At 39.1% G+C, this 72,089-nt stretch overlaps 1 protein-coding gene across 3 annotated transcripts; it reads right to left on the bottom strand.

Annotated features, from left to right (window-relative positions):
* Positions 1 to 22,971: 22,971 nt before the first annotated feature.
* Positions 22,972 to 41,259, bottom strand: LOC140989351 (uncharacterized). Of its 3 annotated transcripts, none has more exons than XM_073458550.1 (10): positions 40,371 to 41,258; positions 39,661 to 39,788; positions 39,214 to 39,354; positions 39,012 to 39,098; positions 37,222 to 37,375; positions 36,541 to 36,600; positions 30,337 to 30,765; positions 25,638 to 25,933; positions 25,392 to 25,521; positions 22,972 to 23,655 (listed from the first exon to the last, which is right to left on the bottom strand). In XM_073458550.1, exons 1-10 carry the CDS (start codon positions 41,220 to 41,222, stop codon positions 23,173 to 23,175), a joined length of 2,760 nt encoding a protein of 919 aa, XP_073314651.1. In that variant the 5' UTR covers positions 41,223 to 41,258; the 3' UTR covers positions 22,972 to 23,172. The 3 variants fall into 3 exon arrangements, with proteins under 3 accessions (XP_073314651.1, XP_073314652.1, XP_073314653.1); XM_073458551.1 differs by having other exon boundaries at positions 40,377 to 41,258; XM_073458552.1 differs by lacking the exon at positions 22,972 to 23,655 and adding an exon at positions 24,527 to 25,272 and having other exon boundaries at positions 40,371 to 41,259.
* Between the last annotated feature and the right edge of the window lie 30,830 nt (positions 41,260 to 72,089).

Genomic DNA, 72,089 nt, shown 5'->3' with positions numbered 1-72,089 from the left:
AAATAATTTATTTAAGCAATATTTTCCCATGCTCCTAGACCATAAAATCGACCAAATGCATCCTCTAATATCCCCCAAAAATCTTTGATATCAATATTGGTTCCTATCTAACAAATAAACTAGGATAGAATGAATATTTTCCTTCCATTTATCTTGGATCTTCCCCTCATTTCTCCCAACCATTCTCCCCTTCCTTTCACCGCAATTGAGAGAAATTTCCAGAGCATTATTCAGTGCAAAAACCGTGAGAATTAGTGGAAGAAATAAGAGAGAAATCGAAGGCAAACTAGAAAGCAAAGAACACTCCTCCTCCGCGCCGCGTCGTAGCTTCTTTTTGTTTTCTTCAAAACAAAATATTCAGGGATGTATATGTTCCCATTTGCTCTTCAATCAAGTCGTATTATGTTTTTTTTCACTACATGATCATGATTTTTCAACCAAAAACCGAAACTACAGCAAGCTTTTGGTAAAAGAAAATCTGCACAGAATTTGTTCCCCTCTTGTGCTTCACGGGTTGCTTGTTTCATTGAGTACAGGGGGTTGGCTCGTGTCCAGGCCCCCAAGGCTGTATCTATACATGTACTAGGACATGTTAAGACCATGTTGGTCCACCAGTTCAAGCCCCATGCATGCTGGAAATCGGTTATGACAGCAACTCCCCCAATAAGCCATTTTGGATTCGAAAATTCTGTCCTTGCGGTCAAAGGGTGATGTTCTGATCTTGGTTGCCCTAGGGGCTATAGCCATGGTTTGAACATCTCCTTGTGATGTATAAGACGTGACCAAGTCACCCTTTTTAGGCCTGTTCCACGACAGAATCAGTTTTAAATCAAAACAAGAACAGCCCCTCGGTTTCTGGAAATTCTGGTTGGGTGCGTGTGTTGTGTTTCGAGATTGGTGTGGATCTTGGTTGGCCTCTGGCCCTTAGCCACGGTTTATACCATCCCCCTTGATGTCTAGATCGTGCCATGGTCAATCGGATGGTCACTGGAACGATCCATGACAGCAAAACAATAGCAAATCCCACGCGTGCAGAATTGTGCTCTCGGGTGGGTGCACTGTCATGTTTCCGGTGTGGTTCGAATTGTGGCTGGCCTAGGGCCCTTAGCCATGGTTCAAATCATTCCTTAGTGTGTTGGTAAGAGCCTCTGGATGGTGGTTCAAGCCCCAATGGCCAGTAGTCTCGAAAACGCCACAAGAAATGCGAAGGCACAGCTGCTGTACTTTTGACAGCAAGCGTGCTGTTGTTCACAGGCGTGTTTTGAGTTCTCGGTAGGCTTTTAGCCTATGGCCTTGGACTAGACAGTGCCTTATCAAGTTAGAAAGGTCATGTTTTTGGCCGTTTGTGATTCGGACCATTTTAGAGGTCGTACGAGAGTTTACGGTGCGATGTGCCAAATTGACTCTCGAAAGAGCGTTTCAGGTTTTGGCCTCCATTCACCAACATTTCGGCCCTCACTATTTTAGGAGTATTATTTCATCATTTTAAGTGTATTTTAATCATTACTAAATGATGGTTCGGTGTTGGTTCGGGTTGGCACAGAGTCATGATTAAATACGCAATCGTTGGGCGTAATTGTCTCGTTTTTGGAGTCAATTACAAAGCTTGGTCAAGAAAAATCATTTGCATATTTTACATGTTAAATTTAAGTCGCAGCGAGCCTGGGAACGATCCAATCCATGTGGTAAAATAATATAGGATATTTGATTATGTTATTTAATTATATTATGTGAGATTTATGCGATATTGCTTGTGGCCATATCACTATCATGGGATTATCATTTCATTCGGTCGCCAGTTACCGGTCAGTTCAGTTTGTACCACCCAGTATACTGTGGCATTAGTCTTATCAGACGTACATTACTTCACCCGATCGCCAGTTACCGGTCAGTTCAGTTCAGTGCAGGGGCCACTTGCTTAAACCATAATCTCAACAGAAAATTTATAACATGTTATTTATGACAGAGCTCGATTGAGCAAGCATTTCACTTATGATTTTTAGTCAGTTATGCACGTATTATAATTGCACATGACAAGTTATTTTCACATTATGCCTCATGACATGATATTTTTATTCCCATGCAACTTATTATATTATTTACTCGTTATTTACGATATATGCATGCTGAGTCTTTAGACTCACTAGACTTGATTGTTGTAGGTACTGATGAGGTCGGGACCGAGGGCGGGGACCAGTGAGCTAGCTTGGGTCGGCAGTAGTGGAACCCGAGGACCTCATTTACAGCACTTGCCATTTTTATGTTCAAACAATTTTATCAGTTGTTGGATAATTTAACTTGTTATTTTGGCGAGTAATGATTTCTTCCGATGTGATTTTGAACTTCAAACTTTACTTATCAGTTTATTTTGTAAATGAGGCATTTTAATTATTTGAAAAGAAAATTTTTAATTTTTCCGCAAATTTTCAAACACGAATTTTCGGGCCATTATAGCTGGTATCAGAGCAATGATTCTGTAAAGGGATGCACTACTAGTGACCTTGAGAAGCTCACAAACTCACGTCTTCAGTGTGTAAGTTTTACATTCATGCATTATATTTAAAGCCGGAATTATTTTAACTGCATGTTCTCATCAGATTTTAAACGGTCAGTATTTATTTACATTTAAATAAATTATGGAATTATGCATGTTGGTTACGTATGGGTTATATATGGAACAATATGCCTCCTAGACGCCAAGTTGGACGCCCGAGAGGTGATGATGAGCCTCGTCATGAGGACAGGGAGGAGCAGAGACAGGAGGGGAACGGACCTCCACCCCTTCCACCATATATGAATGCCCAGATGCTAGCTGGGATGACTCAGTTCTTCGCACAGTTTGCGGGGAACAATGCTGTGGCGACCAGGCCGACAGGGCCTGAGGCTGTCTACGAGAGATTCATGAAGATGCGTCCTAAGGAGTTTTCAGGGACGACGGACCCATGATTGCCGAGGGCTGGATCAAGTCCCTCGAGATTATCTTCGAGTTCATGGAGCTTGGAGATGCAGACAGAGGCCGATGTGCCAGCTACTTATTCGGAGGAGATGCCCGCTTATGGTGGGACGGAGCATCAGTAGCCCTGAACTTGGCTACGCTGAGTTGGGTGCGCTTCACGGAGGTATTCTACTCCAAATATTTTACTGAGAAAGTGCGCACCAGGTTGACCACTGAGTTCTTGAGCTTGAGACAGGGAGACCTGGCTGTTACGGAGTTCATCCGTAAGTTTGAGAGGGGTTGTCATTTTGTACCCCTGATCGCGAATGATGCTAAAGCTAAGTTGATGCATTTTCTGGTGGGTTTACGATCTTGCGCCGTGATGTTAGGGTATCTGACCCTGCTACTTATGAGGTCGCTGTCTCCAAAGCTCTAGCCGCAGAGCAGGATCAGCGTGATATCGAGAGAGACCGCCAGGGCAAGCGCCCAGCCCAGGTACCACATCGCCCTCCTCCTCAGCAGCATCAGCAGCAGAACAAGAGGCATTTTCACGGGCCGCCTAGAAACAGAGGCCAGCAACAGCGGGGACGCCCAGCCCCGAGGACTTTTGAGCACCCAGTTTGCCCTAAGTGCTCACGTCGCCATCCTGGAGCATGTATGTTTGGCTCAGGAAAGTGTTATAAGTGTGGTAGTCCAGACCACTCAATTTTGCAGTGCCCTCAGAGGAATCTGCCTACCCAAGGCAGAGTTTTCGCTCTCCATGCTACGGAGACGGACCCAGAAACCATGCTTATGACGGGTATCTTAACGCTTTGAGTTATATTTGAAATTCGATGTTTTGGGAATCTAGGTTAATATTTTTGAACTTAGAATTGCGATAGGATTGCATGCTCTACTCAGTATTATTTTCGGGAATTAGGATAGAAGAACTCTGGCCTTTGCATGTCTTTAAGTTTAGTTCTTATAACTATTGGGTTCAACTTAGAGTTCCGATCTTTCATGCAGAATTTTTATATCTGGTTCCGCTACGAAGGCCTTGATAGATTCAGGGGCCACCCACTCATTTATTTCGGAGGTCTTTGCTAATTTCCTCAAGGTCAAGACCGTTGGGCTAGATGTAGCCTATTCAGTAGTATTTCCTTCTGGTGAGGACATGGCAGCTACCAATGTGATCCAAGACATAGATCTTGAGCTCCATGGCAACCTCGTTTATGCGAATCTGATCGTGTTGCCGATGCCAGAGTTTGACATAATACTAGGGATGGATTGGCTATTGCGGAACAGAGTTTTGATTGACTTCCAGCGGAGATCTGTTCTAGTCCGACCGCCGGGAATGACACAGTTCTTATTCGAGCCGAACAGGTACTTTCCCTTACCGTGCATTATTCCTTATCTCAATGCTAGGAAGCTCATGCATAGAGGGTGTCGGGCATTTTTAGCAACTTTTATATCTGTCCCCGAGGCACCCAGTCAGTCGGCCGCAGATGTTCCGATCGTTAGAGATTTCTTAGACGTTTTTCCTGAGGATGTCTCTGGTATGCCGCCCGAGAGAGAGGTGGAGTTTGCTATCGAGCTTATGCCAGGTACGGTACCAATCTCAAAAGCACCGTACCGACTAGCGCCGACAGAGATGGTAGAGCTGAAGAAGCAGATTCAAGAACTTCTCGACAAGGAGTTCATTCGGCCGAGTTTCTCACCATGGGGCGCGCCAGTCTTGTTTGTGAAGAAGAAGGATGGGTCCATGAGACTTTGCATCAATTACCGGGAGTTGAACAGGGTTACAGTGAAGAATAAATACCCACTTCCGAGGATCGAATACCTATTCGATCAGTTGCAGGGAGCTTCGGTATTCTCCAAGATTGATCTGCGTTCCGGTTATCACCAGTTGAGGGTGAAAGACGCTGATGTTTCCAAGACTGCGTTTAGGACTCGTTATGGCCACTACGAGTTACTTGTGATGCCGTCCGGTTTGACGAATGCTCCAGCGATCTTCATGCATCTCATGAATCGCGTATTTCAACCGTATCTTTATCAGTTTGTGATAGTGTTCATCGACGACATTCTCGTCTACTCGAAAAATCAAGAGGATCACGGCAGACATCTGACCACAGTGCTGCAGACCTTACAAAAGCACAAATTGTTCGCAAAGTTCAGTAAGTGCGAATTCTGGTTGGAGAAGGTGGCGTTCTTAGGCCACATTGTTTCTAGCAGTGGTATTGACGTAGACCCAGCAAAAGTTGCAGCAGTCGGAGATTGGGTTGTACCACAGAATGCATCTGAGATTCGCAGTTTTCTTGGGCTAGCAGGATATTATCGGAAGTTCATTAAGGGATTCTCCTCTATTGTCGTTCCACTCACATCATTGACCAAGAAGGATGCTAAATTTGTGTGGAGCGAGGAGTGTCAGAAGAGCTTCGATACTTTGAAGCAAGCTCTTACCTCAGCACCAGTTTTGGCCATGCCATCAGGGCCTGGTGAGTTTGTTCTATATACCGATGCTTCGAAGCTCGGTCTTGGCGCAGTATTGATGCAGCATGGAAAGGTAATAGCATATGCTTCTCGTCAGTTAAAGACTCATGAGAAGAATTACCATACCCATGATCTAGAGTTGGCAGCCATTGTATTTGCTTTGAAGGTCTGGAGGCATTATTTGTATGGAGAGAAGTGCCAGATCTTTACCGACCACAAGAGCCTCAAGTACTTCTTTACGCAGAAAGAGCTGAATATGCGTCAGAGGCGTTGGTTGGAGCTTGTGAAAGATTATGATTGTGACATTAGCTACCACCCGGGTAAAGCTGATGTATTTGCGGATGCATTGAGCAGGAAAGTTGCAGTGATGGCCCATCTGACGATTCAGAGACCTCTTCAGTCTGAGATGCAGAGGTTTGATATAGAGGCATATCCTCAAGGTAGAGTTCCCCGGCTATCCACCTTGACGATCCAGTCTTCTTTCATTGACCGTATTCGCAGTGGTCAGCCAGCAGATGAGCAGTTGGCGAAGTGGAAGCAGAGAGATGAGGCCAAGGGCAGTGTCTTGTATTCAGTTAGTGACGGCATTGTCAGATACCGAGACAGGATATGGGTTCCCAGCAGTGATTCTATCCGAGCAGATATCCTATCAGAGTCCCATATGTCACCATACTCTATTCATCCAGGGAGCACGAATATGTACAAAGACCTGCAGTTATTGTACTGGTGGCCAGGAATGAAGAAGGATATCAGACGCTTTGTATCCGAGTGTCTGACTTGTCAGTTAGTGAAGGCAGAGCATCAGAGACCAGTGTGTTTGCTCAAGCCTCTCCCTATTCCTGAGTGGAACTGGGAGAATGTTACCATGGACTTCGTGACCGGTTTACCGAAGTCAGTCAGAGGATCAAATGCTATCTGGGTGATTGTTGATCGTCTTACCAAATCAGCGCACTTCTTGCCTATTAAGACGACTTTCACCATGGTTCAGTAAGCAGAGTTGTATATCCGAGAGATAGTCCGACTTCATGGTATTCCAGTTTCTATCGTGTCTGACAGAGACCCCAGATTCACTTCCTCATTTTGGAAGAGTTTGCATTCGACGATGGGTACGAAGTTGCTGTTCAGCACAGCTTTCCACCCTCAGACAGATGGGCAGTCAGAATGAGTCATTCGGATTTTTGAGGATCTTCTCCGTGCTTGTGTTATCGATTTCTCCGGGAGGTGGGAGTCGAACTTGCCATTAGTGGAGTTCACCTATAACAATAGCTTTCAGTCGTCTATCGAAATGGCTCCGTATGAAGCATTATATGGTCGCAAGTGTAGATCTCCTGTTCATTGGGATGAGGTAGGAGAGAGAGCCGAGTTGGGCCCAGAGATTATTCAGCAGACTGTCGATGTAGTAGCCTAGATCCGTGACAGGATGAGGACTACTCAGAGTCGACAGAAGAGTTATGCGGACCAGCGGATGAGAATTTAGAGTTCGCCGTGGGCGACCATGTCATTGTGAAAGTGGCACCTATGAAGGGTGTCATGCGATTTGGGAAGAAAGGGAAGCTCAGTCCGAGATTCATTGGACCATTTGAGATCCTCGACAGGGTTGGAACGCTAGCTTATCGTGTTGCTCTTCCGCCGAATCTGGCCGGAGTACACAATGTGTTCCACGTCTCTAAGCTGAGGAAGTTTATGGCAAATCTTTCGCATGTCCTGAACTTTGAGCCGTTGCAGCTTACTCCGAACCTGTCTTATGAGGAGAGACTAGTGCAGATCCTAGACAGACAAGAAAAGAAGCTTCGGAACAAGCTGGTTGAGCGAGTTAAAGTCAAGTGGCTTAACCATTCAGAGGAGGAAGCTACGTGGGAGTCTGAGCTAGAGATGAGGAGTCGATATCCCGAGTTATTCGGTAAGTTTTAATTTCGAGGACGAAATTTCTTTTAGGGGAGGAGATTTGTAGAACCCGTAAATTTGACTACGTATAAGCCATGCATAATCCTTAGTATTTAAATTAAATTGATTTTTATTCCATGAGTGTTTAAATTCTTTTCTTTAAATTTATTTAATTTATGCAGTAGTTTCATTATTACCTTTTCAGTTAAATAAGTGAGGCCGGAATGGAGTTGGAGTAAAAAGATAAAATTTAATATTAAGAAAACATTTCCTAAAATTTTTTTAAGATAAATAATAAGTTAATTTATTGTAAAAGAGAGTTTAAGGAATTATTTAAATAAGTTGAGATAAATAGTAACTAAAGTTAAATAATTAATTCCTTAATTCTCTAAAATATTTAATGAGTAGATAAAACACTAAAGATTTAAAATAAAATATTTAAGAAATATTTTATCTCCATTTTAGATGCAATTTTCGGCCCCCTCTTTATTTAACTTAAATATAGTTGTTAACCCATTTAATTAATATCTTTCCCTATCCATTTCATGGTAGATAATTCCCTGAATTTAAATCCTCATTTAATTAATATTTAAGCAATATCCTACCATGTCTATCTAGCAATATCTTTCCCCATTTAATTAATAAAAATCGACCACTTCATGTTTAAAAGATTTAATTTTTGGCAATTCACCATTATTTGATACCTTTCCTTATCCTTTCTTGTTAAATAATTCCTTCAATTTTTAAATCCTCCTTAATTATTAAATAAGCAATTTTTCCTACCCGTTTTAATAAGAAAAAAATTGGCCCCTCCTTAGTGGACTTGAAAATATTTGATAACTCATTCCCTTGATTATCTTCCTTAATCTTTTCTAGGTAGATATTCTCCCTACTTTAAATCACCAACAAATAATTTATTTAAGCAATATTTTCCCTTGCTCCTAGACCATAAAATCGACCAAATGCATCCTCTAATATCCCCCAAAAATCTTTGATATCAATCTTGGTTCCTATCTAACAAATAAACTAGGATAGAAAGAATATTTTCCTTCCATTTATCTTGGATCTTCCCCTCATATCTCCCAACCATTCTCCCCTTCCTTTCACCGAAATTGAGAGAAATTTCTAGAGCATTATTCAGTGCAAAAACCGTGAGAATTAGTGGAAGAAATAAGAGAGAAATCGAAGGCAAACTAGAAAGCAAAGAACACTCCTCCTCCGCGCCGCGTCGTCGCTTCTTTTTGTTTTCTTCAAAACAAAATATTCAGGCATGTATATTTTCCCATTTGCTCTTCAATCAAGTCGTATTATGTTTTTTTTTCACTACATGATCATGATTTTTCAACCAAAAACCGAAACTACAGCAAGCTTTTGGTAAAAGAAAATCTGCACAGAATTTGTTCCCCTCTTGTGCTTCACGGGTTGCTTGTTTAATTGAGTACAGGTGGTTGGCTCGTGTCCAGGCTCTCAAGGCTGTATCTATACATGTACTAGGACATGTTAAGACCATGTTGGTCCACTAGTTCAAGCCCCATGCATGCTGGAAATCGGTTATGACAGCAACTCCCCCAATAAGCCATTTTGGATTCGAAAATTCTGTCCTTGCTGTCAAAGGGTGATGTTCTGATCTTGGTTGCCCTAGGGGCTATATCCATGGTTAGAACATCTCCTTGTGATGTATAAGACGTGACCCAGTCACCCTTTTCAGGCTTGGTCCACGACGGAATCGATTTTAAATCAAAACAAGAACAGCCCCTCGGTTTCTGGAAATTCTGGTTGGGTTGTTGTGTTTCGAGATTGGTGTGGATCTTGGTTGGACTCTGGCCCTAAGCCACGGTTCATACCATCCCCCTTGATGTCTAGATCGTGCCATGGTCAATCGGATGGCCACTGGAACGATCCATGACAGCAAAACAATAGCAAATCCCACGCGTGCAGAATTGTGCTCTCGGGTGGGTGCAATGTCATGTTTCCGGTGTGGTTCGAATTGTGGCTGGCCAAAGGCCCTTAGCCATGGTTAAAATAAATCCTTAGGGTGTGGTAAGAGCCTCTTGTTGGTGGTTCAAGCCCCAATGGCCGGTAGTCTCGAAAACGACACAAGAAAAGCGAAGGCAGAGCTGCTGTAATTTTGACAGCAAGCATGCTGTTGTTCACAGGCGTGTTTCGAGTTTTTGGTTGGCTTTTAGCCTATGGCCTCAAACTGGACAGTGCCCCATCAAGTTAGGAAGGTCATGTTTTTGGCCGTTTGTGATTCGGATCATTTTAGAGGTCGTACCAGAGTTTACGGTGCGATGTGCCAAATCGACTCTCGAAAGAGCGTTTCAGGTTTTGGCCTCCATTCACCAACATTTCGGCCCTCACTATTTCAGGAGCATTATTTCAACATTTTAAGTGTATCTTAATCATGACTAAATGATGGTTCGGTGTTGGTTCGGGTTGGCACGGAGTCATGATTAAATACGAAATCGTTGGGCTTAATTGTCTCGTTTTTGGAGTCAATTACAAAGCTTGGTCAAGAAAAATCATTTGCATATTTTTCATGTTAAATTTAAGTCGCAGCGAGCCTGAGAACGATCCAATCCATGTGGTAAAATAATATAAGATATTTGATTATGTTATTTAATTATATTACGTGCAAAATATTCGTTTTGAGATTTATGCGATATTGCTTGTGGCCATTTCACTATCATGGGATTATCATTTCATCCGGTCGCCAGTTACCGGTCAGTTCAGTTAGTACCACCAAGTATACTGTGGCATTAGTCTTATCAGACGTACGTTACTTCACCCGATCGCCAGTTACCGGTCAGTTCAGTTCAGTGCAGGGGCCACTTGCTTAAACCATAATCTCAACAGAAAATTTATAACATGTTATTTATGACAGAGCTCGATTGAGCAAGCATTTCACTTATGATTTTTAGTCAGTTATGCACGTATTATAATTGCACATGACAAGTTATTTTCACATTATGCCTCATGACATGATATTTTTATTCCCATGCAACTTATTATATTATTTACTCGTTATTTACGATATATGCATGCTGAGTCTTTAGACTCACTAGACTTGATTGTTGTAGGTACTGATGAGGTCGGGACCGAGGGCGGGGACCAGTGAGCTAGCTTGGGTCGGCAGTAGTGGAACCCGAGGACCTCATTTACAGCACTTGCCATTTTTATGTTCAAACAATTTTATCAGTTGTTGGATAATTTAACTTGTTATTTTGGCGAGTAATGATTTCTTCCGATGTGATTTTGAACTTCAAACTTTACTTATCAGTTTATTTTGTAAATGAGGCATTTTAATTATTTGAAAAGAAAATTTTTAATTTTTCCGCAAATTTTCAAACACGAATTTTCGGGCCATTATAGCTGGTATCAGAGCAATGATTCTGTAATAGGATGCACTACTACTGACCTTGAGAAACTCACGAAGTCACGTCTTAGGTCTGTAAGTTTTACATTCAAGCATTTTATTTAAAGCCAGAATTATTTTAACTGCATGTTCTCATGAAGTATTTTTACGTTCAGATTTTAAACGGTCAGTATTTATTTACATTTAAATAAATTATGGAATTATGCATGTTGGTTACGTATGGGTTATATATGGAACAGTATGCCTCCTAGACGCCAAGTTGGACGCCCGAGAGGTGATGATGAGCCTCGTCATGAGGACAGGGAGGAGAAGAGACAGGAGGGGAACGGACCAACACCACCTCCACCAAATATGAATGCCCAGATGCTAGCTGGGATGACTCAGTTCTTCGCACAGTTTGCGGGGAACAATGCTGTGGCGACCAGGCCGACAGGGCCTGAGGCTGTCTACGAGAGATTCATGAAGCTGCGTCCTAAGGAATTTTCAGGGACGACGGACCCCATGATTGCCGAGGGCTGGATCAAGTCCCTCGAGGTTATCTTCGAGTTCATGGAGCTTGGAGATGCAGACAGAGTCCGATGTGCCAGCTATTTATTCGGAGGAGATGCCCGCTTATGGTGGGAAGGAGCATCAGTAGCCCTGAACTTGGCTACGCTGAGTTGGGCGCGCTTCACGGAGGTATTCTACTCCAAATATTTTACTGAGGAAGTGCGCACCAGGTTGACCACTGAGTGCATGAGCTTGAGACAGGGAGACCTGACTGTTACGGAGTTCATCCGTAAGTTTGAGAGGGGTTGTCATTTTGTACCCCTGATTGCGAATGATGCTGAAGCTAAGTTGATGCATTTTCTGGTGGGTTTACGGCCGATCTTGCGCCGTGATGTTAGGGTATCTGACCCTGCTACTTATGAGGTCGCTGTCTCCAAAGCTCTAGCCGCAGAGCAGGATCAGCGTGATATCGAGAGAGACCGCCAGGGCAAGCGCCCAGCCCAGGTACCACACCGCCCTCCTCCTTAGCAGCATCAGCAGCAGAACAAGAGGCCATTTCACGAGCCGCCTAGAAACAGAGGCCAGCAGCAGCAGCGGGGACGCCCAGCCCCGAGGACTTTTGAGCACCCAGTTTGCCCTAAGTGCTCACGTCGCCATCTTGGAGCATGTATGTTTGGCTCAAGAAAGTGTTATAAGTGTGGTAGTCCAGACCACTTATTTTTGCAGTGCCCTCAGAGGAATCTGCCTTCCCAAGGCAGAGTTTTCGCTCTCCATGCTACGGAGACGGACCAAGAAACCATGCTTATGACAGGTATCTTAACGCTTTGAGTTATATTCGAAATTCGATGTTTTGGGAATCTAGGTTAATATTTTTGAACTTAGAATTGCGATAGGATTGCATGCTCTACTCAGTATTATTTTCAAGAATTAGGATAGAAGAACTCTGGCATTTGCATGTCAATAAGTTTAGTTCTTATAACTATTGGGTTCAACTTAGAGTTCCGATCTTTCAGGGAGAATTTTTATATCTGGTTCCGTTACGAAGGCCTTGATAGATTCAGGGGCCACCCACTCATTTATTTCGGAGGTCTTTGCTAATTTCCTCAAGGTCAAGACCGTTGGGCTAGATGTAGCCTATTCATTAGTATTGCCTTCTGGTGAGGAGATGGCAGCTACCAATGTGATCCGTGACATAGATCTTGAGCTCCATGGCAACCTCGTTTATGCGGATCTGATCATGTTGCCGATGCCAGAGTTTGACATCATACTAGGGATGGATTGGCTATTGCGGAACAGTGTTTTGATTGACTTCCAGCGGAGATCTGTTCTAGTCCGACCACCTAAAATGGCGCAGTTCTTATTCGAGCCTGACAGGTACTTTCCCTTACCGTGCATTATTCCTTATGTCAAGGCTAGGAAGCTCATGCATAGAGGGTGTCGGGCATTTTTAGCAACTTTTATATCTGTCCCCGAGGCACCCAGTCAGTCCGCCGCAGATGTTTCGATCGTTAGAGATTTCTTAGACGTTTTTCCTGAGGATGTCTCTGGTATGCCACCCAAGAGAGAGGTGGAGTTTGCTATCGAGCTTATGCCAGGTACGGTACAAATCTCAAAAGCGCCGTACCAACTATCGCCGACAGAGATGGCAGAGCTGAAGAAGCAGATTCAGGAACTTCTCGACAAAGAGTTCATTCGGCCGAGTTTTCTCCATGGGGCGCGCCAGTCTTGTTTGTGAAGAAGAAGGATGGGTCCATGAGACTTTGCATCGATTACCGGGAGTTGAACGGGTTACAGTGAAGAATAAATACCCACTTCCGAGGATCGAAGACCTATTCGATCAGTTGCAGGGAGCTTCGGTATTCTCCAAGATTGATCTGCGTTCCGGTTATCACCAGTTGAGGGTGAAAGACGCTGATGTTTCCAAGACTGCGTTTAGGACTCGTTATGGCCACTACGAGTTCCTTGTGATGCCGTTCGGTTTGACTAATGCGCCAGCGATATTCATGGACCTCATGAATCGCGTATTTCAGCCATATCTTGATCAGTTTGTGATAGTGTTCATCGACGATATTCTCGTCTACTCGAAGAATCAAGAGGATCACGGCAGACATCTGACCACAGTGCTGCAGACCTTATAGAAGCACAAATTGTTCGCAAAGTTCAGTAAGTGCGAATTCTGGTTGGAGAAGGTGGCGTTCTTAGGCCACATTGTTTCTAGCAGTGGTATTGAGGTAGACCCAGCGAAAGTTGCAGCAGTCAGAGATTGGGTTGTACCACAGAATGCATCTGAGATTCGCAGTTTTCTTGGGCTAGCAGGATATTATCGAAAGTTCATTAAGGGATTCTCTTCTATTGCCGTTCCACTCACATCATTGACCAAGAAGAATGCGAAATTTGTGTGGAGCGAGGAGTGTCAGAAGAGCTTCGATACTTTGAAGCAATCTCTTACCTCAACACCAGTTTTGGCCATGCCATCAGGGCCCGGTGAGTTTGTTCTATATACCGATGCTTCGAAGCTCGGTCTTGGCGCAATATTGATGCAGCATGGGAAGGTGATAGCATATGCTTCTCGTCAGTTGAAGACTCATGAGAAAAATTACCTTACCCATGATCTAGAGTTGGCAGCCGTTGTATTTGTTTTGAAGATCTGGAGGCATTATTTGTATGGAGGGAAGTGCCAGATCTTTACAGACCACAAGAGCCTCAATTACTTCTTTACGCAGAAAGAGCTGAATATGCGTCAGAGGCGTTGGTTGGAGCTTGTGAAAGATTAGGATTGTGACATTAGCTACCACCCGGGTAAAGCTAATGTAGTTGCGGATGCATTGAGCAGGAAAGTTGCAGTGATGGCCCATCTGACGATTCCAAGACCTCTTCAGTCTGAGATGCAGAGGTTTGATCTAGAGACTTATCCTCGAGGTAGAGTTCCCCGTCTATCTACCTTGACTATCCAGTCTTCTCTCATTGACCGTATTCGCAGTGGTCAGCCAGCAGATGAGCAGTTTGCTAAGTGGAAGCAGAGAGATGAGGCCAAGGTCAGTGTCTTGTATTCAGTTAGTGACGGCATTGTCAGATACCGAGACAGGATATGGGTTCCCAGCAGTGATTCTATCCGAGCAGATATCCTATCAGAGTCCCATATGTCACCATACTCTATTCATCCAGGGAGCACGAAGATGTACAAATACCTGCAGTTATTGTACTGGTGGGCCAGGAATGAAGAAGGATATCAGACGCTTTGTATCCGAGTGTCTGACTTGTCAGCTAGTGAAGGCAGAGCATCAGAGACCAGCGGGTTTGCTCATGCCTCTCCCTATTCCTGAGTGGAACTGGGAGAATGTTACCATGGACTTCGTGACCGTCTTACCGAAGTCAGTCAGAGGATCAAATGCTATCTGGGTGATTGTTGATCGTCTTACCAAATCAGCGCACTTTTTGCCTATTAAGACGACTTTCACCATGGTTCAGTATGCAGAGTTGTATATCCGAGAGATAGTCCGACTTCATGGTATTCCAGTTTCTACCGTGTCTGACAGAGAACCCAGATTCACTTCCTCATTTTGGAAGAGTTTGCATTCGACGATGGGTTCGTAGTTGCTGTTCAGCACAGCTTTCCACCCTCAGACAGATGGGCAGTCAGAACGAGTCATTCGGATTTTTGAGGATCTTCTCCGTGCTTGTGTTATCGATTTCTCCGGGAGTTGAGAGTCGAACTTGCCATTAGTGGAGTTCACCTATAACAACAGCTTTCAGTCGTCTATAGGAATGGCTCCGTATGAAGCATTATATGGTCGGTGTAGATCTCCTGTTCATTGGGATGAGGTAGGAGAGAGAGCCGAGTTGGGCCCAGAGATTATTCAGCAGACTGTCGATGTAGTAGCCCAGATCCGTGACAGGATGAGAACTGCTCAGAGTCGACAGAAGAGTTATGCGGACCAGCGGATGAGAGATTTAGAGTTCGTCGTGGGCGACCATGTCTTTGTGAAAGTGGCACCTATGAAGGGTGTCATGCGATTTGGGAAGAAAGGGAAGCTCAGTCCGAGATTCATTGGACCATTTGAGATCCTCGACAGGGTTGGAACGCTAGCTTATCATGTTGCTCTTCCGCCGAATCTGGCAGGAGTACACAATGTGTTCCACGTCTCTATGCTGAGGAATTTTATGGCAAATCCTTCGCATGTCCTGAACTTTGAGCCGCTGCAGCTTACTCCGAACCTGTCTTATGAGGAGAGACAAGTGCAGATCCTAGACAGACAAGAAAAGAAGCTTCGGAACAAACTGGTTAAGCGAGTTAAAGTCAAGTGGCTTAACCATTCAGAGGAGGAAGCTACGTGGGAGTCTGAGCCAGAGATGAGGAGTCGGTATCCCGAGTTATTCGGTAAGTTTTAATTTCGAGGACGAAATTTCTTTTAAGGGGGGGAGAGTAGTAGAACCCGTAAATTTGACTACGTATAAGCCATGCATAATCCCTATTATTTAAATTAAAATGATTTTTATTGCATGAGTATTTAAATTCTTTTCTTTAAATTTATTTAATTTATGCAGTAGTTTCATTATTACCTTTTCAGTTAAATAAGTGAGGCCGGAATGGAGTTGGAGTAAAGAGATAAAATTTAATATTAAGAAAACATTTCCTAAAATTTATTTAAGATAAATAATAAGTTAATTTATTGTAAAAGAGAGTTTAAGGAATTATTTAAATAAGTTGAGATAAATAGTAAATAAAGTTAAATAATTAATTCCTTAATTCTCTAAAATATTTAATTAGTAGATAAAATACTAAAGATTTAAAATACAATATTTAAGAAATATTTTTCCTCCATTTTAGATGCAATTTTCGGCCCCCTCTTTATTTAATTTAAATATAGTTGTCAACCCATTTAATTAATATCTTTCCCTATCTATTTCATGGTAGATAATTCCCTCAATTTAAATCCTCATTTAATTTATATTTAAGCAATATCCTACCATGTCTATCTAGCAATATCTTTCCCCATTTAATTAATAAAAATCGGCCACTTCATGTTTAAAAGATTTAATTTTTGGCAATTCACCATTATTTGATCCCTTTCCTTATCCTTTCTTGTTAAATAATTCCTTCAATTTTTAAATCATCCTTAATTATTAAATAAGCAATTTTCCTACACCTTTTAATATGAAAAAAATCGGCCGCTCCTTAGTGGACCTGAAAATATTTGACAACTCATTCCCTTGATTATCTTCCTTAATCTTTTCTAGGTGGATATTCTCCCCACTTTAAATCACCAACAAATAATTTATTTAAGCAATATTTCCCTTGCTCCTATACCATAAAATCAACCAAATGCATCCTCTAATATCCCCAAAAAATCTTTGATATCAATCTTGGTTCCTATCTAACAAATAAACTAGGATAGAAAGAATATTTTCCTTCCATTTATCCTGGATCTTCCCCTCATTTCTCCCAACCATTCTCCCCTTCCTTTCACCGAAATTGAGAGAAATTTCCAGAGCATTATTTAGTGCAAAAACCGTGAGAATTAGTGGAAGAAATAAGAGAGAAATCGAAGGCAAACTAGAAAGCAAAGAACACTCCTCCTCGTCGCGTCGTCGCTTCTTTTTGTTTTCTTCAAAACAAAATATTCAGGCATGTATATTTTCCCATTTGCTCTTCAATCAAGTCGTATTATGTTTTTTTTTCACTACATGATCATGATTTTTCAACCAAAAACCAAAACTACAGCAATTTTTTGGTAAAAGAAATCTGCACAGAATTTGTTCCCCTCTTGTGCTTCACGAGTTGCTTGTTTCATTGAGTACAGGTGGTTGGCTCGTGTCCAGGCTCTCAAGGCTGTATCTATACATGTACTAGGACATGTTAAGACCATGTTGGTCCACTAGTTCAAGCCCCATGCATGCTGGAAATTGGTTATGACAGCAACTCTCCCAATAAGCCATTTTGGATTCGAAAATTCTGTCCTTGCTGTCAAAGGGTGATGTTCTGATCTTGGTTGCCCTAGGGGCTATAGCCATGGTTAGAACATCTCCTTGTGATGTATAAGACGTGACCAAGTCACCCTTTTCAGGCTTGGTCCACAACGGAATCGATTTTAAATCAAAACAAGAACAGCCCCTCGGTTTCTGGAAATTCTGGTTGGGTGCGTGTGTTGTGTTTCGAGATTGGTCTGGATCTTGGTTGGCCTATGGCCCTTAGCCACGGTTCATACCATCCTCCTTGATGTCTAGATTGTGCGATGGTCAATCAGATGGCCACTGGAACGATCCATGACAGCAAAACAATAGCAAATCCCACGCGTGCAGAATTGTGCTCTCGGGTGGGTGCACTGTCATGTTTCCGGTGTGGTTCGAATTTTGGCTGGCGTAGGGCCCTTAGCCATGGTTCAAATCATTCCTTAGGGTGTTGGTAAGAGCCTCTGGTTGGTGGTTCAAGCCCCAATGGCCGGTAGTCTCGAAAACGACAAAAGAAAAGCGAAGGCACAGCTGCTGTAATTTTGACAGCAAGCGTGCTGTTGTTCACAGGTGTGTTTCGAGTTCTCGGTTGGGTTTTAGCCTATGGCCTTGGACTGGACAGTGCCTCATCAAGTTAGAAAGGTCATGTTTTTGGCCGTTTGTGATTCGGATCATTTTAGAGGTCGTACGATAGTTTACGGTGCGATGTGCCAAATTGACTCTCGAAAGAGCGTTTCAGGTTTTGGCCTTCATTCACCAACATTTCGGCCCTCACTATTTTAGGAGCATTATTTCATCATTTTAAGTGTATTTTAATCATGACTAAATGATAGTTCGGTGTTGGTTCGGGTTGGCACGGAGTCATGATTAAATACGAAATCGTTGGGCGTAATTGTCTCATTTTTGGAGTCAATTACAAAGCTTGGTCAAGAAAAATCATTTGCATATTTTTCATGTTAAATTTAAGTTGCAGCTAGCCTGGGAATGATCCAATCCATGTGGTAAAATAATACATGATATTATTATGTTATTTAATTATATTACGTGCAAAATATTCGTTTTGAGATTTATGCGATATTGCTTATGGTCATTTCACTATCATGGGATTATCATTTCATCCGGTTGCCAGTTACCAGTCAGTTCAGTTTGTACCACCCAGTATATTGTGGCATTAGTCTGATCAGACGTACATTACTTCACCCGGTCGGCAGTTACCGGTCAGCTCAGTTCAGTGCAGGGGCCACTTGCATAAACCATAATCTCAACAGAAAATTTATGACATGTTATTTATGACATAGCTCGATTGAGCAAGCATTTCACTTATGATTTTTAGTCAGTTATGCACGTATTATAATTGCACATGACAAGTTATTTTCACATTATGCCTCATGACATGATATTTTTATTCCCATGCAACTTTATTATATTATTTACTCGTTATTTACGATAAATGCATGCTGAGTCTTTAGACTCACTAGACTGGATTGTTGTAGGTACTGATGAGGTTGGGACCGAGAGCGGGGACCAGTGGGCTAGCTTGGGTCGGCAGTAGTGGAACCCGAGGACCTCATTTACAGCACTTGCCATTTTTATGTTCAAACATTTTATCAGTTGTTGGATACTTTAACATGTTATTTTGGCGAGTAATGATTTCTTCCGATGTGATTTTGAACTTCAAACTTTACTTATCAGTTTATTTTATAAATGAGGCATTTTAATTATTTGAAAAAAAAAATTTTAATTTTTCCGCAAATTTTCAAACACGAATTTTCGGGCCATTATAGATTCACAAGGCTCCAATTATTCTGGGGTTAGCGAAAATAAATCTTAATAAATTCCCTACGGACTTTCTTCAAATCTCCTTTCTTTAATCCTCCTAATCAGGTCCACGACTAAAAGATTTGTTCCTCTTCCAAATAGCACTAGAATATTTTGAAGAACTTTTAACGTTAGAGATTTAAAAATCGAGAGACGGCTCAAACCAAAAACCACTTTGATGGAGACCGAAATTAGTATAGGAATATTGGAGAAAATTTCGAAAATCATGTTTTCTTGGAGGCTAGGGTTTTTTTAAAAATTGTGAATGAATTATTTTTAACCTTAAGCCTAATATACATATATATAAGCTGTGTAGACCCGGACGCTAATCATCTTTGGGAATAATTGGATCAATTAAATAATCTGGGTTTAATTTTTTTTTAATATACAAATATTAATGCGGAACATATGATAATCAATCTGATATAAACATCAAAATCAAAAGTACAAGTCTTATACGAAATACATTCATATCAAACTAGGGTCCAACAACTACATATCAAGTGTTGACAACTAAATCTACATCAAGTCCGGAATCACCACTCTATCTCGATCTCTCATCCTCTTCTCGACCCTGATCATGTCCCACATGTTGTCATGCACACATACAAACACAACAACAGTCGGATAACTCCGGTGAGAAACATATCCCAGTATAAACAACGAAACATGCATTTCATATCAACATATACAAAAGCATGAACATTTATAAAACATGAATCGTAATCTACGAAACATAAATCAATATCCAAATCTGGAAATCAAACTCTCAATCTAGACTCGACTCTGTTCTACTCTAGGGATCCCGACTGAATAAGAACGCAACAACTCACCTACTTTCCATAGCTAGATGGTGGTACGTTCTTATTTCCAGACTTTGGTATTCTGTATCGAATATCTGCAATGGAAGCCGATCTGCTCCTAAGCACATCGATATAGACCAATGTCCAGTGACCTGGCACCTCTGCCAAAGACTCTCTGTCTCAAAATAAATCGTCTAATTCATGCTTTCTATAAATCAATTGAACAAGCATATACATGCAATGAATTCAAATATCTTAAAATAATAGCAAATAAGTATGTGGTTTTAGGGAAACTCGGGTCATATCTGATTCGAGTTATCAACCCCGGTCTAACATTGATTTATACCTTCTTTTTCGCAGTTCTGACGAAGTCAAAGTCTTGAATTCCAAGCTGTCAATACTCAATCAGGCAATGACATTTTGAGGAGTACAATATCAATATACAACTCAAATCAATACTGGATATAATCAGAACTCAATCTAATTATGTTTCGACGGCATAACAGGATAATCTCGATATACCCAGCAATACAATATCAACCGCTACAAATCATAACTCATAATCAATCAACAAACATACTCTGATATCAAATCTGTATCATCTCACTCAACTCCACCCTGAAAAATCATAACAATTTCATATGGTATCTATTATTCAATCCGGTTGCGATTATACGATGTCCATGATCTCAAGAACACCATATATGAATCATATCCGATTCCTTCAATATCATATTTTCAAACCATAACAAAACATAAGAAAACTTAAGTCCTTATGAAGCCTTTGTCGAGAGGATCACGGTACAGAACTCGGATCGCAAATCAGATGGGCGGATCTTGCGCAAATCAAATTCTCGAAAAGATGACGAAACTCTCACGAAGCTTTTCGATTTCCTTTCTACATATTTCTAAAGGGATTGTAAGACTATATATATATCCAAATGCATGGCAAGGCTAGGTGGCTCCCTCTTGGTGCAGCACGTCTCGCGCATATGCGAGACCATCACCGGCGCATATGCGCGAGACCTACTGTCTCGGCACTTGTCAAGTTCACTAGCTCGCACATATGCGCGCACGGTTTCCGCGCATATGCGCCACAAGTTCTGTTTCTGCACTTTGTCTACGGGCCATCCTCGCGCATATGCACACCACTCTCGGCGCACATGCGCCAATTTCTCTGGACTCGGCATATTCTCAATACACCTCCTCGCGCATATGCGCGATATGCGCGAGATGTTCTGTCTCGCACATCATGCTTCTACACAGCCCGCACATATAAGCGGCGCGCGGATAAGCGCGAGACCTTCTGATCTCCCACAACACAATACACATGCCACTCCCATTCATGTCTCGACGTGGTCCGTCTATAATCACATCAATTTATCGATTAATCAATCTCAGATTACCGTGCTAAAATCTCAGGCATTACATAAGCTTAGGGCCCATTAATAAAATTAAATACTTAATGGGCTTAATCAATTAATTATTCTAGTCCAACTAGTTTAATTAATTAATTAGTTAATCTTTTAAAGTCCAATTAAGAACCTTAATAATATGTATGTTGGTCTTGTACTCCTACAATCCCATTATACATATACCCATTACATTTAATTTAAATCCTTTATAAATTCAACATTTGAATTTAATATTTAAATTATAAATTCAACTCCTTGTATTTATTACCTCCAAAATTTAATATTTAATAAACTCAACTTTTGAGCTTAATAAATTAAATCCATCATAAATTCAACATTTGAATTTAATATTAAAATTATAAATTCAACTCCTTGAATTTATCACCTCCAAAATTTACTATTTAATAAACTCAACATTTGAGTTTAATAAATTAAATTCTCAAATTTTATAAATTCAACTCCTTGAATTTATTTTCTCAAAATTTAATTATCATAAATTCAACTCCTTGAATTTACTATATCATAATATAAATTCAACTCCTTGAATTTATTCTCTCAACGGGAACAAACAATCAGGTGCTTGTGTGACCCTCAATGGTTCAGAGATACAGCTAGCCGTGAGTTCACAACTCCTTGTGATTCAGGACATAATCCTTTATTTAAGCTTACCCTTATTTGCCTCATTCTATGTATCAACAATTGATCATGAGAATGTCAGAAATCATAATTCTTATTAAACCCATTGAATCATGGTAAGAGCGTCTAGTAGCATCGTTCCATGATTCCCTAGGTATCACTGATAGTGCCTGCAAGAACCAGTCGATTATGATAAACGTAAAGTACGATCCCTTCATCTCATATATCCCGATCGAATCTGCAACCATTGGTTCATCGAGTGTTGCATAATAATTCGATAACTATGTGACACATATAAATAGTGGCATCGCATGTACTATTGGAGAACTCCTTCTCCAACGTACATCTCATACTCTGGCCAAAGATTCCACGCACTATTATTTCATCATATCACATAGGATATCCACACCCGTAGATGAGCGATGAATCCCCGACTAAAATGTGCAGGCTCCTATATGTGTCGGAACTGTACCCAACCTCGCCACCTGATGACTCTCTTGGAGCAGGTAAACGAGTCAAAACACAGCCCTAGCATATAGAGCCTCAGTGTTGTCCCGGGTCGTAAGGATTAATGGTGTACAATCATAACCACGGACTTATCCTCTCAATGAATGATGACCACTTGGAAAGTCCGAGGGAGGATTGTTCGGTATGATCATCATATGACTACACATCTGCATTTTTGGACATCTCTATGCCCTTACCAAAAAACGCAGTACACAACATCACAAATGCTAGTCTCGAGCTCAAGCGACCTTTATCCATGTTTTAAGCGAGTGAACCGACTAAGAACGAATTTAGATCATATAGTATTTACAAATGAGTTTCATTATCGAATTACGATTCATTTGTATTAAAGTATAATCAAAGTCTTTATCTATGTTGTTCACATGGGTATACAGATAAAGAAATAACAAACCATGACATAATGAATTATATTAAAATAAAATTGTTTATTACAACTGAGTCAATAAAATCTCTAGCCAACAGTTGGCTTGCAGGATATCTACTCTAACACACGCCAGCTGAAACCCCGACATCCGCTAACCGATTTTTGGTTTTCAGCTTCCATGGGCTCGTGAAAGCTAGGCGAGGCCATCATCCACTCATTGATTATATTGTCAGATGGAGGTAATCCATTTTTATCTCATTTACATCACTACCAAATGGGGAAACTTGAAAGAAAAAACCCAGAAATTATTGCAAATATTTCTCCATTAGACTATTTGTGTACGTATCTTTTACACGGAAGTGAGTGGATATAAAAATTCGAAATATATCGAGACTATATTTACAACTAAGAACTCGAAAAGAGACCTACATCTGACAAATATAATCTCATCAAAGCTACACCCAGAACAAAGAATGTGCAAGAAACAACACACCTATACAATCAAGTTAAAACTGAAACCTTACATCCTCACCATCTGAATCGCTGTTATCTAATGTACTACCATAATCTTCATCAGTACCAGAAATAGCATCGAGAGTTTTGTGTGAATTCCAGTCGGGAGGGAATGTCTTTTGAAGGGCCTCAGTAATTCCAGCACCCCCCCATTCCATTTTGCGTAAACATTTCGACCAGTGAACTGCAGTTCCCATATCGACAGTTAATCCAGAATTTACCATTTCTTCACATATGCCAAGAATTCCTTTATAAATGTAATCTTCAGCGACAGTTGCTCTAGATAATAAAGATGTCATTAAACAATGATATACAGCTTTGTCTGGTGTTAATCCGGCACCTTTCATCTCTTTGAAGCATTTTAAAGCCTTCTCGGGGAGAGATGCCCTCGACCAGCCGTGTATTAGTGCTGTATAGGTTTTGATGTTGGCCTTCACTCCAAGTGCTTCCATCTCTTCTAACGTTTTCATTGCTCTCTGCAGACAGAATATAAAGTTTCCACTTACAGCAAAACAAACCAAGTTGTCGGGATATATCTCTAGAAAATATAGCTCCAACAAAAAACTGCAAGAAGAATGTACGCCAATTTGATTCGTTGTCGGGTAATAATTTTAACATACTTCAGAGGTCAATCTATAATTATCAGATATATTCTTTCGAATTTAGCTGCATATTGAAGTCTGAATTCTAGCTCATGATACAGTCTCAAATATTCTAAAGTATGGAAAAGAAAGAGAAATTGTTTTGTAATGCTGAGATACTACACAATTTAGTTTTCTAGATTTCTTCATTTCTCCATGTTCCTTCCTTTTCTTTTTGTAATTGACCCGCAACAGAAGGCACATCATGGTCCGTTGGTTGCATAATTGGGATTGCAAACCACCCAAGTGAATGGCCTAAATTTTTTATGATCAAGTTTAAACTCGAATGGATTATGAATCTCAAACTCATTCTGCCAATTTATAGTTGCACACATTAAATTTGAGCTTATATAAGGAAAGTGCACAGTGGACATGAAAAATTGAATTTTAATAATTATATTTTCAATAAACATATAATACACCACATATTCAATACATTGATATAAACAATAAATAATTCATTATGCAACATGAAATTTTGAATCGTGATATATCAAGCACGAATTAAAAGCTTGCCAAAGTTTTAGCCTAAGTCAGGCCTTACTCCAACAGATTCATTAAGCTCATGAGCTCAGCTGTCTTAGCTCACCAACTCTCATAAATAAGACATTCATAAAATAATGCCCATCATCTAGACATAGTTTACTATTACAATTGTAGAATAGTAGAAAGATATAAATGATATTTTTTATTTTTGTTAAGATAGAGGTGTATAATTAGTTCATTGCATAGCCCAGAATTGTAGGAACATTGTAGCCCATTTAATCAATTTATTTAAGCATCTTGTATTGTAATTAATGAGTTGTGAAAGCAACAAAATTTCTTTTGAGTTTTTCCTCAACTTCATGGCTACTGCTTGATTTCTTTTAAAAGTAATCTCGCACGTAATTGATTCGTATGACAGCAACTGCATAACTCTTAACAGTATTATTTCTCTCTCGGCGATTTAGTTATTACTTGGCACAACTTATTAAGGTGGCCTTTATAATTAACAGTTAGGATACTAGCACACTAACACCTCAAGACCCTGGTCATGATAAGGTGTGAGAAATCTTCAAGATTACAACACACCTGTTTTTCAAATTACTCTTGAAAACAAGCCACTAATGCTTGCAGTCAAATTGTAGGTTTTGGACACATCGTGGCAAACACATGGAATATTTCCCCGCATTTTATTTCCAATGTGATGAAAGACATCACGGTTTAGATCTTAACGCCATCTGCAAATCTTCAACTACCAATTGTTTCAAGCCTTACCTATTTACTCCACTGTGAGAGCTTTTAAGTTACCTGACTAGTTTCATTCTCTAAGAAATCGGTTTTAACATAATTCTCATTGTCGATAATTCTATGCATATCTCAAAGCATTAAAAAGGTGGCCTCTACATTGCAGGTTCTTATTTGGTACATCATCAACGCTGCTACCAAAGTGTGAAATTCCCAGATGTAACACTGCCAATTTGTGAAATTTCCAGATGTAACACCAGAAAAGGTTAGCGACGTGATATAGCAACTTATGGTCGCTGTAAATGATAGTGGCTGTACAGACCACATATAAGCAAAAAACTTACCAGCATATCTCCTGCCTTGCAACAAGCATTTATAAAAGATGTAAAAGTATGGATATCTGGCTGTACCCCTTCTTGCCTCATTTGCTGCATCAGATCTGCAGCCTCCCAAACATCACCTCGGCGAGCCCATCTGTGTTGAACAAAAACTACGAAATCAAGAATTGACGTGCATGAGCAACTTAACGAATATATGAAGTTTCAAGCAGATGTTGAAATATAGCGCATAAAAATATAGATTAATCATACCCATCAATTAATATGTTGTAAATATATGTGTTCCTTGGGATATTTCGAATTCTCATCTCTTTCGTCACTGCTAAAGCACTTTGCATCCTGCCTGCTTTACAGCATGCCTTGAGTAAAGCCTCGTAAGTGTATACATCAAGCTCAAGCCCTTCATTTTTTAGTTTAGAGAAGTATTTGAAAGTGTTTCCAGTATCTCCCAATGACGCGTAACCATTCATAATGGTTGTGTATGTGTGCTCATTGGGACTAAGGCTTGCAAGCAACATTTCTTCTAAAATAGCCACAGCCTTCTCCATCTGCAAGTAATAGATAATCATAAATAGAAAACCAATTATAAAAAAGTTACAAGTCTGAGTTAGCAGATTCAATCTTTCTGGTCAAAAGGAAAATGCGAATACTAAAACACATGAAACAACGAAGCATATATGGTACACAAAGGAGTGATGGATCATATTTCAGATGAAGGTTGTGAATCAAGTGAAGAGGACAGCAAGATCTCAGAAAATTCGGACAAGTCGTCAGTGCATTCCATGCAGCTCAAAGATTTGGGGGACTTTTTTGAAGCATCTCCGAGTAAGGTTTGCGTTGTACCCAATCCTTCTTATCTTGATCAATCTTCTTTCCATTCTATTCATTTGTCAGCTTCAACAGAGGGGTTGGGGGGGAGGGGTAGAGAATTCGGGCGGGGTGGGAATTACACCTTTGGTTAAAGAGTTGGGTATATCGGGAATCAACTCCGTAGGGCAGCAATTTGGGTTGGTTGAAGGAACGAAATGTGTGGAACTGGGGTTGCAGGGAAAAAAATGGATGGGCGATAATGAGTGTTTAACTAAGATGGGTGTAGAGAAGGTGGAATTTCAGAATATCAAAGAAGACAGGAAGGTTGGTGGAGAGTCATTAGTGTAGGAGCAGAGAGCTTAAAAGGGCTGCTGAAGTGAATCGATGAAAGTTGTTTCATGGAATATCAGGGGAGGTGGTTCAGCTACACGTAGGGGATTGATCTGTGCTGTCCTTGCCAAAGAAAGACCAGATTTAGTAGTGTTGTAGGAAATTAAAAGAGAGGTGGTTGATAGGGGGGATTTTTCAGTTTCAATTCATATTCAAAAGGATACTCACAATGATTGGTGGTTTACAGCGGTCTACGGTCCGTGTAAACCAAGATTAAGAAATAATTTCTAGGATGAAGGACAAAGATTTAGAAATAATGTCTAGGATGAATTGGCCGGGCTGAGGGTATTATGTGGAGATAGATGGTGTGTGGGGGGAGATTTTAATGTGGTCAGATCATTTCGAGAGAAACTTAATAGTCGATCACAGACTTCGAGCATGTTATGTTTTGATGCATTGTTACAGGAATTGGAGTTGTGCGATCCACCCTTACTGAATGGAAAGTTCACGTGGTAAAATTTAAGGGCTTCACCCATCTGTTGCAGATTAGACAGATTCTTGTTCACGGTGGGTTGGACTGAAATTTATCAATTTTATAGACAAACACTCTTGCCAAGAATTACCTCTGATCATTTCCCATTGGTCTTTGATTTGGAAAAAAGTAAGTGGGGTCCGACACCTTTTAGATTCGAAAATGTATGGTTGAGGCATACAAGCTTTAAAACTTTGGCTCAATCATGGTGGAACAACGAGGAGTTTAAAGGTTGGGAAGGATACAGATTTATGAGGAAACTCAAGGCAATGAAGGGAGAAATTAGAAGATGGAACGAAGAGGTTCATGGGAAAGTGGAAATGAAATCAGCAGAGTTAACTCATAAAATCAGCATGCTGGACGAATAAGAAAGTGAGGGTCGGGGATCGGAAGATGTGTCGAATGAAAGAAAACAAACGAAATTGTTGTTAGAAGAGTTCTTATGTCGAAAGAATCAAATCAACTATCAAAAAAGCAAGGTCAAATGGATTAAAGAAGAGGATCAAAACACAAAATTTTTCCATTCACTTTTAAACCAAAGGAAGAGCAAGGCTACCATTGATAGGATGGAAAGAAATGATGGTTCGATTACCACCGATGAGGATGAAATTGTTTCCATTATTCTTCAGTTTTTTAAGGAGTTGTATGGCTTGACAGACGCGAGGGGTTGGGGTATTGAAGGAGTGGAGTGGAGTGGAGTCCCATTGAAAGAGGTTTAAGTCAAGAGTTAGAAAAACAATTTTCGGAAGAGGAGGTCAAGCATACAGTCTTTCAATGTGACAGTTGTAAGAGTCCGGGGGCTGACGGATTTATTTTGGCTTTTTTTCCATAGTGTTGGGATATAGTCAAAACGGATCTAATGAAGGTTTTTGAGGAGTTCTTTCACAGCGAAATCATAAATGGAACAACCAATGAAACGTATATTTGTTTGATACGAAAGAAAATTGAATCAAACAAAGTTAAGGAATTCAGACCAATAAGCCTCACAACAAATTTGTATAAGATAATAGCAAAAATATTAACAGCAAGGATTAAGACTGTGATAGCAGATACTATATCCAAATCTCAGAATGCCCTTGTTAAGGGTAGACAAATCCTAGACTGTGGTATTATAGCGAACGAACTGCTCGAAGAGGGAAGGACAAAGAAAAAGAGAGTATGGGTTTCGAAGATGGATTTCGAGAAAGCTTACGACAATGTGAACTGGGATTTTCGGGATTTTGTTTTGATTAAAAAAAAGATTTGGAAGAAGATGGAGAAATTGGATAAGAGGATGTGTGTCGAATGTCTCATTTTCTGTAATGATTAATGGGAGGCCGAGAGGAAAATTTAGGGCGTATAAAGGGCTTAGACAAGGAGACCCATTGTCTCATTTTCTGTGCAATTTGATAGTGGATGTGATGGGAATATTGATCGACAAAGCCAAGGAAAGGAATCTCATAAGGGGGATTGAGGTGGGTCGAGACAAGATAGAGATATATCACATTCAGTTTGCAGACGATACACTTTTTTTGTGAGCAATGATCATCATGTGAGGTTCTTGGTGCAAGTTGTGAGGTCTTTTTGTGAAATGTCAGGATTAAAAATCAATTGGGAAAAAAGTGCTTTGTTGGGTATACACCGTGATCAAAGAGAAGTAGAAATATTAGCACGGGAATTGGGATCCGGTAAGGAGACATGGCCTATTAAGTACTTGGGAGTGCCTTTGGGTGGAAATCCGTTACAAGCCTTGTTCTAGGATCCCGTGGTGGCTAAGATGTCGAAAAAATTGGCAAGTTGGAAGAAAGTCTTCTTGTCAAGAGGTGGAAGATTAACATTGATATCATCGGTTTTAAATTCGATCCCGATATATTATGTCTCTATTTAGGATACCTAAAGGTATTGAGGAAAAGATGGAGAAGATTTCAAGAAACTTTTTATGGGACGGAGCGGATGGAGATGTACATAGTCAATTGGTCGCGTGGGATCATGTGTGCGAACCGAAATAAAAAAAGGGATTGGGTGTTGAGAATATTTTATTGAGAAATAAGGCCATGTTAGGAAAGTGGTGGTGGGGATTTTTTGTGGAAGATGGGACATTGTGGAAGAAAATCATTGTAAGCAAATATGGGTTACAAGAAAATGGGTGGGATGCGGGGTTAGCAAAAAACGTCACTTTCAGGTGCCCATGGAAGTTTATTTCCCGATTATACCCGACTTTTAAGCAGAGAGTTTCAATTAAGGTGAGAAGATGAAACAAGGCTAGATTTTGGGAGGATAGATGGTGTGGGGAATTTCCTTTCAAAGATTTTTTTCCCGCATTATTTCAGTTATCTACACTTCACAATCTGCCTATATTACACTTTGCCCGTTTTGATTATATCATGTCTACCCAATCATGGGATCTTCATTTCAGAAGGGATGTGAGAGATGAGGAGATTCCTCAGTTGTCCGAATTATTAGGTGTGTTAGACTCGATTAGGTTAGTTGAAGGGGTAGATGATTTTCTTGAGTGGAGGGGGGATTCTTCGGGTATTTTCTCAGTCAAATCTTTCTTCGAGTCGTTTTTCCACTTACTCGTTTTCCAGATTTTACTCTATTCCATGTTATTTGGAAAGTATCCGTTCCAAAAAATATTCAGTTGTTTTCTTGGATAGCAACTCAAGGTAAGCTACCGACCTCGGAGATGGTTCAAAAAAGAAGGCCCGCAATTGCTTTGTGTCCAAATTGGTGTGTGCTGTATAGAAATGAAACAGAGACTCAGGATCATATGCTCATACATTGTCCATTCCACGATCTCATTATGGGCTAGAGCTTTGCAAGAGCTTCGGTTGGTTTGGGTTATACCTAAGTCAACAAAGGAACTATTTTCTATGGATTTAGGACAGTTAACTGGTACCAGCCTACCAGGGGAAGAATTTTTTGGCAAGTTGTCGTTCATTGTATATGCTGGATGGTATGGTTGGAAAGAAATCAAAGAATTTTTTATGATAGTGAAGAAACAATAGAAATATGCTGGAAAAAAATTAAGATCAGAATTGCAATGTGGATCGGCACTCATGAGTACTAAAAGAATGTCTCCATATTAGATTTATTGAGAGATTGGGATTATGTGTATCATTAAGATAGTATGATATTGTGTGCTTCATGATGACAGCGGACCACTAGTCCACTGATGTACTCTTTCTCGTATTATTATTATTAATAAAATATTGTTTCTTATAAAAAAAAAATGTATTGTAACTACACATTAACTTTGAAGTAAAGAGATTAAAAATGCCTTTTTCATAAATGATGTACCTGACGTTTCTTGACAAGGCCAAGAATAAGAGCATTATATGTGTGCACGATGGGAATACAGCCGCTCCTCCTCATCAAATCAAAAACCTCTAAAGCTTTTCTCGTTTCTCCTGCTCTTGCAAAAGTTAGAATTATGGGCATAAATGTCCTTGTAGAGGGTTGATGTCTCCCCCTTTTCATTTCTTCAACAGTGCGAATTGCACGTTCTACATTACCCATGCCACAAAATGCTGTAATGATGTTATTGTAAAGAATGACATCTGGTTTTAATCCATCTCTGATCACATCTTCAAAAATTGAGAAAACATTAGCCCAATCTTTCAGTTTCATAAATCCATTGATCAACATGGAATAAGTCTTCATGTTATGCTTTATGCCTGCCACTTTCATCATGTCACTGATTTCCAGAGCTTTAGAAATTTTTCCTACCTAAAGGCCAAAGAGAACACAATGAATACATTCCATGCAAGTGGATATCGTGGAGCTATGTAGAGAAGGGATGTAACAGACACTAATAAAGATCAGTTCTTACAAAGCCGGCCAACCTAGCCTGATGAAAAGTAATATGTAAGAAAATAAATACTCCCCTAAGATGCTTAATAAAATTTGAAGTTTTTACATAAATTCTCACGCTAATTGACAGTGTCTGCACAAGCAACAAATGGCCGGTCAGCTGGAAAAAGGAGATTTTTAATTTCAGTAGACCAGGGGGGACCTTCTAATGTCCAGAGAAGTCTTCTGCAGATGGTCAGGACTGGAGAAGTCTCCTAGTAATCCAGATCCTCTTCAGAATGACCCCATCCAAGGAAAAAGGAGATACCGGAGGAATTATTCTTCGAACATATGTTAGAGTAGGTGCCTAGCGAGCCAACATATGGCTTGGGGTTTATTAACTTTTACGTAAAAACAATCTTTATTTTTATAATATTTTACAGTTATATTTAATTATGACATTTAATTTACATGTATACCCATGCTCTTGAATATAATAACTTACGATCATAAAACTCATTAAAAAGTGTATTGTATATATTCTAAACAGGTTTCTAATTAAATATGTCACCTAAAAAGGTCGATTGAACTTGAGATTAGCATCTGTGATATAAATGTCATATGTAATTGATAAGGGTGTGGAGATATCCATTCATACAGATGATGCACTGAACAACTCTCTCTCGAACTGTCCAAGTGGTTATCATTTATCGAGTTGAATGGTTCCGGTTATGGTCAAACACCATTAGTCCTTTGACCCGGGACAACGTAGAGGCTCTACGTACTAGCATGCAATTTGATCCGTTTACCGACTCTATCGATGGACATCAGGAGGCAAAGTTGGGTGTAGTTTCGAAATACGTATGAGCAAATGCATTGTAGTCGGGGATTCACCATTTGCCTACTAGTGAAGATATCCTATGTGATATGATGAGTTAATAGTGCAATTAGTTAATAGTGCAAGGAGTCTCTGGCTGGAGCAAGACATGTGCATTAGGAAAATATGTTTTCTAGTTGCACATACGATGTCACTATTATTACTCAAAGATATATCAAATCGTTATCGAATTCATTTGCAGCTCTCGATAAACCAATGGTTGCAGATTAGATCAGAATATATGAGTTGAAAAAACTGTATTGCACGCTAACCAATTCGCTTAAGGTTATTGTACGCACTATCACTGATACCAAGAGATCATGGGGCGATGCTACTAGACGTTCTTACCGTGATTCGATGGGTGCAATCAGACTTGAAATTTGACATTCTTGGTCAAGGTGTTGATGAAAAGAATGAGACTAATTGAAGTAAACCCGAATAAAAATAAATGTTCTGAATAACATGAATTTGTGAACTCACGGCTAGCTGTATCCCTGAACTATTGAAGATCACATTAATATCGGATTATGTGTTCCCGTTGAGATATTCAAGTTCAAGGAGTTGAATTTGCGACTGTAGCTTGATGACAATCAAACAGATTGCTTTTATAGGAGTTTACAAGTGAATTCCATATGACGGAATATGTGGAAGTTAGCTTAACTACTAATTTTGTGAGAAGAGTGGAATTGCCTATTTTGGCGAAGGAGTTGCCAAAAATAGATCAGTGAAAATTTTGATCTACGAAATTTCAAATTTCATTATATGAACAAGATTTGTACCCTCAGTACATCGACGTTGTCTGATAGTCGATCAGGTTATAAGGTGTTCATAATTATTTATTTAGTAAATTTAGAACCTACTGATTAAATAATAATGTTAGTATTGGTGAATAATATATGTACATGATTCTTATGAAATATTCTAGAGGGTTCTAAAATTGCTTAATTAATAATGATTATTTAATTTTACATATGAATATATGTTTATATATATAAATATTTATATATATAAAACATATATATATAATATATTTAATTACTTAATGAAAATAAGAATCCTAATGAGATTATTTTTTTTATATAAGAAATTAGATATTATTAATTCTAATATGAGGGGAAATTCTGATGTGATCAGGAATCAAAACTTATAAATATTTCATTGAGAATGATCAAGGTTGTAAATGGCGCGGTTGAATTTTTTTAAGTAATTTTTTTATAGATAATCATAGATAATCATGCAATATAATCATTTTTATATAAAATGTGCAATTAAATAATGTTTAAGCACAAAATATAGTATCATCTAGATAATGTGCAAACCAAAAAACGGGCGGCGGCGGGCGGATTGTATGTGGTGGTTGAGAGTTAAGAGTTGAGAGTGAAAACCAAAAATAAAATAAAGAAAGTGAGGTGTGCTAGGGTTTTAATATTTAAAATTAGTTGACTTTGACTAGGTTTTTAAAATTGTTGACTACAACTTAAAAATCTTGACTGCCTGCCTCGCCCGCCTGCTCGTCGCCTCGCCCGCGTAGCCCGTCTGCTCGCCGCCCCGCCTGCTCGCCGCCTCCCCAACGCCGTATAGCTTGGGCCGCCTAAAACACCCGCCTCATGCATAGGCGGTGCGGTCGAGGGCCGCCTAGACGGCCGCCTCGACCGTCATTTAGAACACTGAGAATCATATGAAATAATGGGATTAGGATTATAAATCCTAATATGAGTGGAATTCCTAACGTGATTAGGAATCAAACTTATAAATATTTCATTGAGGGTCATATGAAATATCACAAGTTTTACACACAGATTTTGGCAGACAAAATTTTCTCCAAAATTTTTCCCTCTCCTCCCGGCCATCACAAAGTTTTTCCCCCTCTCCTCAGTGGAATTTTCAGCCATAATAAAATTTTTGAATAAAAATTTTACGACCATTTCCACAACCACATCGCTGCAGGAACTCTGGAATTCAGACAATCTAGTCTCGATGCAAAATTGTTTAAAATTTCTAGTGCGAACTAAACAAAGAATTCAGTCTTTGATCGAAGACCCAATTAGACGATCAAAGGGGATATCCGTTCGTGTGGAATTACATGGAGTTCAACATTCACATAAAAATCGGAATAGTCGGAGGCAGCGTTGAATGTTTTAAATCATACGACACCCAAGAAATGTTTTGAACGTCAAAACTAAAATTTTTAAACTTCCGTTGCGCCTTGTGTGCGAGAAAACGGTACTCCAATAGTGGTATCAGAGCCATTTTTCTCTATCGCGTGATTTTATTGTTTAAATCGTGTTGAGTTAATTGTTTCTAACCACATAAGAATTTTTCCAGAAAATCGCAGCCCATTAAAAACGTTTTCAGAAACAAAAGAAATTTTCACGGCTGCCAGAAACTTGTCCGGGCAATGCGTGCATATCAAAAAATTTATTTTTAATTTTTGTACGTTGCACAGAACATTGTGAAAATATGATTGCATTTACCTCCTAATAAATTTTTGATAAAATCATTGACTTTTCTTATAAAATAGAATTATAGTAAAATGCGTTTTACAAGAAATTTAATTAATTGATGTAAAATAGAAGTGTTTTATTAACTTATTAATTATAATGGTTAGTTATAATTTATAAAATACATTATTTGTTGATAATATGTTATATTACGGATTTAATATATTATTTGACATTATATGGTAAAAATATGATCGAGAGTAATGACCAATTTGTTAGGTATATGTAAAAATATTTTACAGTTGTGTTTTAACTATTTGATAATTATTTAAAGTGAGTCTCGTTTATGGCCCGTTCTCACCCCTAAATTTGTATCTTAATGTGCCATGGAAATTTAATATAAATTGATGGGTTAAGCGTGCATGAGTGAGAATAGTAATGGAATTGGTGACCTCTTGGGAAGTTCTTATGCGTCAAGCTGCTGACATTGCGTCACTTAATCTGATTAGTTAAGTGGGCCATAAAAGAGTGACGCTAGATCTTAATGGGTAATAATGTCTCTGCTAGGGACAGGACCGACGGTAAGGAAAGGGTGAGACCGATATCTAAGAGATATGACACAGCACTAGCAGATAGATACGCACATACCCGAACTCATGGGCCTAACAGCCCGACCCATTAGCACCCAAGTAGGTTCACTTTGCGCTGCCACAAGTATAAAGAAATAATTTTGTGCATTGGCTAACAGCTATAGGTTTGGGCGTAGTGATAAGCGCTTGATCTTGATTCTTAACAATTGGTATCAGAGCCGACATCTCTAAGTAAGGTGTGGTTCGGGGACGACCCAAGCGGTGGTGGGCATGTGAGACTCGGGGCCGAAGAGAGCAGGAGATGATCGCCTGTATCATGAGGTTGCACGAACAATGAGCGGCTCCTGGCAAGCTACTAGACGAATGGAACTTGAATGATCCGATCACACACCGGAATAAGAGGGTTCCAAAACTGTTCAGGTATGAGACTGTGCAGTTGAAGATAGCTTAAAAGATTTGATAGGTACTACTCATATCAAGAAGATACATTTTCTTTTCGTAAGCTCATCACATAAGAACTTCAAATTTAAGCATACTTGACTTGGGCCAATTCTGGGATGGATGATCCCCTAGAAGTGACTAATACTTGGATGAGTAACCTCTTGGAAAGTTCTCATGCTTCAAGCTGCTGACATTACGCCGTTTGATCTGGTTGGCTAAGTGGGCCGTAAAAGAGTGACACCAGATCTTAACGGGTAATATTGTCTCTGCTGAGGACATGGCCGACGGTAAGGAAATGGTAAGACCGATCTCTAAGGGATATGAGACAGCACTAGCAGATAGACACGCACATCCTCGGACAGTGGACTCATAGGCTCAGCCCCACCTATTAGCACCCAAGTAGGTGCACCATGTGATGCCACAAATATAAGGAAATAAAGTTGCGTTGTAGCTAACAGCTATAGCTTTTGGCCGAGTGGTAAGCGCTTGATCCTAACAAATATATTATATTTAGTGGGAAATCAAGATTTGAATATAATGGGCCCTGATTCTCAAAAGTTTTGAAGATCGAAGACATGTAAAATTTTAGAAGCTTAGGGAGCTAGGGAGAAAACCATTGTACAAGGTGATTCACTCTGGGTTGAATATAATGGGCCCTGATTCACTCTGGGAGCTAGGGAGAAAACCATTGTACAAGGTGATTCACTCTGGGTTGTACAATTATTTCAGTTACATTTTTGTTCTTCGTCTTACTGTTCATTTATTTGAAGAGCACAACACATGTCATTTGAATAAATATCTCCTGAAAATATATGAAAATCATTCAGCTAATTTTTATCATGCCCACTCACCTTCCTCTCAGGTAACCCACATAAAATGATAAGTTTTAGAATCATGGATATCTCTCAGGTAACCCACATTAAATGATAATGTTTTAGAATCATGGATTTAAGCAGATTCATTCGAAGACGGTACTCATTCATCAACCTATGAATCAACATACCACATGGACTCTAGCAACTCTCANTATTTTGTTCATAAGAAATGATATTATATTAAAAATATAAATGATGTTAATTATAAAAAGTGGACCAGAGGTCCACGCCAGATAAGGCAAAAACTAGTCTTCTTAGCTTCTTCAACGTTATATGCATGCGCACCATGTTATTGGATATTTTGAGGCTGAATAAGTGGATTATATACAGACACTAGCGTAGCAAAAGAGAAAATTTTTCGATGTTAAAATGAGTACAGGAAGAATACAGACAAATATAAATTACAAGCTGAAGGAAATCTGAAAGCACTGAACTAAATCACAAAGAAACACACAATTAAATTAACACAAGAGAAAGAACTCAGTTACCTTAGTATAAAGATTGATGAGACATCCATAACTTATAACAGAAGGTGTTAAGCCACATTCCTATAACAACAATCCAATGTCAGCAAGTAGCATGGATATAATAGCTCAAATAATCCTGTTCACAAGAGCTTATCACTGCATAACCTCTGCATGTTCACATTGTCTAAAAAAATACTACGCATGAAGAAAAGACAAAGAAACAATTAGTATATTGTTCTTCATGGCTGAATTCAGCTACCTACCTCTTGATAGATGTTCTACAAGTTAATAAGCCAAAACAAATACATCTTTCTGACAACTCCCAGAAAGATAATGAACAATGAATCATTTCTTACAGCAAAATGACAGCTACTACATATTTAACTAATACAATTTGTCAAGATTATATCTTTATATTCAGTCCTTGCACCCGGCCATTTATATTTATCCAACCATCAGTAATAAGCTCCCTTACTTTGATATCATTCTTTGCAACCAAGTTGACATTGAGTGTTACAGTGATGATATGAAAGTCATTTTTAGCTTGTCCCCAAACAATTTGATTGGTAAATAGCTTCCTTCAAGAGATAAAGAAAATAACATTGAACAGACTTGCCAAAGAATGTTTTTTGTCTCACAGTTTGGAAGTAAAAGTAATGGTCTACTTAATCAACAACACTCAGGTATTTTTCGTTAAATTACCTTAAGTCTGTCAAATACCGTTAAACATTTGTTCTCATCTTTTATCATCGTATAACCATCCATCATGGTATGATAAATGTCTATTGGAGCATCTATACCCTCTTCCTCCATTTCTCTTACCAGTGCTTCTGCATGGTTCATGTTACATGCTTGACTGCAGATATTGCAGATAAAAAATACGAAGTCAGAGGGATATTGGAAAATAAACAACAGAACCTTATATTTTCGAAATGCAATTACCAAAAAAAGGTAATTGATACTTCAGTAAAAAAAACCACACAATTAATGTCAATGTTTAGACAATGGAAAGTTCCATAATACATTTGTTATAAATAACGTTTGGGATCAATCACCCAAGAGTGCCAAGATAACAATGCCCCGTTAAACTCCCAACTCATTGGACGATATTCAGCAGCAGCAAACCCAAAACAATTAGAGTTGTGTTGATACAGAAATCATGAAATGCTCATAGATGAAACCTTGTCCATGTCACTTATATACGGAATTGACAATCCACCAATTGTCAAAATCAAGACAGTTTCTATTTCTAACTCTCCAGTCATTTGACCTCTGTTTATATCCCCCAAAACTCCTAATCGGATAATTATTTGCAATTTCAGTATACAATAATCTATCATGTTCAAATTAGTTTAGATTACTGTTGTCTTTGACGCTCATTTCAAAGTCCAAATAAAACTATAAGAACAAAATACAGTTCTTGCACATTAAAAAGTGATACATGGAGAATTGGATTTGGAGAATTATTTGCTGCTGGGATAATCCTTTTGCAAAAAAAACACAACTCCAATACACATAACATGATAATATATGCTGAAATGTTGGTTAGGATTGTTTACTCTCACTGACCTCAGGAACTAAAGCTAAAAGAATGAATATCAAAACATTGACATTCCCACATAGAACAGCAGTACAACACATCTAAGTTATAACCCTTTAAACAGTCCACCGAGACCTGAACCTCAGCTCCTTAAATCCCATCTATGCACCTCTAAACGGATACTTGTTACGGTCCCGAGTCATGGATCGCGTTATGGTGTGGTTAACGGGTAATGGAATGACGGGTTTGAGGCTCATTGAAGAAAGAACCTAACGCTCTCGTAGATGAATCGAGGCTCGTCAAAGAGAACCTAACATTATCATGACAAACACCATTGAAAATAAATTTGTATTGTTTGTATTTCATTCCAATCACTTCCTTAAATATAAGTTCCCTAAATGATACAGATAAATCTGTAGAATAACTTCCTAATCCAATCCTTAATCATAGGGATTATCTTTTATTTGTAAATAACTAAACTAAATCCGCAAAAATATGCAGATTAACTCCTAATCTAATCCTTAATGATAAGAATTATCATTTATTTGAAAATAACAAAACTGAAAGACGATAACCAAATCCGAAGAAGATAAAATTAGTTGAACCCAATATTTTATTTTAAAACTTCCTATGCGTGAATCATTTATAGACAACTTCCTTTGGTTTGGGCTGACCTTTGATTAGAATATCATTGGATTGTCCTTGGTCAATAATGCCCCTAACAATAGTCAAGAAAAAACACAAGGCAAAGGGAAGAGAGAACAGAGAGAGGGAGAGGGAGAAAGGGAAATAGGCAAGTACAACACGATAAATATACATAATTGCAGGTCATAACTGCTAATTCGTGTGCTAAATTAATATTGAAGTAGTATAATGAAAAAAATAAAGATAACAAAGTAAAATAAAAACAGAAATCAATACTAATGAAAATAAATAAATCTTTGATGCTCACCAACAAGCATAGATTATGTTTCCGTATATGATAGCATTTAAGCCTGCAAGCTTCTCTTTCGCCTCCTTAAACCAAAGTTCTGCGGCTCTTTCAGAAACAGTAGAAAGAAACATTAGTAGAGAAAGAAATTACAGGGAATTTTTTTCAAATATCTGCAGGTGTTATGATAGAATTAGTCTGTGTGCAGCACATAGCTACGTACTCAAAGTTTCCAATTTCGCCAAATCCTCTAACAAGAATACTGTAGGTCACCAGACTCATCTCAATCCCCTCATCCTTCATCTTCCTCACACATGACAATGCTTCTTCCATGTCCCTTCCAACTGCATAAGCGTGAATGAGACTGCAGCATGCCACGTTTATTGATTATGAAATCATGGACAACCACTGAGTAATAATATACTCATGCAAAATATGTGAATAACTCATAAATTCATTTAAAATCATCAGCTTAAAAATAAGTGCAGACAGAAACAAACATTAAAAAAATGGGTAAGCCCTATCAATCACTCTTGGTGACAAGTAAAATTGCACAATTTAAAAAACTTCAGAAATGACGATTGACTAAAACTGAAACCTCTAAGAAAACTCCAGAAATGACTGCTAAAAGTGCAACATTAAAGAGTTAAACTACATAGTAAACTTTTACTTTGTATATACATGTAAAGTAGGCTCTATTCCCCGTGCCCGCATCTTCTCAAATGTTTCACGTGCATGATGCATATCACCTCGCTTAGCATAAAAATTCACCATTAACCCGAACTCTTTCCTGGCAGGCTACACAAAACAATAAACCCATATTAGATTGGTTGGAATACTATGCGCCAGAATAATATTAATAAGGTTACATGAAGGCTACAAGATTCCATTTCATGAATAAGCAACTATTGTTATCTCCACTTACCATTTCCAGTGCTCCTTAATCAAGGAAGTGCAGCTTCTTTCAGCCGACAAATGCTCTTGAGAGCACAAATAATATTAAATCAGAGTATAACACGCATTATCTATTTTAGAGTATATAGTCCCATAAGCTGATGACTCATTCATCTTAAATGACCAACCACTCCTGTCCCCGTATTTATTGCACTTCTCTCCTTTCCATCGATTGAGAAGAAAAAAACTAGTAACACTACTGAGTAGCTTTTCGACTTCATTGAAGCCTAACAATATTAAAAGGAAGGCTTTCACAAATTGAAGTTAACTCTAACGCTTGCAGAGGTTTACTTAAGGTCTCTAGCGTTTACACATCAAACGTCTTCTTACTGCAAAGGCAAATAAAATTAACTTCGACATGAAAATCCACGTCGTTAAACTAGAAAATAGCATGATTCTTAAGAAGTTATACAAGAGAAAATATACATTAACCTTCTTAATCCTCTCAAAAGCTCCCACAACAGCCTGCCAATTCTCTGGTTGAGTCTCCAAAACCCTCTGGAACTCTCTTCGTGATCCATTCCTCTCTTCATGCCACTTAGACCTAAACTCATTTCTATCTTCATCCCTGCCCTCCACCCATCTAACCCTCTCCGCCAGTTTTTCCTTCGTTCTTCTTCCATTGTCCAACTTCACAGTTAACACTCGGCCATGAAATTCCACCCCGTCAAACTCCACAGCCTTCATTGCAGCCTTTTCGGCCTGATGCCCATCGTACAGGACGAACCCGAATCCCATGTTCCTCTCCACATCATCATAACCCTTTATAAGAACCACATTCTTGATTGGCCCAAACTGCCTGAAAAACTCAGCCACCTCAACTTTCTTTATCCACATAGGTAGATTGCCCACAAAGATTTTACACTTTTCCCTGAACCCAATTTCCTTTTCATTTTCTTCTGAATGTTCAAGAACACCATCTTCAAATTCCACTGGAAGTGTCTCTTCCAATGAAAGTACAGGTATGTCCGGGGGTGGTGGGGAGAGCTTGCTGGACAACCGAAGCTTATTACTTAATCGATTCGGGGGTGGCGTAGTGGGAGTGTTACGGGAAGTAATAAGTTTCTTTAGGGGGTTTTCTGTTGAAGAAGTCTGTGTGGGATTATGAGTTGTGGGGCGGCGGAGAACGGCGGAGGTTTTGACGGAGCTGTCTCGTGACAATTCTGAAGCAAGAATAAAGAAGGATGTGGTGGCGGCGCCGAGATGTTGTTTCACGGCGGAGTAACGAGGAGGAGTGTTAGAATAATATGCGCTGGCGGGGAGAGACAAAATATCCATAGTCTCGTCAAAGACCTCAGCTGACCATGAAATGAAAGGAGAAAATGAGGAAAAAGGGACTAATGGATTTGTTTATTAAAAAAAAAAAGGGAGCTCGTGTAATTTATTTTTTTATGTGTTTTTTTAAATTTGTTTAAAAACTAATTTTTTTCATTAATATATTTAAATTTATATATAATAAAATTTATAATTTAATTAAATAAAAAACTTACACAACCCTTACACGACCCAATCCACATCTCACTCCATTCGTTCTTAATCTTCCTACGACATCTTCTTCTTCTCAACCCTCCTTACCTCTATTGTTTTGGTTTTTTGACTAAAAATTAGTCTACAAAGAATTCGTCTGCAAGAAATCGAATGAAAAAATGATAAAAAATCAACTTTTTATTTTGAATTTTACTGAGTCGAGGTGTTAAATACATTGTTTTATTTTTTGTTCATGGATTGAGATATGAAGTGCTTGACCCAAATGCTGGGTCAGGCATGTGAAGAACTCGACCCAACACCTGGGTCGAGCTATTCACACCTTTGTGAAGGTGTGAAGTGCGACCCAATTCACACATTCACAAAGATGTGACTGGGTCGAGCACTTCACACATAGTCACACTTCACACCTTTGTGGGTCGAGCACTTTACTCACAAAGGTGTGAAGGTGCTCGACCCACAAAGGTGTGAAATGTCTTTGTGGGTCGAGCTCGACCCAAAACAAAGAACTCGACTCTTTGGGTAGAGCTCGGCCCAAAACAAAGTACTCGACCCACGACTCGACCCAATTTTTTAAATGAAGAAACTTTATTTAATTTTAAATTTTTACAACTAATAACAATTTTGTGTTTTTGCAAATATATTTCCCCACTAATAACAAATTTGTGTTTTTGCAAATTTTGTGTAATATACTGTTTAGCGGCAGGAGCCCATGCTCAAGGAAAATGTCTATCAACTGAACGATGAGAAGATTGAAGAATTTAGACATTACTGTTGTTGTCGTATTTGGGATAAATTATGATCGTTAGATTAAAACGATTATATGATACTTTATATTGATTTTTAGTTAATTTATGTGATTCATTTAAGAAGTTTTGAATTTTTAATAGAGTTTTGTAGTGTTGCTCAATCTATTTTAAACAATGAAACCAATGAATCTATTTTAAACAATGAAAACAATTCATGGGTCGAGTACGGGGTCGTGTGAGTATCTATTTTAAACAATGAAATCAATTCACGGCGTCTTGTGGGTCGAGTGAGGGCCAAGTGCACACAATATACCACTCGACCTTCTTGGGTCGTGCCACTCGACCCAAGTTATCCCCACTCGACCCAATTTTGGGTCGAGTGTTGATAACTTGGTCGTAGCTCGACCCATGATCTCTTAGCTCGACTCACTCGACCCTGTTTGGTGCACAAGTAATATGAAGGCTCGACCTATTAAGATAAAATAAACTTTCAGTTCATGTGCTTAGAGATACATTCATTTAAGTGAATATGTAATGAAATTTGTTATGAATTTTTTAGGTTCTATTGATAGGAAATTTGTTAAGAAATTTAGTGGAATTATAAAATTTGTTAAGAATTTTAGTCGAGTAGAAATTCAACCAAAATTGCTGGAATAAGGGATACATTCTTCTAGTATTATTATGAATTTTTTAACTAACATACTTAAATTATAATATATAATTCATATTAAAATATTTACACAAATAAATTTTTTATATATATTTACATTCTAATTATATATAAAATAAATTATATATTATAATATGATCAAAACTCAAAATCCCTCTGCCACTCGACCCAAACCCTAAACCCTAAACAAAACCCTAAACCAAACCCCAAACACCACCACTCGACCCAAAATCAAACCACTTACTACCCACTCGAGCTAGAGGTGCACTGTGGGTCGAGAGATGGGAAAGCTCGACCCACACTGCTCGACCAACACACGATCCAGACCCATCATGCTCGACCCACACCAAAACACTCTATCCACCTGCTCGACCCACACAATCAACTCATATTACGTTGCTCGACTCACACTAAGTCCACCCACAAAAACTCTGACAAAAACAACCAGAAATAAACTGAAACAAATCTAGTTACTACAACGTAGCATTGGAATATATATTTACTTCTCATACAAATCTTCAAATTTTCAAATGATTTTTTGATGTGAAGAACACAAAAATAACTAAATGAACCTGAATCGATTATTTTGCTGGGAAGAATAACTAAATGAAACCTGAAATCGGAGACGATATCAATTAAAAAATATTTTTTAAAAAAGTAAAATATAACTAACTAATTAATTAATGAGCTAATAAATTATCTCACTTAACTTACAGAGTCCACTCCCTTTTTCTGATTTATAAAAGTCAAGATCTCTTTTATTTAATTAAATTTAAATTGGATCGTATATTTTTTATTGACCCATAAAGAAAGCATATTTAAATCTTTATTATTTTATTATCTGAAAAAAAATATTATTATTTGTAATATTAAAAGGGCTATTGCCGTAAAATACGTAAAATCAAACTCAACTTCTTTATAAGTTCCTAAGACTGATGTTTTTTGTTTTCCGTCTCCGTCTGCAAATATTTGTTTGTTTGAACTCTCTTAACTATATAATGAGTTGAGAGAAGTCAACGAATTTCAGATATTGTCATTTAAATTGTTTTTTTTATTACAACTCACGCAGGGATGAGGGATCGAACCCGGGGAAACCGGCTATTCCGGCAGGGGGTGAAACCACTGGGCTACAAGCCCGGTCTCGTCATTTAAATTGTTTTAATAAAGTTAAATAATGACATTTTTTTAAAAAATGAGTTTGAAAACCACTTTTATAGGAGATTCCATTATCAAACAATTTTAACTATCAAACAATATTTTGTTAAAATTAAAGAACATATAAAAGAGAGAAGTGCAAGTGGAAAATAGATAGCACAATTTCATATTATTTGACATTGTCAGTCGATGAGATTTTTATTTAATTGTGTTATTGATTTGTTTGATTTTCTTTTTGAACGTGTTATTACATTATATTTGACGGCTTTATGATTTCTTAGCACCTTTTATTTTGTCCAACAATAGTTGATGCATATAGTATGTTTGATTATATGGATGTGAGAATTTCCCTATGTTTTCTTGTATTTCTTCTAGTGTCCCTTTGACATCAATATGATAATTTAGAAACTTGAGAAATCATAAATTCATGGTGAAAAAATTTGATGGGGTTGAAAATGAATGAGGTTGATGAACACAATATGTTTGACAAAATGAATGTGAGAATTTTCTTATGTTTTCTTGCATTTCTTTTAGTGTCTCTTTGACATCGATGTGATGTTTTAGAAATCGGATGAAACACAATTTTATGGTGCAACAATTTGATGAGATTGAGAATGGATGAGGTTGATGCAAACAAAAACTTGGTGCAAATGTCATTTTGTAGATATGTCTCTTGTATGGAGAGTTAGAGCTGCTTCTTAATAGTTCTCTGTAACAAGCATATTTTCCAGCTTGGGGTCTTAAAGAGTTTAAGCTCATAGATCATTAGCAACTCATTCTCTCTAAAATCGGAAAATTAATAGGTCTAACAGATCCCGAATAAAGGTGTGGGTCGATATATCAATATATAGGCAAAATGGCATGACCAATTGCCCAGGGGCATTTGTTAGTCCTAAAATATAATTTCAGCCTATAAAGTAAATGAAGGAAAATCCCACAAAGAAAAAGTGAATTATGGCCCATTAAATTCATCGGTTGAATTGTAGGTAGGAAAAGGATCGACTGATTCATAGATCCATAACTGGTCCCAACTCCACATACAACATCATGGAGAAAATAGAAGCAACCTGTAATGCCCCGAAAATTTAAAGGTCCACGCGAACCACATGCATGCAATTATTAAATTCTTTATATTTTAATTAAGTTGTTTTAATTGCATTAATTAATTATGTGGTGCATTTTGACATGTTTAAAATATATTTTCTACAACGTTGCATTAAAATATATTTCTAAAGGTTATTCGAGTTGCGATCGAGGAACGGAGACCGAGGGCTGAAAATTAGAAAATGATTTTTATTAAATAATTGTTTTTAATTATTTAAATTAAGGGTGATGCTTTTTCTGATTTTTAAAAAGATGGGGTTTAAAGGTGATTTTATACGCCGGGGCGTAATTTTTATCGGTGTTAGATTTTCAACAAAAACGCGAACGTTTTGCCAAACAGGCTAATAAATTCACAAACTTATTTAAACAAAATAATTTTTATATTTTAATTAAACTTTAATCAAGCATTAATGGGCCTAATTACATTCTTAATGGGCTTAAGCTTGGATTAGTGTTTGATTAAACTATTTAATATGTTAAAAACTCTCCATTAACCCTTGAATTCATGCCACACACCTCACAAATTCTTCTCATCATACACGATACAACCACCAAGTTGAGAAGGAAAAATTCAAAGCTTTCAAGGGTTGTCAAGCCTAGGCCCTCCTCGTCGTCGTTCTTCACCATCGTCAGCGAATTATCGTGCGTTTAAAACGCAAAGGCACTTCATATTTCTTTTTTTCAAACATCTATCACACCATAGTGTTTATTTAATTGAGTTTTACACAAAAATCAAGTGCCATCATGTTATATTTTCGTATATGCTTCATAAGTGATTTTTAAGGCTTGGGTTTGCATTCCAAAACATGTTTTATATGATCCAAAGGGGCTGCCATGAATTAGGATGTTAAGGGGCATGTTTTACACTAGGTTTAAGGTCCTAAAACACACACAAAAAGGCTGCACGCAAGGAATAATAACCTGAAACCGTGGGCCAAAGAATGGAAGAACCGTGAATTGAGTTTGTGTGCATGTATGGTTCAAGGGTATGGTGCTTTTGCATGGGGTCTCGGGGCTGGCCAGGGCTGGTTGGGAGCTTGGCCAGGGTCAGGTTCTAAGGCTAGGTAGGGTCCTAGGGTGGCTAGGGTTCGAACTTGGGGCTGGGGAAGGAGTCCACGCTGGACAGGACACTTCTCGAAGGAATTTTCTGTGTGGTCAAGAGTTGCAGGGTGTGGCTCGGTTTGGGGCTGGGCTAGGGGTCCATCAGGGTCCTAGGATGAGGGGCAGTGGTCGGGCTAGGGGCTAGGATGGATGAGTCGCAGCTGGCTCGAAGGAGAAGTTGGAACCGTGAGTGAACAAAAGAGGACGCGCAGGCTGTTTCTGATCTAGCTATTTCGCTGCTTGGGCTGGGGGCTTGGGTTGGTCTGGGTATAGCTTATGACGTTCTAGATCACTCGGGACTTGATCTCGTTTAACCATCGTACTAAACCATGACATAAAACCCCAAAGCAATCAATAAGATTTTACCCAAAATTGGAGTACACGGACCACGTGCCCAGGTCCTGCTACGGGTCCGTGTAGATTCTGTAAAAGTATACCCGAAAAGAAGTAAGGACACGGACCCCGTGCCAAGGTCCGTGTAGGGGTCCGTGTAGGCTCTGGAAAATGACACTTCGGAAGAAACAAAGGGACGGACCCCGTGTCAGGGTCCGTGTACAGGTCTGGCTAGACTCTGAGAAATCGAACTTGCGGGGGAAAACTTGCATGATGCTTCTTTCTCCCAACCAAACCAAATGGGCAAAGAATCGACACCTCGAGACACATCCTATGGTGATATGGCATTGATTAAACTCATACAATGTCCCAAAACAACAACGCTTAACCTACCACGCAACATAATTCATGAACACGAAATTTGACATCAAATCAATTCCTACGACTTCTAATTCAACCAAGTGCCTAACGACACGAAACGAATCACCAACAATCATCCCAACCACATTCTCGACTTACCTAAATGCAACAGCGATCACCCGTTGATCCCCAACGAAGCCTGCAACAATAAAACTTCAAGAACACATCAATAACATATTTTCAGAAAAACGCAGTTTGAGCAGTCCCACGAAAACGATCATAACTCACTCATTTCTTATCCAAATATTTCGAATTTTATATCAAATAGAAGGTATCAAAACGTTATACGATTTTTATGTTGAAAGTTTTGCCAAAAACACGTTTGAAAAATCGTAGTATTTAAAATAACAGTAAATTTTGAGTTTTAGATCATAAAATCGTTCAAAAAAATCGATCCAACAAGATTCTGCTCAAACTTTACACAACACACATGGATTTTTATGCATAAAAACATTGCAACACATACTATGACATTATCGACGCAGGTAAAAAATAGAATATACGTGCCTTTGATATGAAAATTTTACCGAACCAGTGATATCGAAGCAGAATGAGTGCGAGGTTGATCCGGGACGATCGTAGAACGATTTTCTTTGAAGAAAACTCAACAAAACCTTGCTGGAAATTCAGAGGAAGGGGGTGGCTGCTCTCTAGATCAAGAACCCTAGTTTTCTCCTCTCCAAAATATGACAGTGAGATGCAATTGTGTGGGTGTGTGAATCGTGTAAGTGTGTGTGTGATTAGTATAATTAGGGAGTGAAATTTGTGCTTAACCAATAATTATCAGCTAAATAAAATACTAACCTTTACCAGAAAAATCATTAAATTAAAATAAAACACACAATTTATAAACTTTAAAAGTTTTGAAAGATCTTAAAATTACCAAATGACTAATTTAGGCTTTTAAGAAAATGCTAAAAATTCAAATAAATTAATTAAAATGCCATAATCCTGAGTTAAAACAAAATACCACATTTTTAAAAAAAATTGCCAAAATCGTCGTCGGTCTCTTTTCTTCGATCCCGCATCGAATAATCGCCTGAAACATGAAACTCGAGAGACATTTTAACGTGTAGCACATAACATAAATAATTTTAAATTAATGCAATTTCATAAATCATGCATCTCAAAAATCATTTTAAATTTAAAGAAATGATTTATCAGTTAAATAAATGCATGGGTTTAACATTTACTGATTTTGGGCTCTACATATCGTCCTAAAGATCGAAAACTAGGGGATTTCATAGATCGGCATGCGATTCACCTTTGATAAATAATTAAAAAAATTAATTACTTAACTGATTAGAATTAGATTGGCATAGCTCGAGAGGGCGTGTTCAATTGTGTAGGAAATCCTGTCAAAAGTGTAAATCACCGTCGAGCGAATTAAGTAAATAACGAGGGTAGGTGAACCGAGATTCCCAAGTTGAATTTTAATTAATCATTCTAGATTATATATCTCATTATTTAATTTTTGAAATTTATCTTTGATTTTTTTATTTAATTATAATAGCAGAAAACAATCATCCAAATTTCGTTGCTAAGGAATTGATAACTAGATATAATAATTACCAAAATACAGTCTCTAGTGGAATGATACTCGTACTCTAATACATTATATTATAATTTGACATCGTACACTTTCGATTATTTCGAGCTTAAATATTATTAATTTTGACCAAGAGTTTTACAGTGCAAGTTTTTCTCGATCATGGACCCAAGTTCAAAAGGCCAAATCAATCAAGTGGTCCTTCAAAGGGAACCTTTAAAAATGCTGCCAACAGAGAAGGAAAATGGTGTTCTACCTGTCGACAAAATCACATTGGGGAACGTTATAGGAAAACGGGCGCTTGATCCAAATGTAGAAAAGTGGGTCATTGGATTAAAGAATGTCCTGAAAACAAAGACAAAGGGACCAGACCCAGCAAACAAAATGAAAACAAGACTAACAATCGGGTATACGCTATAACCAAGGAAAAAGCTGATAACATCAATGATGTGGTGGCAGGTACTGCTTTACTCAATGAAATGCCTGCTTATGCTTTGTTTGATTGTGGTGCTACGCACTCATTTGTGTCTAGAAGATTTGCTAAGAAGATAAAACTTAAGCATGAAACTCTTAGTGAACCATTAAGAGTTGCGACACCTGCTAGTAAATCAATCGAAACCCATAAGGTATATCGGGACTGCAAAATTTGTATCAGTAAACAGAACTTCGAGGCAGAATTGATTTAACTCAATATGATTGAGTTCGACTTCATTCTCAGAATGGACTGGTTAGCTAAATACCATGCCATGATAGACTGCCCAAAGAAAAATGTTAAACTTCAGGCTCCGACACAAAAGGAAATCATATACCATGAAAAGTCCAAGGAACGAAAATCCCTACTATCTGCCTCACAAATCTGGAAGGCCATAAAATGTGGTGAGGAAATCTACCTGGCTATGATCAACGAAGTCAGAGAAAAAACTACTCCAAAATTGGAAAAAATTCTAGTCGTCCAAGAATTTCTAGATGTTTTTCCCGAAGATTTACCGGGTGCGATACCTGACAGAGAAGTGGAATTTGAAATCAATTTGGTCCCTAGTGCTATACCAATTTCAAAGACACCATATCGAATGGCTCCAGATGAATTAAAGGAGTTAAAGGAGCAACTTCAGGAGTTATTAAACAAGAAAAAAATCCGACCTAGTGCATCCTCGTGGGGAGCTCCAGTCCTGTTTGTAAAGAAAATGACGAAAGCATGAGGCTATGCGTTGATTATAGAGAGTTAAACAAAATCACAATAAAGAATAAATACCCGCTCCCAAGAATAGATGATCTTTTCGATCAACTAAAAGGAACTAAGGTCTTTTCAAAACTCGACCTAAGATCAGGCTATCACCAACTGAAGGTCAAAGCAGATTATATCCCTAAAACAGCTTTTAGGACAAGATATGGGCACTACGAATTCACGGTAATGTCTTTTGGTCTAACAAATGCTCCTGCAGCATTCATGGACCTTATGAACTGGGTATTCAAGCCATACCTTGATAAGTTTGTGGTAGTTTTCATAGATGATTTCCTTGTGTACTCTCCAAGCAAGGAAGACCATCGAGAACATCTGTGTCTCACCTGCAGACACTGCGAGAAAAGGAACTCTATGCTAAATTCAAGAAGTTTGAATTTTGGCTAAAAAATGTTGCGTTCTTAGGACATATAATCTCTGAATTAAGGGTGTGAATGGACCCTAAGAAAGTATAAGCAATCAGGTACTAGCCACAACCGAAAACAATAACCGAAATAAGAAGTTTTCTGGGTTTAGCAGGCTACTATAGAAAATTTGTGGAATGATTTTCTTCGATATCCATTCATCTCAACAAACTTACACAGAAAAATTCAAAATTCATTTGGAATGAAGCATGTGAGAAAAGTTTCGAAACCCTGAAAACGAAAATCGCATCTACACAAGTACTAGTTCTTCCTTAAGATTGCAAGAATTTCATAATATATAGTGACGCTTCAAAGGGAGGATTATGGTGTGTACTTCTACTGGAAGGTCAGGTAATTGCCTATGCATCACGACAATTAAAACCTTACGAGTAAAATTACCCCACTCATGATCTTGAGTTAGCTGCAATTGTATTTGAGCTAAAGATCTGGAGACATTACCTTTTTGGGGTAAAATTCGAAGTATTTACTAATCACCAGAGCCTCAAATACATAGTCACCCAAAAAGAACTAAACATGAGGCAAAGAAGGTGGATTGAGCTTCTGAAAGATTATGATTTATCAATCAATTACCATCCGGGTAAGGTAAATAAAGTGGCAGATGCTTTGAGCCGAAGGAAAATAGGGAAGGTAAGCTTATCTTCTCTATCAGCGCAACGATGCCTTCGGGAATCGATCAAATTAAAACAAAGCCAAGATCCCTATATCACAAAAATCAAGGAGCAAATTCAAGAAGGAAAAGCCCAAGAATTCCAGACTGATGAAAATGGTGTTCTTTGGATAAAAGTACGGTTATGTGTGCCAGACGTTGATGGTATTCGGAAAGAAGTAATGGTCGAGGCACATAAAACGAAATTTTCAGTGCAGCCTGGAAGCACCAAGACGACAGAGATCTGAAAAATAATTACTAGTGGAATGGAATAAAGAAAGACGTAGCTGTCTTTGTTTCAAAGTGCTTAACATGTCTACAAGTCAAGGCAGAACATCGACGACTTGGAAGACTGCTGCAACCACTAGAGATACCCAAGTGGAAGTGGGAACACATCTCCAAGGACTTCGTAGTAGGGCTACCAAAGTCAAGACAAGGTCATGATGGAATTTGGGTAATTGTGGACAGGTTGACCAAATCGACACATTTCTTACCGGTTCGAATGAATTACAACTTGGACGAATTAGCCACCCTGTATATGGACAATAAAGTGAAATTACATAGAGTTCTGGCAAGCATATTATCTGACAGAGATCCAAGATTCGTATGACGATTTTGGAAAAGTTTTCAAGAAGTCATGGGAACCAAAGTAACTCTTAGTACGGCCTATCATCCTCAGACTTATGGCCAAACTGAAAGAACAATTCAAACCCTTGAGGACATTTTGCAGGCATGTGCTCTGGAATTTCATGAGAATTGGAGCGAGCAATCACCTCTGATAGAATTTTCTTATAATAACAGTTATCACAACAATATTGAAATGGCTCCGTATGAAGTATTGTATGGGAGAAAGCATATATCACCTCTGTACTGGGATGAAATCGGAGAAAAGGCTATCACTGGACCTAAGCTTGTTCAAGTAACCATCGACAAACTTGCCATAATCAAAGAAAGACTCAAGACAGCTTAAGATAGACAAAAGAGTTGGGCAGATTTAAAGAGGAGACCCTTGGTATTTGAGATCGGTCATAAGGCGTATGTTAAAGTCTTTCCTATGAAAGGAGTGGTTAGATTCAGCAAGTCCGAAAAACTAAATCCCAGATATGTAGGACCGTTCGAGATACTGTAGAAAGTGGGAACTATAGCATACCGACTGGCTTTTCCACCAGATATGTCCAGAATTCATAACGTTTTCCACATCTCACAACTGAGGAAATATGTATCAGACCTGAGTCACTTCCTTAAAGTTGCACCGCTGATGATCGATGGACACTTGAATGAAGAGCTGAAATATAAAGAGGTCCCTATTCGAATAGTGGACACCAAAGATCAAGTGCTGAGACACCGAAAAATTCCGTATGTCTAAGTACAGTGGTCAAATCATACTGAACGGGAAGCAACTTGGGAACTAGAAGAGAGAATGCGTGCACAATATCCTCATCTCTTCAAAGATCGAGCTGATCCAAGTTTCGAGAACAAAACTTTCAATAAAGAGGGTGGGATGTGAGAACCCGGAATTTCCAAAGCAAATCATGTAAGAAATAAAACTCGAAACTAAGTTCAAAACTTTAATCTTAACTATAAAACTAAAAAATAAACTTAAATTTTCCGTTAACATGGCTCGAGGAAGGAGCTCAAAAGCTCGGGGATTAGCTCAACGGGAAGTGATGTTATAAGAAACCGCACCAATCGAAGAGTCGTCATCAGAGAAGTAAACCCCCAGCTCAAGGACTCAATCTTTTAGCTCAATGAAGCTCAACCATGCTTGTCCTAAAAGGAACAAAAAGGGAGCTAAATGAAGAGCTAAGGGAATGGACAAATTAATTATGCAAGAAATGTCCCTTTAGAAAACCTAGGTGACTCTTGGTGCTTGGATGGAATTTGACTACATTTAAATCCATGCTTGGTGTAACGCCCCGAAAATTTAAAGGTCCACGCGAACCACATGCATTTGAATTATTAAGTTCTCTTGTATTTTAATTAAATGTTTAATTGCATGAATTAATTATGTTGTGCATACTTGAATGTTTAAAATATATTTTTCAACATTGTTGCAATAAAATTGTATTTTAATGAATATTCAAGTGACGATCGAGGAACGGGGACCGAAGGCTGAAAAACGTAAAATGTTTTTATTAAATAATTGTTTTTAATTATTTAAAATATGAGTATTGCTTTTTAGTATTTTTGAAAATATGGGGTTTTGAGGTGATTTTATAGCCGAAACGTAAATTTTATCGGTGTTGGTTTTTCAAATAAAATACGAACTTTTTAGCAATCCGGCTAATAAATTCACAAATTTATTTTTACCAAAACTTTGTTAATATTTTATTAAATCCTAATTAAAACTAATGGGCTTAATTTAAAGGCTTAATAGGCCTAAGGCCTAGTTAGTAATTTAATTAGTGTATTTAATACATAAAACACCTAAAACCTACCCCATGCAACAAACAACTCTCGGACACAAAAATTCAGAAAAGAAAACTCTCTCCACAACCCTAGCACCCCACGGCACACACTGTAAAGGCTTAGAAATCCTTACTTGAAAATTTGCGGAAAAATTTAACATTTTCTTTTAAAATAAATGAAATATCCAGTTCATAAAATAAACTGTTAAATAATGTATCATGTTTAAAAATAGCAGCGGAAGAAGTTAATGTTGTAAAAATAACTGTAAAAAAAATTTATCCAACGGTAGATAAAAAGGTTTGAGCGATAACAATAATAAATGCTGAAAAGTGAGGTCCTTGGGTCCCACTACTGCCGACTCGAGCTGGCTCACTGATCCCCGCCCTTGGTCTCGACGTCATCATTACCTACAACAATCAAGTCTAGTGAGTCTAAAGACTCAGCATGCATATATCGTAAATAACAAGTAAATAAATAATAAAGTCGCATGCAAGTGAAAATTTCCTGTAAAGAGGTATAACCAAAAATATCATTTCAATGGTAATTATAGTACGTGCATAACTGAACTGAAAATATCATAGTGAAAATGTTTGCTCCTTGGAGCCCTGTAATGAAATAACTTGTAATAATTTTCTGGTGAGATTATGGTCTACGCAAGTGGTCCCTGAACTGAGCTGACCGGTAACTGGAGACCGAACCGGTAACTGGCGACCGGGTTTAATAATGTACGTCTGATCAAAATCCTGCCACAGTATACTGGGTGAAACAACTGAACTGACCGGTAACTGACGACCGGACCGGTAACTGGTGACCGGATTTAATCATGAGAGTAGAGTGACCACAAGCAATATCACATAAATCTCAAAATTAATATTTTTGCACGTATATAAATAAATAACATCATTAAATATGAACAATTTCTACCTTCTTACATTAAAATCATGTACTTGCGATATTTAAAAATACCTATATGGCTTGATTGAAGAGTGAAAGAAGATATAAACATGCCTTGGTTTGTTTTGACAGAAAACAAACGAAATAACGACGCGGCGCGGCGGAGACGGAGTGCTCTTCACGTTCTTACTTTTCTCTCTTAATTCCTTTAAACCAAGCATGCACCATAATTATTATAATAGCATAAAAATCGCAAATGTGATGCATGAACATTTAAAATATTATGATTTGTGCTCAGGGCGCTGCTAGGACTAAAATCTCACCCCGGGTGCAAAATGACCATTTTGCCCCTATAAACTCAAAAATTATCGTTTCAACCCTGGACCTCTAAAATTGACCCGAAGGTTACCAAACTCCTTAAAATATCCCAAAAAATTTTTAAAAGTATTCCTAGATGTAAATTTGAGCCTAAAACAAAACTTAATCGACTCGTTTAAGAACTTGGACCGAAGTCCCGGTTTTAATCCGAATCAACTCGAAACACTTCCCAAATTTTTCCCAACTTTCTACCATATCTTAGAAATACTTAAAAGAACCTGAACTAAAATTTTCAACCCAAACTCACGGCTGAAATTCCCAATCTTTGACAAAACTCTCGGCCCCTTCCCAAAATCACTCCTTCATGCACTATCTTCCCTAAAACTCACGCCATCGGCCACACCCGACGCACCAGCCACGAACCCATCTACTAAAGACCTAGCACAGACCCCGAGGAGCCTACCCACACCAAGAACCCAGCCTCATGCAGCCTACACTAACAGACCCGCTAGCTAGCACTTGCCAAAATCGTACCCGAGCTTTCCTCTCGATGGCGTGCGGCTGGCGCTTCAGGTGGTTCCTGCGGTGGTTGGGCCTCCCTGAGTCATGACTCAGACCCACCGGGGTCTGGTCCAAGCCCCGGTTCAACCCCTGCACCGGTCGTTCCAACCCAAGCGAGCCACAGCCCCCAACGAGCACCGTCCCAAACTCTCGATGTAGCCACTTCCAGCGACCCCGATCTGTAATGCTCTCCCAAAAACGCCAAATGACACCCATATCAGACCCTTAACAACTCGTCCGAGCAATCCCCTTGCACAGATCATCAAACCGTGAGTGGATGAAAGTAGTGCATAAACATGAAACAACCGAATAACCTCCGTGCATGAAACTGGATCGAGACTTTCACAAAATATTAAGCACACATCAGTATATATATAGCGTATAAGATGCAGAAAAAAAAGTACTTAGCGTGCCTGATAAGATAATTGGGGTGCAAATGTTCGAAGGGACACGAGGCGAAGAGGAAACACTCGAGCTTGAAGAAAAAGGAAGCGCCGAATTCTTGCTGCTGAAATTCACGAAGGAGGCGACTGATTGGATGAAGGTGGGCGGCTGGATGGAGTAAATTAGGTTTATTGGGGTGCTAATGACTAGGGTTAGGTTTAATAGATAATTATGTAATATTTAAATAGCTAACAATCAACTAATGTGCCTAATTTTGATAATTAAAAGAAAAAAAAGATTTTAAGCTCAACAGGCTTAAAAGTAGGCCCATTAAATCCAAACACACTCCTGAAAAATATTTTGTGGTAGAAAGTTTTTGAAAATATTAGCCGAATCATTAAAAAGTCCCCCGATTCGATAAAATTCGCGTACCGAAAAAAATAAAGTCCTGCGGGTAAGAATACCTGGTAAAATCCCATTATTTGAAAAATCCACTTAAAACATCATATATTAATTTATAAAAATTTATCATGAAAAATAATTTTCCTGAAAATTCTCCGGTCTCCGTTCCTCGTTCGATCGCAAAATGCACCTAGAAACCCTAATGCATGAACTTAGGAAAATTTCATGAATTAAATCCTACCATGCATGAATTATATATAAAAATAATTAAACACAATTTAATGAAATAAACATGCATTTAATGCTTTTAAAAATTTTAATTAAAATGCCAAGGAAGTTCAATAACTTGCATGCATGCCAACTTTTTTAATTATTTTTACTAACATGCTAAATTACCACTTCTTAAATAAGTCTTTATTAACTTATCTCAATACTCCATCTCCAGTCCGGCCTCACTTATTTAACTGAAAAGGTGACAATTAAACTGCTACGTAAAATAAATAAATTTAAAGAAAAGAATTTAAATACTCGTGCAATAAAATCATTTTAATTTAAATACTAGAAATTATGCATGGCTTATACGTTGTCTACGTTACGGGTTCTACAACCCTTCCCTCCTTAAAAGAAATTTCGTCCTCGAAATTAAAACTCACCGAATAACTCAGGGTACCGACTCCTCATCTCTGGCTCGGACTCCCACGTAGCTTCCTCCTCTGAATGGTTGAGCCATTTGACTTTCACTCGCTTAACCAGCTTGTTCCGAAGCTTCTTTTCCTGTCTGTCTAAGATCTGCACTGGTCTCTCTTCATAAGATAGGTTCGGAGTAAGCTGCAACGGCTCAAAGTTCAAGACATGCGAAGGATTCGCCATATACTTCCTCAGCATAGAGACGTGGAACACATTGTGTACTCCGGCCAGATTCGGCGGAAGAGCAACATGATAAGCTAACGTCCCAACTCTGTCGAGGATCTCAAACGGTCCAATGAATCTCGGACTGAGCTTCCCTTTCTTTCCAAATCGCATGACACCTTTCATAGGTGTCACTTTCACAAAAACATGATCGCCCACTGCAAACTCTAAATCTCTCCTCCGCTGATCGGCATAACTCTTCTGTCGACTCTGAGCAGTCCTCATTCTATCACGGATCCGGGCTACTACGTCGACAGTCTGTTGAATAATCTCTGGACCCAACTCGGCTCTCTCTCCTACTTCATCCTAATGAACAGGAGATCTGCACTTACGGCCATACAGTGCTTCGTACGGAGCCATACCTATAGACGACTGAAAGCTGTTGTTATAGGTGAACTCCACTAATGGCAAGTTCGACTCCCAACTCTCAGAGAAATCAAGGACGCAAGCACGGAGAAGATCCTCCAAAATCTGAATGACTCGCTCTGACTGCCCATCTGTCTGCGGATGAAAAGCTGTGCTAAACAGCAACTTCGTCCCAATAGTCGAATGCAAACTCTTCCAAAACGAGGAAGTGAATCTGAGATCTCTGTCAGATACGATAGAAATTGGAATACCATGAAATCGGACTATCTCCCGGATATACAACTCTGCATACTGAATCATGGTGAAAGTCGTCTTAATAGGCAAGAAGTGCGCTGATTTGGTAAGACGATCTACAATCACCCAGATGGCATTTGATCCTCTAACTGACTTCGGCAATCCGGTCACGAAGTCCATGGTAACATTCTCCCGCTTCCACTCGGGAATGGGAAGAGGCTTGAGCAAACCTGCTGGTCTCTGATGCTCCGCCTTCACTAACTGGCAAGTCAAACACTCGGATACAAACCGTCGGATGTCCTTCTTCATTCCTGGCCACCAATACAATAACTACAGATCCTTGTACATCTTCGTACTCCGTGGATGAATAGAGTACGGCGACATATGGGCTTCTGATAGAATATCTGCTCGGATAGAATCACTGCTAGGAACCCATATCCTGTCTCGGTATCTCACAATACCGTCACTAACTGAATACAAAACACTGCCATTGGCCTCGTCTCTCTGCTTCCACTTTGCCAACTGCTCATCTGCTGCCTGACCACTGCGAATACGGTCAAGAAGGGAAGACTGAATGGTCAAGGTAGATAGACGGGGAACTCTACCTCGAGGATAAGTCTCAAGATCAAACCTCTGCATCTCAGACTGAAGAGGTCTCGAAACTGCCAAATGAGCCATCACTGTAACTTTTCTGCTCAATGCATCCGCAACTACATTAGCCTTACCCGGGTGGTAGCTAATGTCACAATCGTAGTCTTTCACAAGCTCCAACCAACGCCTCTGACGCATGTTCAGCTCCTTCTGCGTAAAGAAATACTTGAGGCTTTTGTGGTCGGTAAAGATCTGGCACTTCTCTCCATACAGATAATGCCTCCAAATCTTCAAGGCAAAAACTACGGCGGCCAACTCTAAATCATGGGTAGGGTAGTTCTTCTCATGAGTTTTCAGCTGTCTAGAAGCATAAGCTATCACCTTCCCATGCTGCATCAATACGGCGCCAAGACCGAGCTTCGAAGCATCGGTATACAGAACAAACTCACCGGGCCCTGACGGCATGGCCAAAACTGGTGCTGAGATAAGAGCTTGCTTCAAAGTGTCGAAGCTCTTCTGACACTCCTCGCTCCAAACAAATTTCACATTCTTCTTTGTCAGTGCTGTGAGTGGAACTGCAATCGAGGAGAATCCCTTGATGAACTTCCGGTAATATCCTGCTAGGCCAAGAAAACTGCGGATCTCTGACGCATTCTGCGGCACAACCCAATCTCTGACTGCTGCAACTTTCGCTGGGTCCACCTCAATGCCACTGCTAGAAACAATGTGGCCTAAGAACGCCACCTTCTCTAACCAGAATTCGCACTTACTGAACTTTGCGAATAACTTCTGCTTCTGTAAGGTCTGCAACACTGTGGTCAGATGACTGCTGTGATCCTCTTGATTCTTGGAGTAGACGAGAATGTCGTCTATCAATACTATCACAAACTGGTCAAGATACGGCTGAAATACGCGATTCATGAGATCCATGAAGATCGCTGGCGCATTCGTCAAACCGAACGGCATCACAAGGAACTCATAGTGGCCGTAACGAGTCCTGAAGGCAGTCTTGGAAACATCGGCATCTCTCACCCTCAACTGGTGATAGCCAGAACGCAGATCAATCTTGGAGAATACCGAAGCTCCCTGCAACTGATCAAATAGATCTTCAATCCTCGGGAGTGGGTACTTATTCTTCACTGTAACCCTGTTCAACTCCCGGTAATCAATACAAGTCTCATAGAGCCATCCTTCTTCTTCACAAACAAAACTGGCGCGCCCCATGGAAAAAAACTAGGGCGAATGAACTCCTTGTCAAGAAGTTCCTGAATCTGCTTCTTCAGTTCTGCCATCTCTANACATTGAAATTCAATAATTAACTGAAAGCATTAAGATACCTGTCATAAGCATTGACTCCGGGTCTGTCTCTGTCGCATGAAGGGCAAAAACTCTGCCCTGGGTAGGCGGATTCCTCTGAGGGCACTGCAGAAATAAGTGGTCTGGACTACCACACTTATAACACTTTCCTGAGCCAAACATACATGCTCCAGGATGGCGACGTGAGCACTTAGGGCAAACTGGATGCTCAAAAGTCCTCGGGGCTGGGTGTCCCCGCTGCTGCTGCTGACCTCTGTTTCTAGGCGGCCCGTGAAAAGGCCTCTTGTTCTGCTGCTGATGCTGCTGAGGAGGAGGGCGGTGTGGTACCTGGACTGGTCGCTTCCCCAAGCGATCTCTCTCAATATCATGCTGATCCTGCTCTGCGGCTAGGGCTCTGGAGACAGCGACCTCATAAGAAGTAGGGTCAGACACACTAACATCACGGCGCAAGATCGGTCGTAGACCCACCAAGAAATGCATCAACTTGGCTCTAGCATCATTCGCAATCAGGGGCACAAAATGACAGCCTCTTTCAAACTTACGGATGAACTCCGTAACAGTCATATCTCCCTGTCTCAGGCTCATGAACTCAGTGGTCAACCTGGTGCGCACTTCCTCCGTGCAATATTTGGAGTAGAATACCTCCGTGAAGCGCACCCGAGACAGTGTAGCCAAGTTCAGTGCTACTGAAGCTCCTTCCCACCATAAGCGGGCATCTCCTCCGAACAGATAAGAGGCAGAACGAACTCGATCTGTATCCCCAAGCTCCATAAACTCGAAAAAAACCTCGAGGGACTTGATCCAGCACTCAGCAATCATGGGGTCCGACGTCCCTGAAAACTCCTTCGGACGCATCTTCATGAATCTCTCATAGACAGCCTCGGGCCCTGTCGGCCTGGTCACCACAGCATGGTTCCCCGCAAACTGTGCGAAGAACTGAGTCATCCCAGCTAGCATCTGGGCATTCATGTCCGGTGGAGGTGGAGGGGGTAAATCTCCCTCCTGCCTCTGCTCCTCCCTGTCCTCTTGGCGAGGCTCCTCATTCCTAGTGCTCTCGGGAATACGTCTAGGGGGCATCCTATTCCATACATAACCCATACGTAACCAACATGCTTAATTCCATAATTTAATTTAAATTTAAATACTGCACAATAAAAATCAGGACGTAAAATAATTCATGAAAACATGCTGTTAAATAATTCATGCTTTAAATAAAATATGTAAATGTAAAACTTACAAACCGAAGACGTGACTTCGTGAGCTTCTCGAGGTTAGTAGTAGTGCAACCCTATACAGAACCATTGCTCTGATACCAGCTGTAAAGGCCTAGAAATCCTTACTTGAAAATTTGCGGAAAAATTTAACATTTTCTTTTAAAATAAATGAAATATCCAGTTCATAAAATAAACTGTTAAATAATGTATCATGCTTAAAAATAGCAGCGGAAGAAGTTAATGTTGTAAAAATAACTGTAAAAAAAATTTATCCAACGGTAGATAAAAAGGTTTGAGCGATAACAATAATAAATGCTGAAAAGTGAGGTCCTTGGGTCCCACTACTGCCGACTCGAGCTGGCTCACTGATCCCCCCCCTTGGTCTCGACGTCATCATTACCTACAACAATCAAGTCTAGTGAGTCTAAAGACTCAGCATGCATATATCGTAAATAACAAGTAAATAAATAATAAAGTCGCATGCAAGTGAAAATTTCCTGTAAAGAGGTGTAACGAAAAATATCATTTCCATGGTAATTATAGTACATGCATAACTTAACTCAATATATCAAAGTGAAAATGTTTGCTCCTTGGAGCCCTTCAATGAAATAACTTGTAATAATTTTCCGGTGAGATTATGGTCTACGCAAGTGTTCCCTGAACTGAGCTGACCGGTAACTGGCGACCGAACCGGTAACTGGCGACCGGGTTTAATAATGTACGTCTGATCAGAATCCTGCCACAGTATACTGGGTGAAACAACTGAACTGACCGGTAACTAACGACCGGACCGGTAACTGGCGACCGGATTTAATCATGAGAGTAGAGTGACCACAAGCAATATCGCATAAATCTCAAAATTAGTATTTTTGCACGTATATAAATAAATAACATCATTAAATATGAACAATTTCTACCTTCTTACATTAAAATCATGTATTTGCGATATTTAAAAATATTAATATGTCTTGATTGAAGAGTGAAAGAAGATATAAACATGCATTGGTTTGTTTTGACAGAAAACAAACGAAATAACGACGCAGCGCGGCGGAGACGTAGTGCTCTTCACGTTCTTACTTTTCTCTCTTAATTCTTTTAAACCAAGCATGCACCATAATTATTATAATAGCATAAAAATCGCAAATGTGATGCATGAACATTTAAAAATATTATGATTTGTGCTCAGGGCGCTGCTAGGACTAAAATCTCACCCCGGGTGCAAAATGACCATTTTGCCCCTATAAACCCAAAAATTATCGTTTCAACCCTAGACCGCTAAAATTGACCCGAAGGTTACCAAACTCCTTAAAATATCCCAAAGGACACGAGGCGAAGAGGAAACACTCGAGCTTGAAGAAAAAGGAAGCGCCGAATTCTTGCTGCTGAAATTCACGAAGGAGGTGACTGATTGGATGAAGGTGGGCGGCTGGATGGAGTAAATTAGGTTTAGTGGGGTGCTAATGACTAGGGTTAGGTTTAATAGATAATTATGTAATATTTAAATAGCTAACAATCAACTAATGTGCCTAATTTTGATAATTAAAAGAAAAAAAAAGATTTTAAGCTCAACAGGCTTAAAAATAGGCCCATTAAATCCAAACACACTCCTGAAAAATATTTTGTGTTAGAAAGTTTTTGAAAATATTAGCCGAATCATTAAAAAGTCCCCCGATTCGATAAAATTCGCGTACCGAAAAAAATAAAGTCCTGCGTGTAAGAATACCTGGTAAAATCCCATTATTTGAAAAATCCACTTAAAACACCATATATTAATTTATAAAAATTTAATCATGAAAAATAATTTTCCTGAAAATTCTCCGGTCTCCGTTCCCCGTTCGATCGCAAAATGCACCTAGAAACCCTAATGCATGAACTTAGGAAAATTTCATGAATTAAATCCTACCATGCATGAATTATGCATAAAAATAATTAAACACAATTTAATGAAATAAACATGCATTTAATGCTTTTAAAAATTTTAATTAAAATGCCAAGGAAGTTCAATAACTTGCATGCATGCCAACTTTTTAAATTATTTTTACTAACATACTAAATTATCACTTCTTAAATAAGTCTTTATTAACTTATCTCAATACCCCATCTCCAGTCCGGCCTCACTTATTTAACTGAAAAGGTGACAATTAAACTACTACGTAAAATAAATAAATTTAAAGAAAAGAATTTAAATACTCGTGCAATAAAATCATTTTAATTTAAATACTAGAAATTATGCATGGCTTATACGTTGTCTACGTTACGGGTTCTACACACACACATCACAAGGATAAGAGGAAATTCGAAGGTGCCAAGGGGAAACAAGCCAAGGTTTCGTCCCGTTCTTCGTCGTCAACGGTTTTCGAACGTAAATAACGCAAAGGCACGCCATAAATCTTCTTTTTCTCGTCCTTCACATCATAGTAAATATTTAAAAATCGTTTTGCATGAATAAATATGGAGCACTTGTTTAATTTTCGTTTTTCATGCATGGGTGATGAAAAAACATGGTTTTTGATTCAAAAAAACTTGAATATTGTTTGCATAAAGGGGCTGCCATGTCTAGGAAGTGTTATGGTATTGTTTTACATGAATTTTAGACTCCTAATACACCACCTAAACACCACACACGCAATAGAATATAGATGGTGCAGAAACTTGCTGTCATGGAGCAAAAGGGGTTCGGTTTTATTGTGGCAGGGGCTAGGACTCCCACCCGAGAATCAAGGGAAATCGCGTGCAGGGTCGGGGCTTGTTGCAGGCTTGAGGGCGCGGTCCAGGGGGCCTGGGCTGAGTTAGGTCGACTCATTAGGGTCCTAGGTAGGTGCACTGGGGGTTGGTTTGGGTATTGGGTGGACGGCTAGGTTCATAAGTGCACAAAGCTAGAGTCCACACAAAGTGAAACTCTCGGCCAGCTTATAGGTTAGGGGAAGGGGGCTCGTTTTGGTTGTTTGGGTTGGTTCCTTAGTGGTTTAAGAGTCCAGTAGTTTAATTTAGGATGTTGGTCAAGTTTTGGTTCAACATGGTTTGGGGGAAACTCGTGAAAATCGAAAGTTGGCTCGTGGTCAAAGTTTAGTTGTCAAAATCAGGTTTTTAACTAACAAAAAAATTGGAAAACGGCTCACGGGGGTCGAGTCTTGGTCCATAAGGGCTAAAATAATATAAAAAGACTAAATTTAGAATTTATGAATTTTATATTAAATTTTGGGATTTTTCGGGATTAAAACACCGTCAAAACAATTAATTAATGATAAATGAAAAAGTCTAATATTTAAGCTAAATAAAATTATGGGAAAATTAATTTAAGCTTAAATAATTATTTGGGACATGTTAGAGTCAACGAATTCAAGAAAAAGTCAAAACCGAGGAATTTTACGTCCAGGGGTAAAACAGTCTTTTTACACCGGGCAATTAGTAAACGTCATGAACCCTAAATGTTGTTTTTACGATATTATGAATATTTTTAATTGTTTATGAAATGTTCATGATTAAGTTATGATTTTTTTTAAATGTCCAATGGATTTTTATGATTTAAAGTTGACATTTAAAAGACATGTTGCATGCTTGGTTTCACAAATGAAAATGTGATGTTATGTATGGTTTTATAAAGTGATGAAAATGTAAAACGTTGAAGGAAGTGAAGTAATCGTGACTAATTCGTTAATGATGGCGATGTCGTGAGGGTGAGGGTCCCAGTGGGAGCCCGACGATCGTGTTTCCATAATTGCGAATATGAGGTTATGAGGATATGAGGTTTGAGGTAAAGATAAGAATATCATGAGGGGAGAAGGCCCCAGAGGGATCCCATTTATGGGAGAAGGCCTCAGAGGGAGCTCCGACGATCGTATTTCTATTCGATCATGATAGGCCAGGGCCCAGTTGACCGGTGAGAGTGTCGCTGGTTTCCCCCGCCGCCAAGTACTGTGGTTACATGTAGATGGATCCATCGACTTTTGAGGTTTGAGGAAAGTCACAATTAACGATCTGAATTCAACAAAGGAAAAAGGAAAATGTTTATGATCACGTTAAAATGTTTTATGTCAGGATAAGGAAAAAGGTTAAGGTTTATTTATGCATATCATGAAATGTTATTTTTACCTAAAAGTATTTTCACTGTTGCATGCGATTTTATATGTATTATTTGTTATCTAGATTATGGTGTGTTGAGTCTTTAGACTCACTAGGTGTAATGGATGCAGGTGGGTATGAGGGAGGTCTCGACGGGTGATTCTACTGGACTGTCGGTGCACACAACCCGAAGACCAACGCTTCTATTATTCCGCATTATGACTTTTGACTCATGATTTATGATTAAAGATTTTTAAGACTATTTACTTATGCTTTTGAGAGATTTTTGAGAGGTTTAGTTTGGGCTATACTTTTCAAACTTATTGCTTTTAGGTTTGGTAAACATGCGACGATTTCATTTTATGACTATTGCACTTGATTTTTAAAATGCTAGGTGGTTGGTAATTTATTTTTAAAAGGGTAAAGTATTTTAATATTTTCATGAGGTTTGAGTACATGGCCGAAAATTGAGTGTTTATAAAAAATAAAAAAAAATTCCTAGTAACTTTTAAAGTAATAAAAAGGGCAGGACGTTTCACTTGGGCTTCAAGAATTCGGCCATGAAGAAAGGGAAATGTCTTTTTCTTTACTTATAAATAGAATCATAATCCTCACATAAAATGCACTTCAAAAAATCCCTCAAAAGCCTCACAATTATCGGCTCCTTCCCCTCAAAACCAACCTCTCGGCCAACTCCATTGAAGAAGAAGAAAGGAAGGTTGTTCCGACCATTTCGAGCAATAATTTGTTGATTACACTGTCGCAAAAATTCTGTCCAAAGTCGGTCACCATTTCATCTAAGCTTGAACAAATTTCGTGTCGAGCGATTAAACTATCTGTAAGTGGGTTTTTGTCACGTATTTATTTGTAATTTTGAACTTGAATATATATATCGTGACATGCATGTGTGTGTGTCCACCCTTTCGAAAATTACAGTATTTTCTTTTAAAATATCAATCGATGATATGCTATTTCTGGTTTTCGATATTCTTTGATTCCGCTGTATTCTTCGAAATTCTGATCAGTTCTGTTCGATAAAAATTGAATTATATGATACACTGTTACAAATCGATTTGAAATGGAACGATAATTGTAATTCTGTCTAGACCCCATCAGTGGCTATAAAACTGTGTTATGGCCTCATCCCTTAGAGGACTAACATATTGGGGACAATTTGACCATAGAACTAAGATGAATAACAGTGTTGTATTTGCTTCTGATTTACTCTGAATCGTCTGATAATCTTTGTCTCATAATCCGAATTTGATTCTGTTCCGATAAGTCAAAAGTAAAAAGTTTATTAAAGAGATGCTTTAAATATTAAGTTCTATATGTATCTTTGGAAATTGATCGACCTCTACTTGCTGAGTGTTTTCCAAAACACACACCCCTTACAACTTTCAGATAAGAATGAAGAGCAAATGAATAAGGAGGAACAAGAAGCTTTTTGGGGATGGTGATCGAAAGACAAGATCAAGAATCAAGATTTTTACCTTTTCTTTTGTTTAGCTTCCGCAAAACTCTGATGTAATTTTTATTCCGTTGTCATAGTAAAGACAATATTTTATTTATGAAAAAGACTGGTTTATTTGGCTTTTCGATACGAGTCTTATTGTTTTCATGTAATTGTTAAACAATGTTGGATGTCATCGACGCTTTGGTCTCGGGGCGTGACACCGGCCTTGGTGGTTTAGGGCTTGGGTCGAAGGGATTGCGCAAAAGGCTCGAGTAGGGTGAAGGGGAGCACGTGCAGTAAAATTCCAGCAACATCGGGGTGGTTCGAGGGTCTTAAGTTGTCTGGTCTATGTGGTTTATGGGATGGTAGGGCACAGTTTGGTCACTGTTTAAGTTGGGAAAAATTCAGTTAAGTTTCGGGTTGGTTCGGATTAAAACTGGGACCCCGGTCCAAGTTTTAAAACGAATCGTTTAAATTTTGAAACGAGCGGTCCAAGTTTTAAAACGAATCGTTTAAATTTTGAAACGAGCGCGAGTTTACGTCTAAGAAATGCTTATTAATATGTTTTGGAGTGTTTTAAGGAGTTTGGTAAGCTTTGGGTCGAAATTTGGAGGTCCAAGGGTAAAACGGTTATTTTGGGTCGAAATTTGGAGGTCCGGGGGTAAAATGGTTATTTTGGGTTCCTAGGGGCAAAATGGTCATTTTGCACCCGAGTCGAGTTTTAGTCCTGACAGCGCCCTAAACACGGTTTTACATGTTTTAAATGTTTATGTTATCACGTACATTACCTTTTTATGTAATTATGAAAATACGTTGCATGCTTGATTTTAATGAAAAGTTTATGTATATGCATGTTTTTCTTAAGTGATGAATATGATGACATGTTTTTGAAGGAAGGGAGTTGGTTGTGACTAATACAAATATGTTAATACGATGATATGTAAGTCCAAGTCTCAGTTGGCGGGTAGTGTTGTTGCTAATGTCCCCGCCGCCGGGTACCGCGGTTACACATAGATGTATTCATCGCCTAATACGATGATACGAAAGTCACAGCTAATAAACGAAATTCAAATTAAGAAAACGAACACGTATATGTTGATATGTTGATATGTTGAGTTATGTTATGAAAATGGTAGTACTTTAACAAGTCATGATTATGCATACGATTTTATAAGTTAATGAAACATATCTTTATTACATTACTTTTCACTGTTGCCTGTTATGTATATGTATTTGCTATAATGTTACAGGTGTGTTGAGTCTTTAGACTCACTAAGTGTGAATGTATACGTATATTGATTAGGATATTGGAGGTGCCAAAGATTGAGTAGGCAGGGCTGGATGTGCGCACACTAACCCGTGCACCTTATTTCTTCCGCACATCATGTTTATGAGATATGAGTGTTTTGGATATTTTCAAACTATATGTTTTTATGTTGATGATTCGTCAGGAGTTCTGTGAATATTTTAACTGCAGTGATTTTCAGTATCGGACTTCTCTTATTTTAAAAATGTGTGATTTACCGCAGTTATTGCATGCATGCTTGTAAATGTTATTTTCGAAAAATAGCTTTTAAAAAAAAAATAGTAGATGTTTCATATCCAATATTTGAATGGGTCTTTGCTCAAAAGAAAAGTGTGGCATCAGCTTCAGTGGCTCATAATTCAGCACATGCAAAGGGTTCGACATGTACTTCCGCAGCATCAAGACATGGAACACGTTATGAACTCCCGCCAGATTTGGCGGTAACGCAACTCTGTAAGCTAGTGTCCCTACTCTCTCTAGGATCTCGAATGGTCCTATGAATCGAGGACTGAGCTTGTCCTTCTTTCCAAATCAAATCACACCCTTCATCGGTGCGACCTTCACAAAAACATGATCGCTCATTGCAAACTCTAGATTCCTGCGCCACTGATCTGCATAACTCATCTGTCGGCTCTGAGCATTCTTCATCCTGTCCCGGATCTTGACCACTAACTTTGTAATCTGACTGAAAATGTCTGGCCCCAATTCTGCTTTCCCTCCTACCTCATCCCTATACACTGGTGACCTACACTTCCTCCTGTATAGCGCCTCATATGGAGCCATACCAATAGATGTCTGATAGCTGTTGTTTTATGTGAACTCCACAAGAGGTAACTTCGGCTCTCAGGTGCCCTGGAAGTCGATCATGCAAGCTCTGAGTAGGTCCTCCAAACTTTGAGCAGGTCTTCCAAAATCTGAATCACCCTCTCAGTCCGTGGGTGGAAAGTCGTACTGAATAACAACTTAGTACCCAACGCCTGATGCAGACTCTTCTAGAATGCAGACGTGAACCTCGGATCCTTGTCTGACACGATGGACACTGGAATCCCATGCAGTCCACTATCTTTTTGATATACAGCTCTGCGTGCTGAGTCATGGTGAAAGTCTTCCTGATCCGTAGAAAGTGTGCTGACTTAGTGAGCCGATCAACTATCACCCAAATGACGTTATATTCTCCAGCTGTCCTCGGAAGTCCTGTCACAAAGTCCATGGTAATGTTCTCCCATTTCCACTCGGAAATATGGATTGGTCTCAGCTTTCCTGCAGGTTTGTGATGCTCTGCCTTGACTTGCTGACATGTCAAACACTCGGAGACGAAAGGCAGAATAACTCGCTTCATGCCCGGCCACCAATAAAAAGTTTGTAGATCCTTATACATCTTCGTACTCCCTGGATGGATGGTGAAACGTCTACTGTTTTAAAAGTGCAGAATTTTTTTTTAAATAAAAGGTCACACGTTCGAAATAACATTTAAATGTTTTGCATTCATGCACTCTACTGAAAAATATAACATTTAAAAATAATCGTAAATATTTGACAGTAAAAATAGTGCAGTTTAATAATGGCCAAACTCATCCAAAAGTATACGTAAACATAAACGAGTAAAAATCCCAACATGCATCATTGAAATAAATCAACGTACGTATATAAAAATACACATATCCTCTCAAACTCATAAAAATCATAAATGTGCGGAAAACATGTTGTCCTCGGGTCGTGTCACCCCATCAGGCCTGCTTACTCATAGTTCGGCACCCCAGCCCTCGATATCAAGCTCACCTGCACCACACACGCCTAGTGAGTCTAAAGACTCAACACACCTGTACCAGAAATAACAAATACATATACATAGCACACATCAGTGAAAAATATACTGTAATCAACATACCTTTCATGAACTTTAAAAGCGTAATATACTGTAATCAACATACGTGTCATATGAAATCGTAACATGTCAAAACAGCTCATCATTAATCATCATTCATCGTTCATCATTCATTATTTCATTTAGTGAATTCAGTTCATTCGCGGTGACTATCGTACATCGTTCATCATTTACGATGGATCCATCATACATAGAACCGCAGTACTCGGCGGTTGTCGGACATCAGTGACATTATTACCCATCCACTGTGCCTAAGCCTCATCATCATCATTTACATATACATCTTAAGAATTTACATATACTTCGAGAGTTACAACTAATTCCCATCATTCAAAACATCATCATTTTCATCACTTATCAAAATCATGCACATGCGTAAATTTTCTTAAAATCAAGCATGAAGCGTATATATCGTAATTTCGTAAAAATCATTATCATGATGCATAAACATTTAAAAGCATGATAATTTTTTGCTCAGGGCACTGCCAGGACCAAAATCTTACCTTGGGTGCAAAATGACTATTTTGCCCCTGCAAACCAAAAATGAAAATTTTACCCCTGGACCTCCATATTTTGACTCGAACTTACCGAACTCCTTCAAACATCCCAAAACATAATTATAAGTATTTTTTAGACGTAAAATCGATTCGTTTCAAAACTTAACCGATTCGTTTCAAAACTTGGACCGGGGTCACAGTTTTAACCCGAATCGACTCAAACTCAACAAGTTTTAACCCGAATCGACTCAAACTCAGCCAAATTTTTCCAAACTTTATACCACACTTTATAAAGATAAAAAAGCCCTAAAACCATCAAGACTAGACCCCTAAACCCCTCGGCCATGACATGAAAGCTGATGGAAAATTTCCTAATCATCATACTCGAACCCTATGTGCAACACCCATCCAAGTTTTCGTCCATAGCCCAAAACCAAGCGGACCAGCCATGACTCGATCTCGTCTAAGCCACCCTAGGACCCTACGGTACTCCCTTGAATCGAGCTTATAGCCCCATGGAAGCCCTCAATCCTCCTCACACACTCCAAACCACACAAGGAAGCACCCCGCGACTCTTCTCCTTTCCACTCTATCGATCGCACTTCGGGGCTGGTTCCAGCACATCTCGAACCTTTACAGGCCTTGTCTCAGACCCACCAGGATCTGATCCAGGGCTCATATCAGTCCTTGCATTGCTGGCCCGACCCTTGCACGTGATCTCCCCCAAAACCGAGCCATCCTATGGACACCACTCACGATCCACAACAATCCTCATCAAGTCTCGACTCCAGCACTGTATCCCACAATCCATGACATGTCTCAGCCCCCTAGCAACAGCAGCCAACCACCCCTTGCACAACAGCATGAAGAATGTGAGTGAAAATAAAAAAATGCAATAGATTAAGCATAAACCGACGTCGAGGAACACACATGCATAGATCGAAAGATTTACATGCTGTCACACAAACTTTACACATAATATCAGCGTGGATGATGATGAAGGGAAGAACATGCGTGCCGTAGCGATTTTATGCAAGAAAACTTGAAGGAATGCGCGTCGGGGAGTCACCAGAGAAGCGGGGAGGATCTTTTATTGAAGGGGAATGGAGGAATGAGGCTGCTGTACTTTTCCTTGCTCAAAACCAAAGGGAGCTTCTGAATGGAGGGGGTGGTCGGCTGATTAGTTTAGGTTTAGGAATAGGATATTGTAATATTTAAGTAGTAATTAAGGTGTAAATTGGCCTTAATGTGGCTTTTAAAAGAATAAAAAGGGTTTTAAGCCAAATAAGTAATAAATATTAGTCCATCAAGCCCAAACACACTCCTGGAAAATATTTCGTTTCGGTAAGTTTTTTTGAAAATGTTGCACGAGCCCTCAAAAAGTCCTCCGTTTCGTTATAATTTATGTACCGAATAAAAATATGCTCTGAAGGGTAAAAATACCCAACAAAGCCCATTTATTGAAAAATACATTTAAAACACCTTACATTAATTAATAAAAACTAATCATGTATTTAAAATAATTTTCCTGATAATTTCCCGATCTCCGATCCTCGTTCGAGCGCGAAATGCAAATTAAAATTCTTAATGCATGAACTTTAAAAATGTCATGAAATAAATCCAATCATGCAATAATTACGCATAAAATGCATAAAAATAATTAAACACATAATTTAAATACAACCCTAGATTGCATGCATTCTGGTTACGTGAATTAAATTCATGGACCTAATTACAGCTCTCCCCCCCCCAAATAAAATTTCGTCCTCGAAATTTAGAACTTACCGAATAACTCCGGGTAGTGACTCCTCATCTCGGTCTCGGTTTCCCAAGTAGCCTCCTCCTCGGAATGATTCATCCATTTGACCTTGACCATCTGGATTACCTTGTTCTGGAGCCTCTAGTCCTGCCTGCCCAGTATATGTGTGGGTCTCTCCTCGAATGACAGATTCAGCGTCAGCTGAAGTGGTTCATAGTTCAGCACATGTAAAGGGTTCAATAGGCACTTCCACAGCATAGAGACGTGGAACACATTATGAACTCCCGCTAGATTCGACGGTAATGCGACTCTGAAAGCAAGTGTCCCCACTCTCTCTAGGATCTCAAATGGTCCGATGAATCTAGGGCTAAGCTTGCCCTTCTTTCCGAACCTCATCACACCCTTCATCGGTGCAACCTTCACGAAAACATGATCCCCTACTATGAATGAAGATCTTGCCGCCTCTGATCTACATAACTTTTCTGACGGCTCTGAGCAGTCTTCATTCTTTCTCTAATCCTGCCCAATAACTCTGCTGTCTGTCTCAAAATATCTGAACCCAACTCTGATCGCTCTCCTACGTCATCCCATTAAACTGGCGACCTACACTTCCTCCCATACAATGCCTCGTATGGAGCCATACCGATCGATGCCTGATAACGATTCTTGTATGTGAACTCCATAAGAGGTAATTTCGGCTCCCA

This window comes from Primulina huaijiensis, chromosome 12, assembly GCF_012295235.1.
Source record: "Primulina huaijiensis isolate GDHJ02 chromosome 12, ASM1229523v2, whole genome shotgun sequence".
NCBI classification, from domain to species: Eukaryota; Viridiplantae; Streptophyta; class Magnoliopsida; order Lamiales; family Gesneriaceae; genus Primulina; species Primulina huaijiensis.
Note: the sequence above shows the minus strand (reverse complement) of the source record. Positions and strands in the feature narration are given on the sequence as shown.

Coding starts and splice junctions, on each gene's coding strand:
- LOC140989351 (XM_073458550.1), bottom strand. CDS start 41,222: ATGGATATTTTGTCTCTCCCCGCCAGCGCATATTATTCTAACACTCCT. Junction 37,376..39,011: donor AACATAATCTATGCTTGTTG/GTGAGCATCAAA, acceptor CAATATCTGCAG/TCAAGCATGTAACATGAACC. Junction 25,934..30,336: donor GCCTTGTCAAGAAACGTCAG/GTACATCATTTA, acceptor TATTACTTGCAG/ATGGAGAAGGCTGTGGCTAT.